The 72,089-nt window shown below is 43.6% G+C and overlaps 1 long non-coding RNA gene across 1 annotated transcript; it reads right to left on the bottom strand.

Annotated features, from left to right (window-relative positions):
* Positions 1-24,571: 24,571 nt before the first annotated feature.
* Positions 24,572-47,391, bottom strand: LOC134124411 (uncharacterized). The gene is made up of 3 exons (XR_009955859.1): positions 46,819-47,391; positions 27,051-27,195; positions 24,572-26,567 (listed from the first exon to the last, which is right to left on the bottom strand). It is a non-coding gene; the product is annotated as an uncharacterized LOC134124411 (long non-coding RNA).
* Between the last annotated feature and the right edge of the window lie 24,698 nt (positions 47,392-72,089).

Raw genomic sequence — 72,089 nt, forward strand, 5'->3', positions numbered from 1 at the left:
AGCTTTTCTTCTTCTCTGTTCCGCTGCGCGAGAACCGGGGGGAGGGGGGGGGGTGCGGGTCTCTGGCGCAAACGACTTGCTGAACCTGACGGCCTGACGTATGCCTGCAGGTGGCAGTAATGTGTTGTATAGGATGAAGTGCATTCCCTAGAAGAAGAGGTTCTTTCCGGACCTGAATAATTTGTCACACTGCGCATGCGTGAAATGCGTCAAAAAAATTGACGTAATTAACAACAAACAGCTAATTAACGCCGTTAACGCGCTATTTTTGACAGCCCTAGTATATATATATTTTTAAGTTTAAACGTATATATAAGTTTACATTTCTCCTGTATTGCTTTATCAACAAATTCCTGGGCACCTAAAGACATTTACATCAGACTCAACTGCCCTTTGTGTCTAATGCTAAATAGCCTGGGAGATTCTAAATGTGTGGTTTTGATTTCAGAAGGTAATTATTATCATACGCATAAGGTAACTTTGTTTTGGATAACAACAATATCTGTTTTAAACAGAAAACATGCAGTGCTTGAGTTCTGGATGAATTTGTTATAATGGTAGGGTAAACACTGGATATGCAGCTGTAAATACATATCTTAAATATGTACGGCACATTTAAAAGGTTAGTGACTTTGCTCTTACCTATCATTTCTAGTAGTCTTCATTTTTAATTGGCTCATCTACTACTGAAAGAGTTTCCCCTGGTCTAAGGGTAAATAAACATTTTCTATCTATTAGACAGCGCCATTCACTATTATTAAAGGAAATAATTGCCTTTTTACAAGAAGCTTATTTCCCTCATTCTCCAGTCACCTACCAAGGTTATAAGGTTTCTCGCTGTTTTCTCTCTTGATTAATAATTGATAAATTTTAATTTGACATTTCTTTTCTTTATGGCATCATGTTGTTTATCTATTTTTGTGTCTTTATCCTTACAACTACATTTCTTGTTGTTCGTCATGAAATATATATGTCCAGACTCACAGGTTTGACCCTGGCACAGAAGAAATTTAACGGGAGCGATGTGTTTAATATGAGCAGCACTTCCATGTTGGTCATCAGCTGGATTTTTCAGTAGCTTGGCAACAATTGCAACAGTCACCCTCAAAGAAATAGATTGTGGCTTTCTCACCTGTTAATGTGCTGTGAACACTACAGGATACATTAAAAAAAGAACTGCACAAAAGCTTTGATACCTGTGGACACACTAACACAGCATAACCACATGTATTGTGGCAAATGCCTCTTGACTATGTTGTGGAAGATTTTCTCATGCAATCGGTTCAGTTGTAAAGTCTGTGAATTGTGCATTTTGTGTTTATTTCTTCCAAGGAAGAGGTCTGCAACAGCTATACATCGACAGGCAGTGGAAAGGTTCTTCTTAATGTTTGAGAGCAACACATACATTTTTATACATGGACAGGGTTAACACCTTGGTTTGATACAGACAACGAGGTCCCAGATGTGAAGGAAACTCAAAGTGCTCACAACAGATGTTTGATTAGATTTGGGACTAGGGCTGAAGAAATTCACACCTTCCCCTTCCTCCACACAGCGATGTTATGCAAAGACAAATGGGATCAAAGAGAAGAGGTGCTCTGAGATTCTTCTGCTCAGATAGTTCCCACACAGCTGGTGTCTTGGAACTTCCTCAGAATTAAAGCCATGATTGGCTTTAGACATTAATCTAATAAAACATTATGGCATCATTATATTTTGCCATTACAACTAAATCATGGTTACTTACTAAATCATCATTATGTTCATTTCTCGATGTCAAATCCCTCCATTCTTTACATCTTACTCATCCTGCTCCTGTAATCTCAAGGACCTAAATGCTATGTTTGTCATTTGTTTCCATTAGGATCACAGAATGCAAAGCACTTTCTTTTTGATGGCCAATTTGCTGATGGGTGGTCCAATGCAAAGTCACGAGTATTTACGGGCTGACACAGAGAATACAAATGAACGCAATGGCTGACCCTGCTGAATGCTAATGGAGAGACCTATGCTTTTACTGTGTTTATACACCACATGTTGGTTTACAACACAGATCCTCATTAGAAATGAGAAACTGGGTTTCTTTAGAATGTTGGGAACCTGGTTAATACAGCTTAATATGTCGGCAGGGAAAACCTTTCTAATTTTCATCTCATGTGTACTTTCATGGTGCCTGTTTATAGACTATAGGGTAAGTCATCAACAGAACATTTTGATTATGCAATTGAAGCAACAAAAGCCAATTTTTAATATATTTTTTTTGCGTAAATTAACAAAAACAGTTCAATGGCAATTGAAGAAAAACACTTCAGCAAAAATGTAAAAGGTATTTTTATTTTGTCCTGCTTGAACGACCTAACCTTTAAGGCTGCTGAAAGCTGCACTCCGAACAGTTGAGGACTTTATAAGATCCTGAGGTAGGTAACCTGTAGGACACAAAACCTGAGTAACGTATTGTAAGCCAAGATTTCTGCTCAATGAGCATAGCCCTCTAAAATTAGGACCAGAAGTACAGCGACGGCTCTTAAAAGGTTACGCCTATACTTCTAGTTTCATTAAGTAATTAATGCAATGTCAAACTCAAGAACGATAAGGAGGTAAGTCATATTAGACTCAAACCTAGGAATGTGGATAAATCAATGCTAATCAACCTACAACATATATTTATGCACATACCAGACATTCAATTTGATTCATTTTGTATAAACCAAAATTACAAATACATCTCACAGGGCTTTCCAAACACATTGGTTTTAGGATGTATGACATCCATACGTTTACATTAACTGCAATGACGCTCCTTTTCTGAAAAATGCTTAATTTCACACATAGTAACCAGAGAAACTGGATTTCTATCCAAACAGCGTCTTATTATTGTCACGTAGGCTGGTACAGGTAGGCAGGGAGGACTCGGACGCAGGGTTTTCTAGCAAGTGCTCTTTAATCGAACTGAAAATAATGCCAACAGGAATCAAAACCCACCTCCACATGCAACACGAAACACGAAACAATGACGCAACAGGGGATACCAGGCACACAGGGCTTGAATATACAAGGGAGGTGCAGGTGATTGGACACAGGTGGAAACAATCAAACACGGCAGACAATCACAGGACAAGGCAGGAAGTGAAGCTAGCCAGGGACACAAGAACATGAAACTACAAAGTAAAGGAGGAAGGAAGCCCAAACCGTGACAATTCTATTGTTAATAAATATAAAGGGGGATGCTTAAGTAGATATTAAAATATTCAGTTTACAGTACCAACAGCCAACAGCTATAACAGCTTATTAGGGGTGCTAAATACACTTATAAGATGTATTGACATATATCCGCACATCTTGTCTATATCATTGCTACTGCTACTACACACAGTATAGCTTGTGTCTTTCCACATTAAACACTTTCTACGGAGGTTTTACCTTTTCACTTTCTAGACTAAAATGGAAACTGCAGTGACTTTATTTTCATGGTTCCAGCTGGGTCCATGTTGGGACTTACCACAGTGTGTTTTTGGCCAAAAAATGTTTAACTGATGGAAGTTATTTGAAGGCAACTTGCAGCACCATAGCAGGTCAAATCCCCACTGGAGGATCCGGTGACTCATCCCTCCCAGCTTACTGTGCGTGTTTGCTGCCATCTTCCCCAGGAATAGCCCCACAGCAACGTGACGCACAGCAGGCTGTCACACACATAAACTCACAAACGCATCCGTGTGCGGGCCTGCCTGTGGGGACTTGTGTGCAATGGGGGGGAGGCTATTTATCTCTTTGCAAGTCTCTTTTTTTCATCCTTAACCTGTGAGACCACCAACGGCCAGTGGAGCCTCGCTAACACCCTCACGTGCAGCGCATCTTTTAGAAAACCGGTACAAAAACATTTTCAGATGGTACGCAAACGTAGGGTCAACAGGACCAGCTTCCCTTGTACGATGCTGGGCATAACAATGTAGCAAAAATGAATTAGCACATATTGTGTCACGCCCAGAAGTCTCAGCCAATCGGAGGATGGCCATTGCAGTTCTGCCAGACCAGAATTGTGTGACACTGTGAGAGCATGAGGAAGCCGATACCACCTTTTTGCATTTAACAGATTTGTGTTGTTGAGTCGCATTAGGATTAGGGGTGCCTGTGAGTATTGTACTTTTTGTTTACCAAGTTTTAAGTTGGTGAGGCTGTTTGTTCAACTTTCAGTAATAGTCTTCCTTTTGAGGATGTCTTTTTGTTATATTATGTTCTTATTTCCACGGCACCCATTGGTCCCTTTTTCCTCTAAAATAAATATCCTTATAAATGACCAATTACATCCAAGGGCTGGACTGGGACAAAAAAAGGGCCCTGGCATTTTTGCTCAGACCGGCCCACCACAATCGGTCGGATACAAGCACCAACCAGTACACTATCCTTGCGGTCCCTGTAGATATGCATATCTACTGTTCCGTTCCCAAAAACCCATACAAAGCTGAGAACTACTGTAAGTGCCTTGGGCGGTACTGTCGGTAATCAGACAGTTGATGGACCCCATTGACTTCCATAGGAGAAAAAAAAAAATACTATGGAAGTCAATGGTGTCCATCAACTGTCTGATTACCGACATTCTTCAAAATATATATTTTTGTTTATCAGAATAAAGAAATTCATACAGGTTTGAAACAACTTGGGGGTGAGTAAAGTATGACACAATTTTCATTTTTGGGTGAACTACAACATTTACCTCTAAGACACTTCCCATAAAAAAACCTATACAAACAAATGACTCACACAAAACGTCCTGATAATATATATATATACAATTTAGAGTATTCACTTGCCGTAATATTGCATATTGATGATATTGGAAATTCAGATGAAACATTATAAAATATCTAGTTAGTTGAATATACAGCTTTCAAAATGCGAAGCAGGTTTTTAACCCCCAAATAACATACGTTGGCCTAACGTGTAACTCGTGGGCGAGTAATAATTAAAATAATCAAATGGCATCATTTCAGTTTTTTTCTAGCTTATGCTGTGTTATTTTACTCTAGCTAACTGAGTGGCCATTGCAGTCACTTTTAAGTGATAATTGGACCAATGACAACCTGACACTCAGACTTTATAACAACCGACAACGATAATGTTCGTTGCCTTATTATAATATTAATTAATTGAGGTAACTGTTAAATGGTCATCATCTTGGTTGTGGCCCAGCCAGGTCCACACACACTATCCTCATGCACCCGCCCTGATTAACACTCCCTCCCTGTTCATGCTTGCTTACCGTTTCAATGACACTCTCCTGCTCACTCTGCCCCTCCTGGACTTCACTGACAGCTGCTGCACCTTTATGGAATGCCGTTTTAGTCAAAATTAAATAAATGAACAAATACACGGTAATGCATAATGACACTGTATTTCATAATAAATAAATGAATAAAAACACGGTAATGCATAATGACACTGCATTTCATAATAAATAAATGAATAAAAACACGGTAATGCATAATGGCACGGTAATGCATAATGACACAGTATTTCATTTCACGTTCTTATATGCAAATCAGGGGGCGTGGCTATCTATCACATTCAGAACAGACGACAGAGCCGTGTGCCGTCGACACTGCTGGCGAACGCGGAAGCTCCCCCCCCCCCGATCGAATTGGGTCGCCGCTTGTCATTAAGGGGTAAAGGTGGGTCCCGGAGCCAGACAAGTTGAGAACTACTGGGCTAAGGGACGTGAGAGTGTTGACATAATGGAAGACATCGGTGGGCTCCGAGATAGCATGCTAGCATTAGCGGATCAAATCGATCAACATGGGTTATCTGCAGATACTATTTTGACACATATTGAGGGTTTTCTGGAAGTACTAGGGCTTGCGGTTCCGACTTCGGCAGCTCTAGACAAACGGCCCACCAGTTGAGAAACACTGCCTTAGCCAGCCCTTTTTGCACACGTCTCCGTTGTCTGTTCTGAATGTGATAGATAGCCACGCCCCCTGATTTGCATATAAGAACGTGAAATGAAATACTGTGTCATTATGCATTACCGTGCCATTATGCATTACAGTGTTTTTATTTATTTATGTATTATGAAATGCAGTGTCATTATGCATTACCGTGTTTTTATTCATTTATTTATTATGAAATGCAGTGTCATTATGCATTACCGTGTATTTATTAATTTATTTATTATGAAATAGTGTCATTATGCATTACCGTGTATTTGTTCATTTATTTAATTTTGACTAAAACGGCATTCCATACACCTTCTCCTCTGCTGCCTGCGAGCTAGGTTTGCCAACCGTCTCGTATTACGGGCAATTTTGATTTGTCCCGGCCTGGACAGCGCCAGTACCGATTTTCAATCACAGCCTGCTAAGTCAATGACGCGCAAAAAACTCCCGGTTGTTGTGAAGTTGTGGCGCATCAGACCAGTGTGCGCGCGGGTGCCGGGTGGCCAGAGCGGAGCATGTGAGGTTGTGCAACCCCGCCGACCGCTAGCACCCCCCCGTCAGCCCGCGAAAGTGTCCCTGATTTGGGGTTGGGAGAGTTGGCAACCCTGCTGCGAGCCGCAAGCACCGCTATCGCTATGGCTAGTCACCTCTCCTCCTCCATGTGCTATGTTCACCTGCTGTTTCTGCAACATGTCGTCAGGTTCTGTAGTAGTTTTGGAAACTGAAGCTACAGCACTAAACACGTCGGTTATTTTTGAACATGTTGAGGCATCAACCTCTAGATATTTTTTTGGCCCGCAATTTCTCCGCACCCCCCTTGCTCTTACGTTTTTGTTTCTCCATCTTAATCCACACATTTCTTTCTAGCTCTGAGTCACTGAATGCATCTGACTGACACACAGAGAGGGAGGGGTGGAGCATGCTAAGAGATGATTGGGCCAGCCCAGTGTCAGTATGGAAAATGAACCAATGGGCCGCTGTCCCTGCTTTATGGGCCGGTCGAAAGCAAAACATTTTTTTTTTTTAAATAAAATGTTTTTATAGGCCTATCGACCGGCCCCCAAGTGCGTCGGCACTTTGCCCGGTATGCCCGATTACCAGTCCAGCCCTGATTACATCTGGTTTTATGTTTATGTCTGTCTACTACTAGCTACAGGACGTTACAGTAGATTATATATATATGAAATACAGTGCCGTGACAAAGTATCTGCCACCTTCCTGGTTTCTCATTTGTTTGCATATTTGTCACACTTCGTATATATATATTCTGAATTCAAACATTTGCCTTCCATTATACTTTATTTCATATTTAAACAGTTTTAAAAGAAATATTAGCTTTAATATTAATAATCAACTCAAAGTTTGAAGGTGATTTCTATTTGGTATATTTTTTAGTCCCTTTTTGTGACCAAACTGCTACTCTTGTATATTGTTCACGCGTCATACTATCATTCTATAAAATATGCAAGTAAAATAATTCGGTAAATATTTGACAGCAGTTTCAGTTTTGGTCTCGTTCATTTTCATAATATTTTAATGACACACATTCAAAGAACGTAACCTTAATTTACACTGTTCTGACATTACTTAATAGCTGCACTTCTACTGTGTCAAACTGTCTTCAGTTGTTGTCATATCTGAAGCTTAAAGAAAATGTTTGACAAGCTCCCTCCACACTTCAGATGAACGCACCAAGTCAGGTGGGGAAAATGGTATGACGTGTCCTCCTGTAAAACTTATTTACAGTAAAAATAATGATTAAAGCAAATCATATGGGAATCAAATTCAGCACAGGCCAAATGGGGTTTAGTTAATTCTTTCCTTAGAGGCATGGAATTCAGCAAATCACACGTCTGCGCTGAATGCTGACTGCCGCTAAAGTCAGGGGCAAAAAAAAACAGTGAGGGAGAGCCTTGGATAGATCTCTACATTATTGGGGCCATAAATGATGCGGCCCCGCTGCAGAGAGAGCAAGTGACTCAGCGAAATGCGGGAGCGTGGCAGGGTGGGAGCCGAGCAGAGATAATGACAGGAATTGTTTATGAACTCTTTTTTATTTTCCCATCACCCACGAGTAACATCCAGCGTAAGCCCGCAACAAAGGGATGGGGGGGCAATAAAACGTTTAATCACAGCCTGTCAGGAGTATAATCAAGTCAAATTTATTAATATCCCCACATGCAAACAAACCACAACAACCACCGCTGACACACTGCAAACACACACATGTGAGCACATATGTTAAACTCAAGGCCCGCGGGCCAAATTAGTGTCATCTGTACACCCACCACCCTCCCGTCGACCGAACCAACCGCGCACCCCATCCATCCCCCCACCCGTTGACCGGACTGGTTAGGAGGTAAAGGTCAAAGTTTAAAGAGAGCGGGAGAGAGATCAGTGTGATTTGAAGTGTAATTGGGTTGTTGCAGCAAAAATTTGTAAAAAAGAAACTCATTTTAATGTCTTTGGTTCAAATTTAAGCACCGTAAGCAATATTCAGTATGAGACGTTCACGGCTCCCTCACGTTAAGCTGTTTGTAGATGACCTTTGGAGTCCCACTTATCACACTTAACAAAAGCGCCATGCTGCTTTTAAGGGGCCCAAGGAGAGAACAAGGGAGATGTGTAGACATGCCCCTGGGGTGTCATCTTAGCAGTGGGATGTGCACGAGTACATATTATAAATAAAACCACAAAATGCCTTATAACATTAAGCAAATATGTCCATACAAAACTGGAAATAGAGGTAATCATTATAATTTATTGTGTAGAGAATGTCATAGGTGCAACAGTGGCTTACATCATGAAGGCACAGACTATTGTTTTACAATAAAATACTCAAAATATGAAACAGGATTGTCAATGTATTGTGTTGCATACTGATTTAAGTGAACAAGCTAGCCCCGGTCCACTCTTCCCTGAGGGGACCATAGTGAGTCACTGTAGCTTCCAGAAAGCAAAGATGAGCTGCCCCAACGACTTGTTAATAATACAGACATGTTCCATTTGCTTTTTGCCAGGCTGCTTCACTGGGAGTAGAGCTCTACGAGACGTTATCCGCAGTTCGGCAGCCGCGTGAAGGGTAAGCTGAAGCTCTGGGTCTTTTTCTCGTTTCTGCCACTTGGTCCAGTTGTAGTGAGGCCGGGGCAAGATGCCTGTGTGTGCTTTCTGCCTCCCTGACTTTATTTCCTTCTCCCTTCCTTGTTTTCTCTCCAGGTGCCAAAAAGGTAAAACGGATTCCACCTGTGCTAGCCAGTCATGCTGGTCCTTTGGGCAGCACCATCTCTGTAGGAACATTCAGCTGAGTGGGGCCCAGAATAAAAGGCACACGACTGAGGTGGAAGAGGAATATTTGGCACAAAATGTTTAGAGAAGCATGCAAAGTCTTTTTGTTTTGGTGTTTAGAGGTTTAATTTTTTTATTTGTTTGACGTGAACATTTTGTCCTGTACTCTCCCACGTGGTTTGAGAACATTTGTTAGCACACACCTGAATTTGAAGTTAATTGTAACATCTACTCTGAACTCTAACCTATTCTTTGGTTGTTTCGTTAATGTCTCAAAATTTCCCTGAGAGGAAAAAGGGACATCAAACCGCACGTGAAGCTGGGGAAACACGTCTCTGCCTCTCGGTCCATTAGCACCGGTTCCCCCCAAGGCTGCGTTCTTTCCCCTCTGCTCTTCTCCCTGTACACCAACAACTGCACCTCCAGTCACCAGATCGTCAAGCTCCTGAAGTTTGCTGATGACACCACCCTCATTGGACTAATCTCTGGTGGGGACGAGTCCGCCTACAGGTGGGAGTCTGACCACCTGGTGACGTGGTGCAGCGAGAACAACCTGGAGCTTAACGCCCTGAAGACAGTGGAGATGGTCGTGGACTTCAGGAAGAACGCAGCCCCACCTTCCCCCCTCACCTTGTGTGACTCCCCCGTCACCACTGTGGACTCCTTCCGTTTCCTGGGCTCCATCATCAGGACCTCAAGTGGGAGCTGAACATCAGCTCCATCACCAAAAAGGTTCAGCAGAGGATGTTCTTCCTGAGGCAGCTGAAGAAATTCAACCTGCCAAAGACGATGATGGTGCACTTCTACACGGCCATCATCGAGTCCATCCTCTCCTCCTCCATCACCGTGTGGTACGCTGCAGCCACAGCCAAGGACAAGGGCAGGCTGCAGCGTGTCATCCACTCTGCGGAGAGGGTGATTGGCTGCAATCTTCCGTCTCTTCAGGACTTGTTCGCTGCCAGGACTCTGAAGCGGGCCAGAAAGATTGCAGCTGACCCCTTCCACCCTGGACATGAACTGTTTGTGCCCCTTCCATCCGGCAGGAGGCTTAGGTCCATCAGGACTAAGACCTCCCGCCACACGAACAGTTTCTTCCCTTCGGCAGTCGGGCTCATCAACAGAGCCCGGGCCTCCCCTGACTGACTCTGACTCCCATGCTCATTTTTCACTTGTCACCCGTCACTTTGTTTAGCTGGTGCACTTTATCCTCATTTTTATTCCGAATTACTAACCCATAGCTTTAGTTTTTAGCGTACTAACCCATAGCTTATATTTTATATTTTATTATACTTTTATTCTATTTTTATCTTATTTGCACTATGTTGTATTTATTGTACTGTCTTCATGCACCTTACGCTGTCACACATACGTCCACATCATAGTTTATTTTTCATCTTCACTGGGTGTTCACATCATAGTCTATTCATCTCCACTGCATGTTCACTAACTCTCCTGTCATTTCAGATCCTCCCACCTCGTCACCTGATTTCCTGCACCTGGTTCTCCTCACCCTCACCTGTGGTGCCTTCCCTCGTCAGTCACTCACTATTTAAGCCAGTCACATTCTGTTGCTCACTGCCAGATTGTCTTGTGTGTTCTACCAAGTTTTCCAGCGTTTCCCGAAGCCATCCTGTTTTTCTCGATTCCGACCTCGTCTGTTCCTCGACCCCGATTTACCTGCCTGCCCCGTTTTGGATTTGTCTGCCTGTCTGTGTGCCCTCCTGATTCTGACCCTGCCTGTCCTCGTCTACGGATTACCTGCCTGCCCCTCTGGACTTGTTTGCCTCCTGACGGATCTCCCGGTTTTGACCCTGCCTGAACCTTGATTAAAACCCTCCTGTCTTGTCCATCGTGTACGAGTCGTGCATTTGGGTTCTCCCGTACTCCGGTATCAGTAACCGTGACAGTACAATCTGGCCAAACATGAACCCAGCCGACCAAGAACGTACCGAGCCCGAAACCCCGAATCCAAGCAACATGTTGCAGCGCCATGAGCAGCAGCTCCACTTCATGGCTGAGGCCATGCAGTCTATGTCGGCCCGCCATGAGAGCAGCATGGAGTCCCTCCGCGACCACCTGCGGAACCTCGCCGTGGTGACGCGTACTCCGGACGTCACCCCCGCTGCTGCCCAAGCACCCACCTCCGCTCCAATGTCCGACGCACGTCTTCCTCCACCCGAGCGTTGTTCCGGCGCTCCCGGTTCCTGTCGACCGTTCCTGGTACAGTGTTCGCTCGCCTTCGAGCTCCAGCCGTCCGCGTTTCCCACCGAGAGGTCCCGGGTAGCGTACATTGTTTCCTTGCTCACAGGGAGAGCAAGGGATTGGGGAACGGCCGAATGGGCTAAACAGACTTCTATCTGTTCCTCCGTCGCGTCGTTTTCCGAGGCGATGCAGAGGGTTTTTGACCATGCCACTCCCGGACGAGAGGCGGCCCGGGGACTGTTTGGTCTGCAGCAGGGAATACGATCCGTTTCCGACTATTCCATTGACTTTCACACCATGGCAGCGGAGAGTGACTGGAACCAAGCCTCGCTTCGCGATGCCTTCTACCACGGATTATCCAGCCGCGTAAAGGACGAATTGGCAGCTCGGGATCTCCCTGCTGGTTTAGACGAGCTGGTCGCCCTCGCCATTCGGATCGACGGCCGTCTGCGGGAGCGGAGAAGAGAGAGGGTCGCTTGCGCAGCTTCAGGATCACCGCCGCGCCAGTGGCCGGAACCGCGACGGGCACCAACCGAGGGTGGACCTTCTGAGTCTATCGCGGGGCCAGAGGCAATGCAGCTGGGACGGGCTCGACTCGCTCCGGCTGAAAGGCACCGCCGCCTGCAGGCCAACCAATGCATGTACTGCAAGTCCTCAAGAGACTCCTTGAGAATCACCTCTTCGTTAAGGCAGAGAAATGCAGTTTCCACACCTCGGAAGTATCTTTTCTGGGCTTCGTCATCAAAGCCGGCAATATTCAGATGGACCCTGCGAAGACCAGGGCGGTGGCAGACTGGCCCCAACCCTCCACCCGCAAAGAACTGCAGCGTTTTTTGGGCTTCGCCAATTTCTATCGGCGGTTCATTCGGAACTACAGTGCTGTGGCTGCTCCTCTCACCGCTCTAACCTCCCCACAAGTGCCCTTTCAGTGGACCTCGGTAGCGGCCAGGGCATTCGGGGAATTGAAAACACGTTTTACCTCTGCCCCTATCCTTGTTTTCCCAGACCCTGCTCGCCAGTTTGTGGTGGAGGTGGATGCGTCGGACACCGGTGTAGGAGCAGTTCTCTCGCAGCGGTCGTCTACAGATCAGAAGGTTCATCCATGCGCCTTCTTCTCCCGGAAACTGTCTGCCACGGAGAGGAACTATGACATCGGGGATCGGGAGTTATTGGCGGTAAAGCTTGCACTGGAGGAGTGGAGACACTGGCTGGAGGGAGCTGACCAGCCGTTTATGGTATGGACTGACCACAAAAACTTAGAGTACATTCGCTCTGCCAAGCGGTTGAACTCCAGACAGGCAAGGTGGGCTCTATTTTTTAACCGTTTCGAGTTTACTCTAACTTACCGGCCGGGCACGAAGAATGCCAAACCTGATGCCCTGTCCCGTCAGTACCAGTCCAGGAGCTGCGTTCAGAGTCCGGAGAACATTCTCCCCCCTGAATGTGTTGTTGGGGCAGTGGCCTGGGAGGTGGAAGAGGAAGTAAAACAGTCTCATACAGCGCAACCGGCACCGAGTGCCTGCCCCGATAACCTTCTGTTTGTCCCAGCGAATCTGCGCTCAAAGGTCCTGCAGTGGGGTCACTCTTCCCGCCTGGCTTGTCACCCGGGAGTGATCCGCACGCTAGCTCTGCTGAAACAACGGTTTTGGTGGCCCACCATGGAGAAGGACGCTAGAGAATTCGTCAGTGCCTGCATTATCTGCGCTCAGCATAAGCCCTCTCACAAGGCTCCATCCGGCCTTCTTCACCCCCTGCCCATCCCTCATCGTCCCTGGTCCCACATTGCCTTGGATTTTGTAACCGGCCTACCCCCATCTGACGGTAACACAGTTATTCTAACGGTAATTGATCGCTTCTCCAAGTCTGCTCAACTCATCCCTCTACCTAAGCTGCCTTCTGCTAAAGAGACAGCAGAATTGCTATTACAGAAGGTGTTCCGCCTGCATGGTCTGCCCGTCGATGTGGTCTCCGATCGGGGGCCACAATTCACTTCTCATTTTTGGTCTGAGTTTTGCAGGCTACTGGGGGCCACAGTCAGCTTATCGTCTGGATTTCACCCACAGTCCAACGGTCAGGCAGAGCGGATGAACCAGGAGATGGAGACTTCTCTACGCTGCATCTCTTCCCGCAACCCCCGCTCTTGGTCCCAGCAACTCCTATGGGTCGAGTATGCCCACAACACACTCCCCAGTTCGGCTACCGGGCTCTCACCTTTCCAATGTTCAAGAGGATACCAACCTCCGCTGTTTCCGGAGCAGGAACTGGAGGCAAGCGTCCCTTCTGTCCAGGCGTTCATTCAGCGGTGTCGGCGCACCTGGAAGCAAGCCCGCTCCACGCTCCTGCGTACCTCGGACCGGTATCAACGGTCGGCTAATAGACGTCGCACCCCGGCACCCTGCTATGTCCCGGGACAACGTGTCTGGTTGTCCGCCCGGGACCTTCCACTCAGAGTGGAGTCCAAGAAGTTGGCGGCTCGATTTGTGGGTCCCTTTCCAGTCTCCAGGGTCGTCAACCCTGCAGCAGTCAGACTCCAGTTGCCGCGGGCCATGAAGGTCCACCCCACCTTTCATGTCTCCAGGCTAAAACCTGTCCTGGAGAGTCCACTTCAACCCTCCTCCAGACCCCCTCCGCCCCCCCAGCTCATTGACGGGGGCCCAACTTACACGGTCCGGCGCCTACTCAAGTCTCGTCGACGGGGTAGGGGGCTGCAGTATCTGGTGGATTGGGAGGGATACGGCCCAGAGGAGCGCTTGTGGGTCCCGTCACGCCACATACTAGACCCTTCCCTGATCAGGGACTTCCACAGAGCACACCCGGACCAGCCCAGGGGGACGTCGAGAGCCGTCCCTAGAGGGGGGAGTTCTGTCACACATACGTCCACATCATAGTTTATTTTTCATCTTCACTGGGTGTTCACATCATAGTCTATTCATCTCCACTGCATGTTCACTAACTCTCCTGTCATTTCAGATCCTCCCACCTCGTCACCTGATTTCCTGCACCTGGTTCTCCTCACCCTCACCTGTGGTGCCTTCCCTCGTCAGTCACTCACTATTTAAGCCAGTCACATTCTGTTGCTCACTGCCAGATTGTCTTGTGTGTTCTACCAAGTTTTCCAGCGTTTCCCGAAGCCATCCTGTTTTTCTCGATTCCGACCTCGTCTGTTCCTCGACCCCGATTTACCTGCCTGCCCCGTTTTGGATTTGTCTGCCTGTCTGTGTGCCCTCCTGATTCTGACCCTGCCTGTCCTCGTCTACGGATTACCTGCCTGCCCCTCTGGACTTGTTTGCCTCCTGACGGATCTCCCGGTTTTGACCCTGCCTGAACCTTGATTAAAACCCTCCTGTCTTGTCCATCGTGTACGAGTCGTGCATTTGGGTTCTCCCGTACTCCGGTATCAGTAACCGTGACATACGCCAAGACAATTTCCATGTATGTATAACATACTATGGCAATAAACGTTTCCTGATTCCTGAATAAACTATTAAAGTTTACACGGACTGCACACTTGAGGCATGTAAGCCACAGGCCGAACCAATGGTGTTGAGCTTCAGCATTTTGGTTCAATTTGTTGTCACATACATGTTCGTAACATGTATGTGGCTCGGGATAACTATCCTATGGTACTTTGAAAAGTAATGATCATACAATGATTACAAAGCAATGGCAAATAGCATTGTTTAAGTACAAAAAAGTGACTAGCATGATTTCCGGACTATAGAGCGCACCTGAATATAAGCTGCACCAACTGAATTTAAAAAGAAAAAAAAGGTGTACATATATAAATCGCATGTGTCCACGTTGTAACATGAGATATTTACACAGAAAGCGTTTATTTTTAATTACCGGAAATACATTTATTTTTCCACAAAGTGCCTATAACACGACACTAAACCTGCAGTAACATAGCAGATGAATAAAATAACCATTCAACCAGAAAAAATCATTGATTGCTTTCATCATCTTTCTCCTGCGCACTAAAACCACAGAAGTCTGCTGTCTGCTGTCTGCTCTCTGCGTGTTCACCGAGGCTTTCAAGTTCGGGCCATCTGCCTTTATTTCCTCTGAAAGCTTTTGACGTCTTTTTAAGTTTGCGTAAGTTCTTCACATTGCCATCTCCAACGTGACCCGATTGATTAGTTAATGCCAAGTTTACGTGCAGCCGTTCTGTAAAATGACAATGATGATGTTCGAAACACAATCAAATTGACGCATTATCTCTGGCACCTGTCTGTCTCACTCTTGCGCGTTAGCATGTAAAAATGATACATTAGCTGTAGGGTTAACAAATTACTTTAGGCTCATCTGATTGTCACAACACATTTTTTATTTCAAGCAACGGTAGGCAAATGTCTTTTTATCATACGTGCATTTGGACTGAATATCATTCTTCTATTTTTTGCTTTTTAATTTTTAAAACTGCCCATTTCATAAAGATTCCATTTGTTAGACGACGTCTCCGCATCCCTAATAGAGCATTTAAATGAAAACATCATACAGTAACTATTAGTTGTAAGGGATTGTAACTGTAGGATAGGCTAACACAAATAGTTTATGGTTTGTAAAAAAGTAAAAAAAAATAAACAATACTGCAAGCACTTTAATTGGTCTAACTTTTTCCTACTTCCTACTTTTTCTTGCTGTGCATTTTCCCCCAAAATACTAACTAATATTAAATGTTCAGTATATCTCCTAACTATTTGAATTATGGGCTCTGTCATGGTGGTTCAAAAGCGCTGCTAGAGCCTCAAAGAAGTGTGAGTCTCTGCATGATATTAGTTTCACCCAACAACTACATGGCGTTATACAAAGCCATCTTTCTGTGGATGCAATTTGTTGCTGCAAAAAAGTGAAAGACATTGGGAATAAATAAAAATATCAATGTCAAAATATTGTCTTGTCCAGTAAAGGCCTTTATTGTTACCCGCTCTTATCTCCTTTCTCCTGCCCTCTTCTCCATTTGATGTCAGTTTCACGTTTTTCAAATGCATAAAAACCTCCTGAAAGGGTTCTCATATCCTTTGATTTCCAACCATCCCGGCACATAAGTGCCCTCTCCGATCATCACAGAACAACTGTCAGGATTACACTTTCGTCCCGTTCACCATCACCTCCCACTCCCCTCCCTCTCATTCAGTCACCCGATCCCTGTCACCTGACTACTAATCATCTTCACCTGAGCCCAATCACCAGCACTCCTTCATAACCCAACATGCATCCCTCACCCGTTGTCTGATCTCGTCATTCCAGGACCACAGACCCACCGAGCTCACCCCTGTGTCTTCCCAGATACCTACCTGAGCTTACCTGAACTCCAGTAGTCATCGTCTTGTCTTCCGCCCGATCCACCTCCAAGGATTCATCTGTTCACCGCTCCCATCGGCATCTGCACCCGTCAACAAGCAGGACTCTTTGCCACTCAGATAAGACTCTCCATATGCTTTGTGTCAATACAACTTACCTTTTCCACTCTGCGTCTGCAACGTTGCATCAATAAAAACTGTATTTGAGACTTACCCCTCTGTTCCCTGTTTCAATACCTGATTACAACAACAAAAAGACCATAAATGTGCCAATTGTGTGTTCATTTATGCGATTATAAATGCAATCCCAATGCAAGAATTCATTTCTGTAAAGAGGTCTGACCTTTGGATTAATGCGTATTGATGACATAAATGCTGATATGTGTTTTATGCACACAAGTCAAAGTAAATGTGTCACAAAGCAACGACACAGAAACTTACATTTAACAGTCGGAGTGAAAACTATCATGTGAATGCACAATTTTATTGGACAGCTATTTGCGTCTTAGTGCTTTTCCAATTCTGGCATGAGTGGTAGTAAGTTATTATGTCTGTTTGAGACTGTCCTATCCTAAAAATCATTCTTTTGGCTCATTAAATCTGTTTCAGGGTGTCTTTTATTTCACTTTAAGTTCAGAAGCTTTTATGCACAAAACGTAACAAAACACTAACCAAAAAGGCCTGTGCTGGGTGGGATTTTTATTTTGCTTTGGTTGGATTATATCAAATGATATCCTTTTCTGTGTGTCTGAGACCAGCGTAGGAAATACACGAGGAATGGGGTAAAAAATACCTCCATAATTCTCTAACAATAATTTAGTTAACTTGTCGAAAACATGTAGCGTAATAACTGTCCAGTTGCTATAGAATGTTTTTATTCTCTCCTTGATTGATGTTGCGTGTGCGGGAAGAATCAAACATTCTTAAAGAAAAAAAAATGTAGCGCTTCTTGATCAGACCTGTGAGGGATGAAGAGCAAATCCAGTCTTCGTCACTGTCTGATTCTCAAAAGAGAAAATCAACGCACCCATTGACCATTGAGAAATGGAAGATAGAAGATCGTCTGGTGGAGGACAAGAGAACCACCCGCATTTTTTGCAAGGTACCCAAGGAACTCGACTTGCCAACAACGAGCTACCAACTTCGTTGTCCAGCAGCACCGGTGAAATCTTCTGACTTTATCAAAGGGAGCAAAAACATTAACAAATGTGTCCCAGCGTTCTGCAGAATGGTCAAGCTGTTTGACATTGCTTCACACGAGAATCTACAAATACAAACAAAATTGTGAAAGTCTGATTTAAAATCTAAGAAAACACTTGGCATCTGTGGAAACACAGCTTAATAGTCTTATTGCTGCCATTTAATGACAAATGTACTTACACTAAGCCCAATTAAGTATTTGTTATTTCACAAGTCTCAAAAAATGACCAATTTCTTATAAAATGCCCCTGGTTTTAAGTCATTGTGGGCGAAAATTGTCCCCTAAATTTCTTACCCTGTGTGAGAATATTACAGTTAACTGACACTCACATACACACAAACATTATCATATTCTCTCACATGGAAACCTTGTTGGTCCTGTGGCCTTTTCGCACTTTAGAGATATTGCTTATTACATCCGGAGCCCATTGAGGCACGGTAAAGGTTGAATCAAGGATTTGATGAGATTGGTTTTGACATGCTAGCATTTAACATAGCAGCACCAGTCCCTACGTTAGCCCAGGTTGGCTCAGCCAAACTATTGGGGAAAGGTCAATGCTAATGCCTGCTGGTTAGCTCACACACCTCGCTTCATCTGTTACACTCGATCCTTCTCTCCCTCTTAAATATTTTCTCCAATCGAAAGTTGTTTTATATAGACTGTACTGACGAAGTCCTAAACGAAGTCTAGTACTGGTTACTAATAAGGCGGATAGGTTTAGACGTGCGCCCGGTGCGCTCGAACACAGCAAAAACGGAGAGTTCTTTGGTTGTTACAATTAATTTGTATGTTTATTTTACATGCAATTTTATATAGCGGCAAACTTTGCTCATAATACATTTACCCCAAAATAACAAACCGCATTGCTCAACACAAAGGCACACACGCACACTGGCACAGTCGAAAACTGTTTGCTTCCCAAATTAGCAACACCTGTGTCTGGGATTCCTGCAGGTTAAATGGCCTACCTGGGCTGATCCGAGGTCAGCTGAGCCACAAAGCACATACAGCCCCCTAGTGGCACAGAGCAAAATTAAATTAAATAATACCAAATGAATATGGCTCCTACATAGACCTACAAGTAATGTATGCCCGTAGTTAAAGATTTCCAATAATATATGTTCCCTAAGCCCCATTGGAGTACTTTGGCCCCAGGGCTTGCTCAAGGACACTTCAGTAGAGCAGTTGTGTGCTGACACTGAGGTTTAAACCACCACTCATGTATCTGAAAAGTCTCACTGAACAGCTATTGCCCCAGTGGGATCTCGGAGAATCATTATTTTTGCCCATTTTTTTCTCCCACTCTCTTGCTAACGTTATTGAAGGCTTTAGCACTGCTTTGCTGACAACTCACTGCTGCCTGACTGCGTTGTTAGTGCATCCGCAAAGGTCAGAACAAATACACTGTAGTTAGCTTGTACAAGTGTGTACTACTTGATTCTCTCACAATCAAAAGCCATTTATTGTCACATGTGTTTTTCATAGTGAAAAGCGTCTCGATAATTGTGATAAAATAATTAAAGAAAAATAAGAAAAATTTAAACAAGGTAAACAGATAAGTGCGTTAAAACGTGTATCTACTGTATATGTACATATGTTTCCACTGCAGAAACCACTGCAAATGTTTTCATGATTGGAGTATTTGCGGGGCAAACGTGAACAAAATTGGAAGCCTGGTTGGGGATATCTGGAAGAATTCAGCCAAACGACTTCTCTCATGCAGCTTAAGCGGTAATTCTTGAAGGAAGACTCCCTTCATGCCATGCGTAATTTATATATGCCTCAGCTGGTTTCCCAGAATCATCCAGTCAGCGGAGATTGGCTGTGCCCAGGTGTATACAACCAACAGGCGGTGCTGTGTCTCTAAACCAATCATATAGGTGCTGTCAAACATTTTAAGGGGTTCTCTCTGTTGTTGCTGTCAGGTGTCATTTCAGCATAAAACCAGATGCGACCCTCTTCCACCCCAGGCACCTCCAGCAGCTATCAGGCATTGTTCCCTCACCCTTGGTTTTCATCAACTCCCTTCACACCACCACCAGTGTCTGGACTCTGGAGGGGATTCTGCCGAGCAGAACTCGGCATCACAGCCTGTTGATTATCCCGGTTTAGGATAAAGTCCAATCGCCAAAGATTGTGCACTATTGCAATGTTTGTCAATTCCGACCGAGTGTTCTGGTGTTCTCCTGGAAAATTTATTTTTCAGATCACAGGACAAGTATCAGCGCTGCGTTTGCAAAGGCAGGAGGAGTTCTGGAGGAGTCAACAGGAATGTTCTTCCTGACTAACATCAGGAAGAACATTAGGTTTCGTACTTGTTCTTAGATATAGAAGAGAAGATTCCTATCGGCCCTAAACTGGCATTGAGGAGTAGCAGTTCTTCCTGCAACACAAGATCCAATGAAGAGGTGGTAAGGGCGGAATCTGCCCCTAGTAGGCACTCTCAGGCCGGGGCTCGGGCGGCTGCGTGTCCAACTCCAGGCTCGCCAGTGCCGTGCGAATGACAGACGCCATGGAACTAACGTCTGTGCTGAAAAACAGGAGCCAGGCTCCGGAGTATGAGAGAGCTGCTCTTTGCTGTGCTCGATAAAGGCTGACGGTGAAATAGCATCCTCCTCAGTGGCAGGTGGGTCTGCAGTTTAAACCCCTCCTGCACTGTTAAGTTTGAAACTCAAGTTAGCTAACGACGCTCACTGAGATTGGGAGTGGGACAGCATAGCTTTCTCTACGCTCTCGTTAGTACTTCGCTTATTTAGCTCAACGCAGGAGTACTCGGCCAACAGCAGACAACGAACAGCGGTTAGAAACAAATTTCAATCAATCTCACTTATTGCCGTCTTTGCGCTTTAGGTGGGCCTTGATGTACCGTAGAGCGAAGCAAGCTCTTCCCTTTTAAGAAGGGCAATTTGTCACAGCCTTTGGAGGGCGGGAAGGTCCGCAGCTCCAACAGATGGTCACAGGGTAACACACGATAAACATTAAACAGCTTGTTTAACTAAGGTAGCTACCAGGGTGATGAAATAGGTCTGATCTCAGTATGACGAGGGGATCATCAGAGGTCACAGGTGACTGTTAGTATAAAGACTCGACCTGTGCAAGTGCGAGACAGAAGATAATCCAGTGTGAAGCACTGCCTCTAGGGGTCAGTAGGAAGGAAATAGAACTCCGGTTCTGCAGCATTAAATGTAGTATTACGTAGTTTTAGTAACAAGTCTGAATAGGTTATGAGAGTGCATTGACTCAAATACCTTGGAGTTCCTTTTCAAAAGTAAGATAATAGTAATTAAAATCAAATAATCATTATATTTAAAAAACAAAATTAAGAGAAATGTGATCTTCAATGCCCTTGAGATACCACTCTCATCTCATCTCATTACCATTTCTCTCTCTCAATATAGCATAAGATTGGCTGATTGGAGCAACATCATCAGCGATGGGATCACTTAGCGTTTGCTTTCACTCCACCTCCATCATTTTCAGCTATCCAATCAGAGTGAGGGCAACATCGCCAACGAGCCGTGACATATGAGGCATCCCATTTTTTGAATCAAATTTAAAGCAAATATCTTTTAACGGGGCAGAAAAATATAATTTGAAAACAAGACGTTTGAGTTCAGTGAGTAGACATCATTTGGTGTTGTTTCATGGAAAAGTGGTCGATTCTGTCAGGTATCCCACTTTGTCATATGATCATACAATCCAGACATACTGTATGTCCATTCACAAACAAAAAGATGAATCATACATTTACCCTGATCTGCGAGGGCATGAATGGGAAAAAAGGCATGTTCAGCACATTCAATTGTCACATTCAAAATACCGCAAGGAGGGCGGACCAAGGCCATGTAAGAGAGACTCCCATTTCATAGTGACGAGAGAATGTTAAGGAAGCTTATTCGCAGTCAATCAAGCATGACGTTTCTGATGTACAAGAACCATAACTAATCATGGGAGTTGTTTTTTTCCAGAGTTTTGGGGTCAGTAGACATGCCAGATACCCAATTTAATGTGTAGAAGCACTAAAAAAGTGGAGCTTTCATAATATGTCCCCTTTAAGATATCTCCATTTTATGCTTCCAATTTTTGAAAATAAGAGACCAAGTGTAAACTGATCTTCGGGAGACTGTTTGGTATGTTGAGGTAAAACAGATGGAAAATATTTCCTTGAATCTGAAGTGTATGAATTGTTACATGGAGTTTGGTTAAATTCAATGAAAGTAGTTTGAGTGAGTTCAGTTAGGCAAACAGACTGCGAATGCATTACAGACTAATTTCCCCTGGGAATTCTGACAATTCTCTGATGCCGTCTGGGGAAAATAAAATTCCCACATAAAGTAACAACAGCAGGGGTAACCTTTTTCTTCCAAATCAAACCAATGTGAGTCTGGCCAGGAGGCAGCATGGCAGAGGGAAGGTGCTATTAAGAAGAACTGAGCTTAAATTGTAGAGACTGTGGAAAGGGCACTGTTGAGTATTTAGCACAGTGCCAAGCTCAGTGGATCCAGGACTAAAAAGAATGGGGTGTCCATTTAACTGATGGGATTTTGAAGGTGAGCCGGCGCTTTCTCAAGGAGAATTGTGATTTCTGATTGGATTGGATTTTGAGATGAAATAGTACTATTACATACTAAGTCAGACGCAAATGGACATGAGTAGATGCACAATTGATGCAGATATACATTATTATGTAGTTATTTTTGGCTTCCTGGTTGTTTGTTTATAAACATTAAAAGCATATTTTCCCTAAACCAAGCTAGGCTGCTAAATTTGCTGTTATTTTTTGCTGTTTTACGTTAGACTGCTATTTTCTGCTTTTACATTACATTACATGTTATTTAGCTGACGCTTTTATCCAAAGCGACTTACATTGCATTATAACCCATGCATTACATTTTTGCCTGGGGAACAATTAGGGGTTAGGCGTCTTTCTCAGGGACACTTCGACATGGCACATGGGGCAGCCGGGGTTCGAACCATGGCTCCCAGTGCACTGCACTACTCCATGCGCCACCATCGCCCCTTTTCTTTAGTCCCTGCTGTTTTTAAGTGACTGGACTGCCAGTTTCTGCTATAGTGTCGGCTGTATTAGATAGAATTGACTGTTAGCTTGCCCTGCTAGGGTTGTTTTATTTCCTAGAGTTATTGTCTTTTGCTTTCTCCTTTTCACTTTGGGTAAATCTGTCAGCTAGTTGACATGTAATGTAAAAATTCAAATCATAAATTTGTTGATTAGCGGTACATTCTTGAAATTCCCACCTCCGGATGATGTATGGGAGTTTCTTATTATTTCAGCCATGATTGATAAAACATGTTCACAAAGTGAGCCCTGTTCCTCTGCGCAAAAACTCCCTTTGCATTTGATGTAAACACAGTACAAGTAGTTAAGTTATTTCATTAGTAAGTAATAATGTTTCAAAATGTAGCTACAGTCAAAAGATGGTAAGCCTATTATAAATACAAAGGGCTGTAGTACCAGCAGGTCAAAGAATGAGATGAAAAGATGTACATAGGCAGGGGCCTCAACATGCCTTCAGAGCTTTTACTTTGTCGAAGCCTGAGTGGACCTGTGTTGTAGTATTTATGTTGAAATGGTGCGTATTGACATCAAAGACCTAAATAACAAACAATAATAACTTCTATAGCAAAATGTCAGGGCACTCAGTCACAAGCATATTTTGTACTAAATGAACGTCAAATCTGAAGTCTGAATCTGAATATAAAATCTTAAAGGCATCTTATATATATATATATACTTTGAAAAAATGTTTTGCATTCATATGACTATTTTTATTGATATATAGAATATATTTTATTGATGAATAAATACATGTATTTTTTATTATTAGTTAATTTAATTGACATAAATGGTCTCCTACGTCTATTATTATCTCATTAAATAAGCAACATACCACGTTTCCATTTAACTTCTCCGTATTTCAAATATTCTGTCAGTTGCAAAAAAATAAAAATAAAACATGGTTACAGCTGTGGCGAGAAGCTGCTGCTCCTGTGTCTAGATGATAGCTCCTTCATGCTATATTCTTATGACTTCACTGGAACCCTTAACACCTTAATCCATGCATCTGTTCACCTAGCCCTCCTGCCGAGCAATGACTGAAAAATCGTGGCGCTGGACATCCATAGTTCAATCCAAAGTATTTTCAGCAAGTTCATACAGTTTCTTTTTACAAATCAAAAACAGAAAGATACCAAAAAAGGACAACACAAAAAAGGTAAAACGGGTGTTATAAATATTTTAAAACTATATAAATATATTGGTGCAGTACGTCTGGTTAATTGTTCATATAGTTTGATACTGTGATGGATCATTCCGTCACTGGAAGGATGGTGCCGTTTGAAGTAGGAGGGGACTTCTCATAGCTCCAGAGATCGGTTGAAGATTATTGTGAAGATGGGGGCCAGTTGGTCAGCACAGACTTTAAAGCAAAATGGCAACACACCGTCTGGGCCTGGTACCTCCCTGATCTTTAGTCTGTGAAAGAGAGGATAAGAGAGGAGGCCGGAGGTGTAGTGGGTTCTTGGATGTTGGCTGGGCAGTGGGGATGGTGTGAAAGTGGGCTGATTGAACCTGCAGTAGAAAACATTCAGGCTTGGTAGATTCTAAAATCTGCATGTAGGTTGGGATAAGATGAAGTGATCAAGAGTCCCAAGGCTGCAAGGGGGGACGGAGAGGTATGCATTGTGTATTACAGTGTAGCAGTAGTCTAGTCTAGTGTGTTTATCTCCCTGTAGAGTATTAACTCCAAAGACTCTGAAGACTTTGTAATCACATATCATTTATTAATATATCATCTTTTTTTGTCTCTTTCACAAAATCACAGAATAACTGTGTAGAAGCTCCCTATTTTCTATTTAATATTAAGATAAGACAGTTTCAAAACAAGTTAGATTTTTGTAAATTGTAATCTCTTTTTAATCTCCTCAGTGATTCGTAATTTTTAATCTCCTCAGTGATTCGGCGACAAATGTTGGTACTGTGGCAACAAGGTATTTAAACACAACGATAAACACCCTTTCTGAGTAACTACTCTGTCAGAAAACAAAACAGAAGAGCAGCTGGTGTGTCTGCTCTGCGCCCAACCAAACACACTCTTGTTGTTAAAATAAAAAAGAGTCAACCCAAATTGGAACTGTGATTCCATGCTGCACAGGATCTGAGTAGTTTTCCATCACAGCAGTAAGATCAGTTTGATGAGTTTTAATGTGTATGAGTGACTGTGGCAGTAATTACGCATTGTGAGCCGCTCTGTGCCAAGGCTTCATCTACGTCTAGCACAGGAACGCCACAAACAGTTTTTAGCAGGGTGTAAATGCAACATGTGGCTCAACAATGTCCACAGACTAATACACTATCTGATTTTCTGTCTTATCTATTTTTCCAAGACCATACATAAAGATTAAATACATGTTCTGTGGCGATGTCTTGGATGGTTCAACAATGACAAACAAAATGAAATGGTTTGGTTGAGTTTTCAATGTCTGTTCAAAACCCTTCACTTTCAGTACAAGTACAAATTTCCTGACTCATTGTGAATTTTGAAAACACAATTTTGGATTGAGCCGTTTCTATTTGAAAGGCCTGAGATTCTAATATGTGTCCTCTTAGCGCATTAATTGTCAGGGCTGGTGCGTGCAGGCAGAGGCATATGGAGGACAAAAAATGACTTAAGTATAAATAAATAAATGAATAAATGCGTAAATACACGTATAAATAAATGCTTATATAAAATAATAAATACATTAGGTGTAAACTTATATTAATACATTAAACAGAACATAATTAAATGAATTGATTTCTACATTTCTCTATTTGTTCATTTACTTATGCCTGTATTTCTGTGTCTGTATGTAAATGAGCTCAGGCGGTCCGAACCTCATTCTTGAGCAGGATTGGTCAAGTGGAGGAGCGAGACATAAGCAATCGATCACAGCACTGCTGAATATTGAATAAACATTATAAATTATGAGTATATTTTAACAGGGGTACACTTTCCTCAAGAGAGCTTTATTTTTGAAACCTCACAAAAACATTTACACATGAGTGTATTAAACTGAAGGTACTTAAACGTTACCTCGCTCCCACTGATGGGCTAACCCTTGGAGCCAGAGGAAGAGGCAGCAGAGGACGGTCGGCGCAGCGCGTCAAAGACGGGGCACACATAGGGTTGCCAACTTTCGCAACCCCAAATCAGGGACACTTTCGCTGACAGTGTGGGGGGTGCTAGCGGTCGACGCGGGAGGGGGGGTGCTAGCACAATCTTTTTTTTCTTTGCAGCGCCAGCCTCACTGCTCATTTTAACGTCACAAATTCACAACAACCGGGAGTTTTTTGCGCTGTCATTATCATTATTTTTACTTTTGTGTTGATCTTTTTATTCATGCGAAACAGTTTGGGAAATGAGAATGCAATTCAACACAGATTTCAAATCTATGCTTAATCAGCATTTATTTAACTTCCCCCTGCATCATGCAGCTGGTTACACAGGCATTTACTGGAGTTTGTACAAAGACATCCAACACATTGGAAGGGGGCCTTCAGCGTTGCAGCTGAACTTCAGGGACCAGAACACCAGGCTGACGATGACATCACGGTCCAGTCCAGTTAACTCGAACCTCCATGTGGACCTGCAGTTGAAAGGGTTCAGGTTAAAGGGTCTGTTCAGCCAAAAGTGATGTTTCAGTTCTTATGGTCAACGTTTCTACAAAACTGAGTCATTTTCAGTTAGTTATTTATATTTTAGAACCTTGTTGTAAATATCACAGAATTTATAATTTCATTGGATTCTAGATGAATATGAACAGCTAAGGCATCAGAAAGAGATGGATTACAATCCCAGAGAGCCGATGAATTAATATATAGGGAACAGAGAGGTATGATGTATAATCCTCTCCCTAAAACACTTGTTTGATCACAACATTTAAGTGCCCATGATATGCAGACTAAAAATGTACAGGCCTCTCTGTTAGTTACATTATGCTTCTGATACGTGCACTTTGAAATTAACCTTCCCGAAATTACTAAAAACTTATGTGAGATACGGTTCATCTTTACATTGTCCCATGTAGAAAAGGTCATAGTAAAAATAAAATGACTGAATTAATTTACACCTCTACTGGGTCCTGCTGTGCCTCGTGTTCATGGAGACTCCACAGTTGTGGGGTGGATTGGTTTCCCCCAGTGCTCAGTGGGACTGGTTTCCCTCGATACGTAGTTGCAGCAGGTCCAGCCATCCTGGATAACCTGAAGGTGTTTCTGTACGTGGGGAACAAAGCACCAGTGCAGCATAGAGAGGAGTTTCATTGTCAGGTTGAGAAGGCCTTCTCCCTCAAGGTAAAGATGGAGTAGAAGAGATTAAGTACGCCGTTATAATTGTCTCTCCAGACCTTTTCTATCCTGATGGGGGAAATAAATAATTTAGTCTGCTTACAATCTGTATTAATCTCTTAAAAAAGATAAGATTACTGACTGCCACTTACAATCTACTTTAGCAAAGCTTTAATTCAGACTTCACAATAGAAATAGAAGGTACAGAGCACTGTTGGTATCTCATCTGATCAGAATATGTGCACAAGTAAATAACCAAACAGATAATGACTAATGTCACTTATCTTGTATATGTGTGTGTGGTACATTCAAATGCCCAACCAACATTTGGTATCCAGTGTTGGGATGTTGCTGCAGAATTTCAGTCCCAGTTTCATCCAAATTGTTGTCCTCTAATGGAGTTTATAAGTTGTGGACGTTGGTCATCAAGACACAACAAAAGCAATGTGACCTGACTCACAGTACAAACAGCACACGTTGATCACGAGTCAACATCACTGCACATCACATAAACTGCAGTTTAAAATTGAGATTATTGTTAGAGACTGTGTTCCTCTGTCCTCAGCTATGTGCTGTAGAAATAAATGAAATATAACTAGAGCTTTAACTTGAACCTCCTGCCTTAATACATTTGCCCATATCCATTATACATGCAATTTATGTTTTAAGTTAAACATATTTCCCTTGTTGAATATCTGAATCCAGCACTATCATAAGGGTCAAACTGATGCAATTGTGCTTAATTAAAAAGGTGCAAAATCTGACCACATTCAGCTTCATTTAATCAAGTAATGGGGGATGCAAATTATCTGATATACTAAAGAGTTTATTCCATGGCAACCTTGTTCATAAAAAGTTACCATCAGTAAATATTACGTACATTTGCAAAACAATATAAAGCTACTTTTAAAATATAGTAAATAAAACCAGAAACAAACACTTCACATTATTTCCTTATTCCATACTGCAGCATCCTCCGAACAGCTGCGCCTGTTGCCCCCAAAGGAGAATAAAATATACGATGGACGTCGTCCATCGTCCTCTGGTTCCACATCCATGTCTTCATTGAACTGAGAGAAATCCACCACTTTATCGAGCAGAAACTAAAGCGTGCTTCTCTAAATCATTGCTAACAATCGCAATCAATTTCAAATGGTATGTAAATACCATTTAGCCAAATGCTAACAGCTTCTCCCGAGGAGCTAACTTCAAGACAGAAAGAGTAGACCAGGAGCGATCACACTCCCCTGACCAATCCTGCTTCAGTTTTTTGGACCTCCCACCTCATTAGCATACAGACACACGCATAAATATATAAATATATATATTTATATATTATATATTATATATATATATATATAATGTTTATGACCTTTATTCTCAACTTTCATTTATTTACGTATTTATGACGCGACAACGTACAAGAGACTAACATGGCTTAAATACACAGGGGAGTGGACACAGGTGGAAAGAATCAGACACTGCAGACAATCACATGGAAAGACAAGACAAGGCAGGAAGTGAAGTTAACCCATTGACACTACAAAATAAAACAGGACATGGACAAAACCGTGGCATCCAGAATACAAGAAAGAAGCCTAGTGGATGAAAATGACTCGCGTTTCCCTTTATCTTTCCTGAGCCGCCGTCGTGAGGCAAACCTTTTTGGAACAGAGGGGATTGGTTGCTGACATGCTGCGTTTTATTACCACCATGATCAAATTGTGGTACAAAGGAGAGGAGGGAGATAGAGGGTACAAGGGGAAGCCGGAGAGAGGGAGAGACCAAGGGTAATAAAAAGGCGGGAAAAGTGTATGAAATTGGACTTAAAGCTTTTAATCCTCCTGACAGAAAGAGAAAAGGAGAATCTTAGAGAGTAAGACTAGATATACTTAAAGAAACCCTTGTTATAGAGGAATAAAACACATTTATCTTAGCAGGTTACCCGTATCCCACATTTATGTAACAAGCACTGCCAAGTGTATGATTAAATGTTTGCATGACTGCACCTTGGAACAGGCCGGAGTTGCCTGGTGGAGTCTCACAACTGCTTGCTCCATGAACTTCAAGGCATTCGTCCCAGACTTAACTTGCCTGTGATTGGTTCTAGATGGATCATGGAGAAAAATGTTTTATAGCCATGACGATCCTCAATACCTTTTGGTATCTCTTGTCCGAGTGTTCTTCGTCCTCTCTAGTTTCTGCTCATCACACACACAAGCCTCTCTTTAACTCATCAGCTTGTAGTATACATACCAAGATTCTTCCAGCATACCTTTTGCAGGTTTCTGTTTGAACATACACATCACAGCCAACTCAGAGGATTCGACCTTCTATAAAAACTGTTATTTCTTTCTGCTCTGGGTCCTTGAAAAAGAATCTGCAACGTGGATGCGGAAGACTGGAAATTCTTGGACAATCAAACCAGATTGAGCTTTTTTGGTGGGAGGACTTGAATAGGCAGACGCTAAGCTTTTCAGGAAAAAAAATATTAAATCACGAACAAGTTCTAGTAGAAATACAGAAAAGTATTAACTTGAAAATAAACATGTATGTCACAAGGATAAGCCTTAATATAATTAAATAAAATGAATGAATAATTACATCAATAGGTGGTCTATTATTTCCAAAATCCCAAGTTCTGTCAGCAGCTGTGTTCTGATTTCACAAACACTCTTCAATTCTGGTCTTGTGATGTTGCCGAAGTGAGCCCAGCTGAGGGTTTTACAGAGCTCATCAGCATCTAATCAGATTTCTGGAACAGTTTCCTCTTCTGCGGCTCATACATTTAGTGTGTCCTTATTTGCAAAACAGACAGAAAGCTACACCGCGTCCTCCACAATGCAGTTGCCTTCATTTAAGATCCATTTAATTTATCTAGGATGAAAAATGGTCAATTATCACCCCCAGGTCTACCTTGCAACACTGCTCTAGCGGCTCAACGGACGGCTGTACCAGGAACAACTGCGCCAGAGTCAAAGCCATCCCAACACCTGGCCACTACTCAACTACAACAACCAACAGGCCCACAACCCACAGACACGAGTTAACGACTCACATATCCCGGACGAGCCCCCACCTGTTACACCTCCACTCCGGCTCGGGAGAGGAGGAGGGCTCAACTACCCAAGACCACGCCCGTTGGATGTGGGAAACAGTACACTAAGCACCACGACGCTACTACAATTAACAAAAACACCACCACAACTGAGTACTGAATGGTGGGTTTGTTTTCCACACAATGATCATGAAAAATGACAATACATACCATACCAACAATTCCACACAAATGGGTAGACACGGAATAGGAGGACTAACAAGTAACAAGGCCTGTGGAGTAGGGCGGTGCCAGCGGTCTGTCAAAGCAAAGAAACAAAAAAAAGGACCCTGAGCTTTCCTATTCTTCTAAACCTACCTACCACAAGCTAACCTATCACACCAATTATCTAACTGCTACAATACACTGGGCGACAGCCACTGGCTTCTAACCTAGTGTGCCTAACAGAGGTTTTTCCTACGAGTGTATGTAGACCCCTGGGTATCTTACCTAGCACTGCTCCACGGCGCTCTTGGTAAGTACATGAAACACAGACCTGGGTGTACAAAAGACCACAGTTTTAACAAACAACATAAACCACATATATTTCTAAGTCTCTCTCAATCGCTCTCCCAACACAACCTTCCTCCAAGCTCTCACAAACAAAACAATTTAAAGAGCAGAGCCGCGCTGGATTGGCTGGAGAAACACCTGGCCACGCCCGCATCGTCAGCAGCAACTCACCACACCTGTGAAGAACAGACTGGAACAAAGACACGGGGAGGAGAAAACACAAACAGAGCACATGGCAACAGCCGATTTGAAGAATAATTGTGGTTTCACGACTTCTTTCTAACCATCAAAGGATCAACCCCCCCAACCCCAAAAAAGGAGAAAAAAGTAAAATAAGAGCTGGTGCCAAGTCTTCCTGTTTATCCGTCTTAAGTAAAGCTGAATATTTGACAATATTCCTGCAACCGCTTAAAGTCAGTGTTGGGTCTTGGTGCGCAGACAGTATAACAAATTGCCCACATGGCTTCACGCTGACTCCATATCACAAGGAGTCACATCCCACAGGTGGTTTTGCTCTCATTTTCAAATCTGTGGGAGGAAGGAGTGGAAGTGATCAAAGTGACTCACAAACTCCAAAGGAGCAATCTGCCACACGGACTAGGAGCAGTCTTCTCAAAAATAATGGAAGCATGGTTAAAAGGCTTAAAAGCAAAAGATAATTTCACTGCTCTACCTTTTAGGTTTTGTTTTCGTACCACTACAGCAAGACCCAAAGGAAGAGTACGCTGCTCACACTTTTGCTGCTCATCTCTGGCGAGAGCAGACACAGTGACACAGTCCCAACTGCGTTTCAAACATTCATTATATTACCGACCTGCATAAAACAACAGGAGTCTGCCTGCAAAGTGCCTCTGTCAATTATGCATGGCCCCTAACGGGAGGAGGAGGTGGGGGGGGATTTAAACATTTAACAATAGATACAGGAGAATCAACTAAAGCTCTATCTCCTGAATGCATTTTTTAAACATGTGTTATGGAGGTGTAATTCTTGGCTCTCACATCAGTAAAAGACAGTAAGAGGGAGAGAATTTATTTTGTAACATTAGAAGTCATTTAATTTCCATGTACATTCGGTTTCACCTTTGTTTGAACTTGAAGTACAGTATAATTATTTTTCAGTTGCACTTTATTACAAGTTACAATTTATTACAAGTGGTACCCCCACCCACTGCTATATTATTTAATTCTGGACCGAATATACAATCATAGAAAAGTTGCATTTAAACTTTATTTTCATTTTGATGATTTGTATCACAGCTTGTCATTTAATCTGGCTCAGTTGAGCAATTAGCTATTCCACAGAGACTGTTTCACATCCACAGTGTGGAGGTCAGAGAGAGGCCTTTCAGACTATTTCCCACCAATTCTGCTTTGGCTGTCATTAACAATGAGTTCAATTCATTCATGACATTACAGTAATGGCGGCTTTGAATCCAAATAAGCAGCTGAGAAGACAAATTAAGAATATGCAGAATTTTCTTAAGGGTCAAAATTTTCCCAATTGTATCTATTTGAACCCTTTCTCATGTAGGAATTACAGCAAAACATCCAATATGGATTATTACCAGCCTGCGGATATCGCAATCATCCAAATAAACCATCTGGCACATGAACATCACTGTACGAGAAATACGTCCAAGAAATATTTGCTGCATTATCATTTTCAAATGACCTATGCTAATGGAACACCAACACCATATTATTGCTACTAGATTTGAGGGAATGAGGTACAGTTCAATTACCATCCAAGGAAAATATGATATGAAACCTTATTACAGTGAGTGACCTGTAACAACACAAGGAAATGCTGGAAGTGATAATGACAACTAAAGGTTTGTCAAATTAACAATTCATCTTTGAACTGCGAGAGAGGAGGGGCCGTTGTATTTTTCCGCATTGAGGGAATGAGCTGCTCCCAGAGGTGTGCTAACGGATCACGGCGTGTACCAGGTTGCTCTTATAGCCACCCATACTGATGAGGGGGCCAGTCGCCAAGAAGGGTAATAAAGATGCTTGGCCAGCTGTCCTACAGTTTGCTTGCCTGCAGCTTTACAGTGTGGGGGGCTGGCTCAGGGCCTGGCATTGAGGAGCACTGTAATATTCAAGAAGAGCAATAAAGAGAGAGAGAGAGAGAGATACACAATATCAAAACGTTGTGTTGAAAATGAGCGGAAGGATAGTTGTTTTCTGATTCTTTTTAGGCTTTTGGTCATTTTCTTATGAATATTTGTTTCACACCCTGGGAGTATTAGAAGACTTGGCACTGCGCCCTTGCATTGGATATATTGGAGCACACCCAAAAGACCTGCGATGTGCAACATCAGAGAAATTATTTCGGTAATCAAAAACATGAGATTTAATCAAGACACTGTAACCCAGTTTCTCCAATTTTGCCAAATAACAGAAAAGTTTGTCCTCCCCTTGGCGTTCGCTCAAGATGAATGTATCCAGAGGTCTTGTCTTCAGGCAGTTGACTTGAATCCTAAATCTAGAGCCGTGTTTACTGCTGTGTATAAAAGATCAGAGCAGGTGTAACACTATTTTATTATCAGTTCATATTGTAGAGAACCATATTAATATCTTAGAACAGTATGCAAGGACCCAGCGGGTTTTTGATACATTGGTGGGATGTTCTGTACCTTTAAGCAGACAGGCTGGACAAATGAGTTTGAGGGATTGATGTGTGTGATTCATAGAGACAAGCTACAGTAGAACAGAAGATAGATCATATATTTTTTGATGTATGTCAGTATCTTTGCAATGATAAAGATGGATTGATGATTGAGGAGAGGAGATACGCCTTCACTGGTACTCTTAGCATTATTGTATGAAAAAAAAGCACGACACTATTCATGTAACTTTTTCAAACATTATTAAAACTGCGCAGGATTTTAGAACATGCAACATTTTACAAACGGCGCCCCAAACACCATCTTCTCTTCTATCCGCAAGCACTGTTAAATAAAACTTTAAAATGCAATTCCTTCAACAGACAACAGCCAGCATTACAAGGTAAAGATATTCATCAACTACATGGAAGTTTAAGGCATTCCATATAATCTGTTCAATGCTTTTTTTGCAAGAAGTGACTACAAAAGTAGTAGCTTAGTACCATCTAAATCTGAATAAGACTGGTAGGCCAAGATGTTACAAATAACTTTCATGAGCTAAAAAACACACTGTGAAAGGGTTAAAGTTGCAAGACCAAAATATGGACCAATTACAAGTTTGCCACGCCCCAAAGCATACTGTGAGGATTTGTGTAGTTGTTTGTTGTTGTTTTCGTCTCTCCTCCTCCCCTTCTCTGTTTCCCCTTGCAGGTGCACCTGCACTCAATCCTAATCATCCCCACTATAAAGATCTGGTCCACTCAACAAGCCGGCGCCAGATTATTCCATAGATCTTGAACCTCCGTGTGCCTCTTCGCTCGGCTGTCATCCTAGCCTCTCCGTGGATCCTCCAGCCAGCCTGCACCTGCCTAACTAGATTTTCCGCCATTTTGAATTTAGTGAGAAACACATTTTTGGCAATTTCTCCTAAACGCTTTGATTGTCACGAAACCATCGGTGGATCATTATTGGGTCAATGGCTAATTAACTTCGCAAGGGGTGTGGCTTAATCTGGCAGATTTTTAACTTCCAAATGACTTGGCCTGCCCTCACCAAAATTATAGTATGTGTGGACATTGAAGCCCTGAACACAGCCTAATATTTTCATAATTTTTGAAGAATAGGGGGCGCTGTAATTAATGGTTGAAAATCTGCCTTTTTGGCCTTTTCTCATGATTTCTTACAGTTGTAAAAGACCAAACTCCTCCCACGGATTAAATCTGATTCTTTTCAAAATCGTGCAGTGTGAACCCCTGAACACACGCAAATTTTTTCAGAATTTTTGAAGATTAGGGGGTGCTGCGTTCAATCATTAAAGATGTGCCTTTTTGGCATATTTTCATAATTTCTTACAGTTGTAAAAGACTGAACTCCTCCCAGGGATTAAACACAATTCTTTTCAAATCCATGCAGTGTGCTCTTGAGACCTTGGCCTCTAAAAGTTGCATTATGCCGGAAGAAATATTAAACTATGTGCGTAGGGCGCAGATTTAAAAAAACACTTATTAAAAGAATTCGAAGGAGGTTCGGTCATGTATGGCATTTTGAGAGGCTTTTATTTGGGGATGGAACATCAGAATGTCCTGGTTAGCCATAGGTGTCACCTTGGGGATGTCTACTATACACCCGAAGTGGAATGGTCATGAAAGTATTGATTGTTTTCTTTTAAACCTAATCTGAAAATGACCAAATGTAGTCTGGTGACAGATTTTGAAGGAAATTGGCATATATATGGTCTACTGAGAGGCTTCTATTTTCGACTGGTACATCAGAATGCCCTGGTCATCACCAAGTCACACAATGTTGTCATCACAATCTACTCAGAAAGAATGTCATCTTTGACAATGTTCACGATAGACTGGTGGAAACATGAACTAACACCACTGACTTGCGAACGCCACGGGCGTCCTCGACCGCATTTCTATGGTTTGGCCAGTGCCCCAACGTGCAAGAAGTAGCGAGGACCCGTCCAATCTTAATTTTAAGATTCTAGTTTTTTTCATGTCACAACAGATTTCAAAGCTAGTCAAGGTTCTGCTGTCATCCACACAGATTTCTGCTGCCATCTGGTCATACATTTCAGTGGGTAGGTGACATAATACTCACGTGGGTTTAGAGTTTAAGTGCCTTCAACTAGAGGCTATAAATGGTGTTTTGACCGTACCCTATATCCTATTCAGCTGAACCTGTTAGGATAGGGATATTTCAGGGTATATAGATTCATGGCTGCCATACTCAACAACTTAAAATATTGAGTTCTTTTGAAACATTGGTTTTACATGCTTTGTTCATTTCAAAACTGCATTTACATTGTCTGTGACTAACAAAGTCACCCATAAACACACATTTAATGGTTGACTGATTTCTCCAAAGCATTTATACAACTACTAGGATTAACACTGTTATAGAATATTGTTCATTATAGTACATTTAATGCAGGTAGGTATTGATCCAACCTGCTGTGGTGGTGGGGTGTGGTAAGATCAGCTGTAGGGGAGTGAGAGCACAGGAGTTGTTCAGTGAGCGACGCAGGTAAGTGGACGATGAGCGCAGCTGATCCGACATCCCGACTGATTATAAAAGCGAGAGAGAGAGAGAGAGAGAGAGGTTTAAAAGAATCCTTTATTCCACTCTTCCCATGGAGTCAGAACATACTTTAAACCATACAAGTAAGAAAAAACACCAACAACATAACCATCCTGCTCTAACAAGCAATAAAAAACACAAAACCAAAAAAAAGAGGACAGAGTAGAAAGTCACAATTCTACTATGTAAAAATTCAGCACCAGTTCAGCACTAACACCCACTGATTATAAAATGCTCCATCCAGATGGTAGCCCATCTCTCCCGGAAGGCCTGCATGTCGTCCACAGTCTGGTAGTAGGCATATTACACCCTGATTCGGGCTTTGAGCAGTCCCTTCATCACCTTCACCAGGTCTGCACTACCGGCACCCCTGGCCCTGTTTTTTCGAGTCAGCCAGATGGTCAATTTGGCAGAACCAGACAGAAAGTTCATCAATGTGTGGACAGCCTTGTCATTTTTGCGGTACTTCGGACCGAAAATAAATAAAACAGGAGAAAAACCCTCTCCAAGAACCTGAAACCATCCCTTCAAAAGTTCAGCCTGGGCCAAGAAAATCGGTCCACCTCGACTCTTTTAACTCCACCAGAAAGCGCAAGTTAACAACCTTCACGCAGGTTTCATATATTGTTTTCTTCCTTGCCATCTGAAACGTGTCCAGGCGAGGGGTTGTGAATGTTAGCAAATCGTTTTCTTCCCCCTTGCCAGTCCCCCACAGCTGGGGCAATGGGCTGTACTCGCCCTCTTCATCCCACTGGTCAGACAGAGCACTATTTCTTGCAGCTGCTCTCAGGTATTGTGGCAGCGCATTGCAGACCTCCTCTACTAATTTGTTGGTCAACCTGACAGACGTGATGTTGGTGTTTTGTCTGAACGCGACCATGGCCGGTGCTGTTGAAGCCATCTTCAGTAAGTGTCCCAACTTGGTGCAGCCTGCTTCTCTTAGTCTCGTTCGCATGCTGGCAGACTGTAGCGTTTGGGTCCTTATGAAGCTGTTGAAGAACAACGGCTCCTCCAACAGCCACACGCCCGGAGTCTCATCAGCTTCATGTGAGATACTAAGGCTGCGTCTCATTTCTCTGTCTTACCCCTTCCCCTTCCCCTACCCCTTCGTCTGTGTCTTCCCCTTGCCCCTCGATACCGAGAGAAAGGGGGTAGGGGTGAGAACGTTCCTCTAAGAAATGAGACACCACTCGATAACTGGTTGCGTCATCATCCCTTGCCGCTAGCTGGCTGCTACGTCAACAGAGGCGACAAGTGTTGACATAAACGAAGATGCCGTCGTCTCAGGTCGTGATATCGATTGCCTGGGTTCTCTTTATCTTTGCACGCTTGGGTGCCATCAGTCAAAGACATAGAAGAAGACGATTGTTTCTCAGACGACAATATGAATTGTCATATAGATAGCTCAGCTCGACAAATAGCGCATAGCTGCGAGCTAGCGGTTTACTACCGATTCAAAACAAAAACATTACAATTAAAACCACTTGAACATTTTATTAAAAGGATCATAAAACACGAGTGTCATAATTATAATATCAATTAAACTGCTGAAAATACTTACATTTGTGCGACTCCTTCACAGTTCGACGTTCAGCCATAAAAAAAACTTGATGTCGGCACTTTTGAGAAATTCCTACGTTGTTAACTGTTACCCCTCTGTTTCAAGTGTGGTCCTCCGCAAACTTCGTTTCAAGGGCTATGTAGCCCTACGCCTTGGCCCTAGCCCTTAATCAAAATGAGAATTGAGACACCACTTCCCCTCACATGAACGCGCAAAACCGAGGGGGAGGGGTAAGGGGAAGGGGTAAGACAGAGAAATTAGATTCACCCTAAAAACCTGCCAGGCCTGAAGAACGGAGCTGTAGAATGGCGTCAGCCCGGCCAAGTCCACTCCCTCAGCGTGTAGCATGAAGAGCTGCTTGTCATATTCCAAACGTCCAGCTCTCCTCAGCAGCAGTCGAGCAGTGTTCATCCAGCTTGGGTCACAGCCATATAGCAGCTTCTGTGCAGTCCGGAGTCTGCAATCCTGGACTGGATATCAATAAGACCCTGTCCTGCCTCTGCCACCGGTAAGTAGAGAGCTGCTGCACGTACCCAGTGATGGCCGGACCAGAAAAAGTCCACAACAGACCTTTGTATTTCTGCTATAAGACCTCCTGTTGGTGTTGTGCAATAAGCGCAATAAGCCTGTGCCAAAGAGTTGAGGCAACCAAGTTGTTAGCAACCAGAACTCTCCCCCTATATGACAGCTGGGGAAGTAACCATCGCCACCTAGCAAACCGAGCACACACCTTCTCCTTACTTCCCTCCCAGTTCTTTTTCTGGTAGTCCTCAGAGCCCAAAAACACACCCAACACTTTTAGTCCTTCTTTCTCCCACTGAAGCCCCCCGGGCAAGTGAGGCACTATCTGCTGTCTCCACTGTCCCACCAACAACGCTTCAGATTTTTCCCAATTCACCCGTGCAGTTGAAGCCTTCTCATAGAATGACAAACCATCCCGTAGGCTAAGGACATCTCTCTAGTCCCTTATGAAGATATTTACATCATCAGCATACGCGGACACAATGATGGGACGACAAATGTCGAAGGATACAGGCAGTGACAGACCCCCCCCAGCCTTTCCTGAAGCCATCTCATTCACTGCAGCTCCTCCAGCGTCAGCGCTCTGTCCAGCGTCGCCCTCTCAGCTGGGTTGAGCTGCGGAAGCCCCTCCAGTAGCTCCTTCCCGCTGTCTTTGCAGCATTGCTCTTCCCCAAACAGAGCAGTGTAGAAACCTACGGCATGTTTCCTCATCTCCCTCTGGTCCGTAGTTATCCTACCTCCTGGGAGCTTCAGGCAGGTCATCTGCTTCCTCTGTGCTGTTGATCTTTCAACAGAAAAACGAGCTTGGGCCATCCATGTCTTTTAACTGGAGAAAACACAATCTTACCAGCGCTCCCTTCCCCCGCTCTTGTAGGAAGGAGCTCAACTCCAACCGCTTCTCCTTCAGCAGCTTACTCACACTGGGATCCGGGACGCTCTGGCAGCCTTCCTCGATATTTTGTATGCTGGCTTCAAGGTTCTTAACAGCAGCTTTTATTTTCGTTGTTGTATTTGAGGTGTACTGCTGGCAGAACACACAGATCTGTGCCATTGTTTCAGGGAAGTAAACTTTGCTTTTTCAGTTCTCCATTGCTGCCAAAGAGCCCCAAAACTCTGACAAAAAGTACTGTCCTGCAGCAGTTTGTTATTAAAGTGCCAGTAAGTGTTTGTCCTTTCGCCTGGTGTGGTTATCAAGCCTACACTGACGAGGTGGTGATCGGAGAAACCAACTGGGCTGATGGTACAGTACTTTATTCTAGGACTGAGACTATGAGAGATATATATTCTGTCCAGTCTAGCTGCCTTTATTATATCGTCGCCAATTCTAACAAAGGTGTACTGCCTGTCTTGTGGGTGTTTCACCCTCCATGTGTCCATCAGACCTAAGTGTGTTATGATACTTCGGAGGCTCTCAGCTGACGCTGGGTGTGGTTCCTCATAATTCCTGTCCGTAGTAAAATCTAGGGTGCAGTTAAAATCTCCTCCAATGATTAGTTGCTCCGGGTTGCAGCTCTGCAACTCATTTTGCATCATAGTAAAAAGGCGGACTCTTTCTGGCCCCTGATTTGGTGCATATATATTTACAAGGCAGTAGACAAAGCCCTTTATCTCTGCCGTTACTATCGGCAAACGGCCCTTCACCACCTCCTTGACAGACAAAACTGTTGCATTAGCTGCTGATCTAAACATCACCGCTACTCCACAACTGAAATTGGTGCCATGGCTTAAGGTGCATGAGCCCTGCCACCATAAACCCCAGTCTACCTCATCTGATGGAATAGTATAAGTTTCTTGTAAGAATAGGATGTCCAATCTTTTCTGATTTGCAACTTCCACTATTAGTTCTCTCTTCTGCTTATCCCTTCCACCATTGATATTTAGTGATCCCAAATTGATACTCTGCATAGAAAAATCAGAGAATAGGAGGAGTCAGTACAAGAGAAAAAACATATAGATAAGTTAAGATAAATAGTTTTCTTGGCTCTACCAACCCTTTACTTTCCCTTCTTTGCCTTTCTCAAAATCGTTCGTCTAGCCGGTCAAACCCCACCTCCCTCTGCACCACCCCAGCAGATCTTGTCAGTGTCGCTGAAGTAGTCTCCCACTTTGACAGATTTTTTGAAGGTTACATCCAAAAAAGTATTTAATTCTTCTAGTGAATACAGATGAGTTCCTTTTAAGGATGTTTCCATATCGACGTCATCGGGGACAGCAGCCCCGCCCCCGGACCTTTCCTCTGAGCCGACTGCGCCGTCCGCGGGAGCCTCCGCCCCTCCCTGCTGCCTATGCGGACACGTGAAACGCTTGTGTCCTACGTCTCCACACTCAAAACATTTGACCTGTCCCGAGCTTGCGTACAGCATGTACAAACCCTCCCCATGTTTCACCCTAAAAGACACCTCCAGCGCTTGGGTGGATGTGTCCAGGAACATGAAAATCTGACGTCTTATAGGGACACCGGACACGGTGATCCGCGTGGAGGGAACCGAGAGTGGGGATACCTGCACAAAGCTGTCTCTGATAAATACGCCACTTTCCAGAGGTGTGGACTCGAGTCATGTATTTGATGACTTGAGACTCGACTCGACAAAACGTACAAAGACTTGCAACTCAACTTGGACTTTAACATCGATGACTCGTGACTTCACTTGGACTCGAGCCTTTTGACTCGAGAAGACTTGCTAATTCACATGAAAACTGGGGGAAAACATTTTCACACGGCCGCGCCGCTGTTTATCTGCATCTGTCAAAAAAATGTGCGCCACCTGTATGCAAAGAGCGCGCGCTGCCTGCACGACATCCAATCACTGCAGTCCATTTGACCGTATCAACCAGACAGCTCGTTCATGGTTACAAAAATCGGAATTTTTGAACCCGGATTCATACTCCGATGGAAATCCTCGCCAACATTATGTCAACATCCGTTTTAAAGTACTGTAATGAGCTGAGTTAATGTTATTAGTTAATCAGTTATGCAGATGTTGCATGTGTTCACGTTATGCTCTGTTACCAGCTGTAGTTACGCGAGACAACCCGAGTTTTGGGGGGCCGTGTATGCGGAAGTGTTCGTTCGGCGTGGTGACGGCCAACAGTGACCGAAGTTGAGTTGTTTTATATAAATAAATGCACCGGAGTTGCAAGCCAGTCATCGCCTCCTTATTTACGCTGCAGCATTGGGGTGAGCGTTACAGTACTATAACACAGTCGATCCACCATTACCCTTCCCTTCGTAGTCTAGGTCTGTGAGGCAGCGCACCATCACCCAGGGTTCCCCGTCCCCACTATAATAAGAGGACTTGAAATGACTCGAAACTAAATTGGTAAGATTTTGGAGTCGACTTGAGACTTGTTGGCTTTGACTTTTGACTCGACTTGGGACTTGCCTCATCTTCGACTTGACTTAACTCGGGACTCGAGGGCAACGACTTGAGACTTACTTGTGACTTGCATAACAATGACTTTGTCCCACCTCTGCCACTTTCTACCAGATTGTGGACATAAACCTCGTTCGCCACGAACACAACAACACCTTTATTCATCCTCGACGCGAAGGACAGCTTGTCATGTCCCACCTGCTCTCCAACCGGCAGCAGCACCTCTTCCACCGACACGCTGCTGTCCGGCGGGACTAAGCGGACTCCCTGCCGGATTGACTGGCGGGGCGTCTCGGAGGACGCCATCCTCCCGAACAACGTAGATAAACACTAATAGCTGTTTTCTGTCTTACCTGATCATGTGTAGAAAAACGAGCAGAGAATAAACCCAAAACGTGGAAGCACATTCAAACTCGCCGCCTTCACCACGCACTCTCACAGCCGACCGGAACCAGAGAGAGAGAAAAATAATTCTGAATTTTGAATTCTCTAATCCCACGAAAAAGAGCTTCAAAATTCTTCCCTGCTTAGCTCCTTTAGCATAGGAACCACTGGACCATCTTTTACGAAAGAAAAGGAGATAATTACGTCCCACGATTCCTTGCAGCAGCATATTTAAATAAGGACGCATCATTGTGCCATTAACGACAACTAACAAACATTACAGAGAAAAGCAGGTAATCTAAGTAACAGTTAGCATTACTCATTTAATAAAGTTATACTTCGAACCTGGTCGCTTATGTAGTCTGCATGACTCCGCACTGTAACAACACATGGACAAAGGAAATGTCAGATGCATTTTGTAGTCCATCTTTGGAAAAATTGTAGTTTAGCTGCTGCAGGCTTGCGCCGGAAGTCGCATCGTAACAAGGTAACTTGGTGAAAGTGGAGATGGATTCCCTAAACACCATGGTTTTCTTTTCCTAAATCCTTATGAATTTTCCTAACCTAATCTTTCCTTTACCCACAGAGGTCAAAGAATAGTGTTTAGGATGGGGTTGGACAGTAATTATTTTTAAAATTCAAATCCAACCTAGGATTCTGCCGATAAAGGAAAATAAAAAGTATGAAACTGGAACCATACCGTGTGTAGTCTGTGTCCAAAAACCTGCAAGGTAGCTCAAATTTGGCTAGATATAACACTTAATTATGATTTGTGCAAAATCATTGGAGCTTGGCTGTGTCCTGCAACAGGATGAACCATAGGATAAACCAGGGGGAGGGATGCAACAGGATGAACCATAGGATAAACCAGGGGGAGGGATGCAGAGGTTGGATATGACCTATTCCCCCCTAGAGCTGTGCTGAAGATGAGCAGGACTTTGCTGCTGATTGGAGTCCAGCGTTGGGTACTGGTGCATGCTGAAATTAAGATTTTTTTTTTTTAATGTGATAGCACACAACCCGCTGATCAGTATAAACCAGAGGGATATTTGAAATCATGGTAAATGCAGGATTTATGAATACATTTCAAATCAGCCTAATATAATGTATGCTTTCAGAAACTCTGTGCCATAAGATTACCGTTCCAATTGCTAACCAATTTGGTAAGGTTTAGGAAACACAACAATCCAGGTCAGAAAAAGATCATGTTTTATATTAGATGATACTACTGCAACGTGATGAAACAACCCAACCCAGAATAATAACACCGCACTAGGTGGACTTTCTAACACAACAGTATATAACCAGCATAACATAGTTGCTTAACAACAAATGCAACATTAACATTTATACTTGATTTCACCCTCCCCCAGGACTCTGCTGTGTTTGCCTGACCCATCCTGCCCACCCTTACTGGATATCCTGCTTGCACACCTCCGTATAAGATCACATAACTTTCAATAATGGTTGCCTGACATACTTCCTGCGTGCATTCATGTTGTGCTTCGTCACTTGCTTGACCTGATGAAGCAAAGAAAAGAAAAAAAACACTGCCACCATTGGCATTGTATTTGGGATACAATGACAGGATTACAAAATGTATATTACACCACCTCCCTTTTATCCTCATGTGTACACTCAATATGAGGCTAGAACCAGCAGTCAGCCGGCTTAGCACAGAGACTCAAAGTATGGGAAAACAGCTTTACACAAAACACTGTCTGCTAGTATGTTTTTGCTTGGTACAGGGATTTCCTTCGCAGGACATCATGAACTTATTGGTGTCTTACTGGTCATGAGCTAGATGCTCTCCCCCATGTCACAACTTTTACACAAGCTCCATAAGCATATGCGTAAAAAGATATGTGTTCTGATATTGTACATCCATTTAGAACAGGAGGGTGCAAATACTTTAGGAAGACAAAGCATAACTCGGGTAAAAAAAAGAGGATGAGGATCACGCAGCTGGAAGAAATGCGAGGGGCGTTATATGACAAACCAAGAGCTGCTTAGTGCCAGACTGCCTGGCTCTGAAGGATGGACTGCGGTGGCAGGTTAACACTTCTCCTACACCGGCAGTATCAACCATCCACAGATGGACACGGCAAGGAGAAAAAAAGAAGGGAAGATGTCTGAGCTCCCAGTATGACCGGGGGGAGAAAAATAAATTAAATATTTCAACTAGATTTAAACTGGGTGAGATCGTCATGACAATGTTACCTGCAAAGTTGTTTTTGACATTTACTTTTGAACTCAAGCATCATCGTGCCAGCATTAAAACTACGCCCTATAAAGAAAATGCTTTTACATTGAAATTTAATCAACACTTTTAATTGGAAAAGTGTGGACAAAAGGCGGTATAAAGATATTAGGAGCTTGACATTGAACACAATTTCAAGAGTCACTGTTTGGAGTTTCCTTTTCAAATATGTAGCACACAGCACACAGTTTGTTGCAACTTCTAGAAGTACTCCGTCTGGTTCAGACATGCACAAACTGTGGATTTAAAGACCAAGATTTCAATAAGCGATTTATCAATGTTCATTTTTAGGGGTGTCAACTTATCTCAAAAAGTCATCTGGTCATTTTTTGAGTTACAGATGTCTCATTTATGATTTAAACAATGGCGTCTGAATCTGAAGGTTGTATTCACGCAGTTTCACTGGGATGTCCAATATGCTTCAAAGCTTAACACTTTGTTGTGACTGAAAAAAACAGACTTTTATTATTTACAACTAAATGCCCCCACTTTCTGCGACAGGGTCTCCTCACTTTTACCATAGTGTGGCTTGTATGTACATACCCTGCCATGCTTTTAAATACACATTGCGAAACAAATACGCCTAAATTGGGCACAAAAGCGTTAGTACAGTAGCCCCTGAGACTTAATGGCAGCTAACACCACACTGAAAGAGGCAAATGGTGTACTGCTAAAACATTGTTCCAAATGTCAATAGTGCAATCTAAAAAAAGATATTTCTGCATTTGTGGTGACTTATATTTCTTCATTTTAATGACACACACATCCTCGTCTAGTCTTTTTGTTTTCAGTATGACCTGTTGGAAAGGATAAGTGGCTGGCATTAGTTCAAGAATCCAAATATGTTTTGATAAATATTTAGTGATAATGTGTCATGTCAAGGAAACTGTGTTAGTCAGGTTGTCTTGTGTCTGTCTCGTGAGTTCCTGTTTTATTTTGAAAATGAACCTTCCTCTTGTTTAGGGCAACTTTCCCCTTTCCCTTCTGTGTCGGTCTGATTGTCTTCCCTGCCCCTGATAGCTTTTCTACGATTTCTCCGCACCTTGTTTAGGCTCGCTTTTTTGACAGCTTTTTCCCAGCGTATTGTTTGTTTTAGATCCCTTTTTGTTCTTTGGTTTAGTGTAGGTTTTCTCCTCAGCCACGAGTGATTTTCATTTCAGCGGCTCTTGCCCTTTTGTCAATAAACTTTTGTTTTTTACCCTCGTCTAGTGAGTCGTGCGTTTGTACAGGGCCATTGTCCGGTCGTGACATAATGTAATAATAACGGATCGTTGATCAATACAGTACAATACATCAAAGACGTGTTACAAAATATAAACATTTTAGTAAAGTGTAATATGAATAGTTTGTAATTGAATTATTAGAATTAATGTTATTGTTAGATTTTATTACTCATTACTATATTATTTTATTGTATTATTAAAAAATAATAAGAAATATTAATATTAATAATATCCATCAATGGGGTAGTTATTATTATTAATAATAAAAACTACCCTACTCAGATTATGTCACCACAGTGCTTGAGTGCCCATGATGCGTCAGAGCCTGAAGTGGGTCATGGTATCTCATTTCTTATGGGTTGTCAAGCATTGTCTCACTTTTCAGCACTATGTCAACTATCTGTGTGCAAATACATGGATTAGATGTAGGAGAGTCTCAGTCCTCTCCTTTCATCCTCTTCCTGCCATTTGAATGTGCTTCTTCCGTGATCTCTCTCCACTGCTGGACGAGATAAATTGAGTTGCTGGCCCGACGCCATACCTGACACTCAAGCCTTATTCTGATTCATGTTAAACCAAGTCTACCTACGGGTACAAGTAAAAGTAACCTAACCGAAATTATGGAAAGAGAAAAGGGAAACCCCCTTTTTTTATGTGGATTAAGTGAAACACAGGACCTTAACTAACAAGTCTAGACAGATAGCTTTCCATTACTGCTCCATCAAATCACTACCCGCACACTCCACTCTGCATCTGCCAAGCTGCTTGTTCCTCCCTCACTGAGAGCAAAACACTCGACAAGATTACGACTCCTTGCTGTCCTGGCTCCTAAATGGTGGAATGAGCTCTCTGATGACATCAGGATGGCAGAGAGTCTTTACATCTTCAGCCGCAAACTAAAGACCTCTTGTCACAACCCGGCTCATGGAAAGTGACAAACAAGGGAGTCCACACGTTGACTTAAAGAAATAACAAAAGTTTTATTTGAGAACTAACAACTAACTGTAGCGCCCCCTAGCTGTCCTGGCTTTGTTAAAGGAGTGCGCTGCCCGAATTCTTAACTATTTAATTTATATAATCAATACTAGGTTACTACACTGTTATCCCTATTATTTTAGCACCTTATCACACCAATTATTTAGGAAGACATACCACGTACACAATAGAATACATTTAACCTTTTACTTGACATGGGATTCACAAATACACATAAAATAACACTCAAACATTAGGCTTCTGTCCAACCATTATTTATCTAAGCCGGCAGGTAACTAACTAATATACATAAACCAAACGTGGGTACCCAATCAATTGTCCACTGTACGGTGCAGGCCTGTTGCGCGGGGGAGGGAGCGGGGAAGCCTCCTAATAAGAAAAATGGCTACTTCGCGCCAAAGTGCCCCCCGAAAAGGAAACACTCACTCGTCCTCCTCACGGTGTTGGCGAGTCGGAATCGGGGCTGTCGTCGCAGACGTCCGTAGCGGTGTTGGTTCCTCCGGATCCGCGAACCGATGGTTAAAAGAGTGGCCGGGTTGGATACTCTCTCTCCCTCTCGTGCAGGTCCGGATCTCCCAAGCTAAAGCCTGGCTCACTCCGCTATTGCCGCCGCGGTCCTATAAACGGCGCGGATCTCTATCCGAGATCCGTTACACAAAACAAAACCAACGTAGCGCAAATCGTGCAGATATTGCTGTCTTTTCTAGTGGAGAGTCACTCGCCGTTCCGCTCGTCAATCCCTCTACTATCTCACTTTACGCTGTCTTGTTGTTGTCCGTCATCCTTCTTCGTATCCCCTTCTTCTTCTCTCCTCTTTTCTCGTGTTTTTCCTTCTTCTTCTTCTCTCCCTCTTTTTCGTCCCTCTTCCTCTTCTTCTTCTCTCCCTCTTTTTTGATTGGAGTACTATCCCTTCAATTAATACAATGTTTAAACATGCTCAACATTAACTACAATAACAAACACACAAATAAAATACAATCATTCCAAGATACAACCCAATTGGCCATAGGGCTACATAACAAAAGAAAGTTAAGTCTATGAATTTAGTTCCTTGGAGTCCTTTGTTCATTGGACAAGTTAATAGAAAATAAAATGTTCAAAAAACTAACTTTTTGTCTCTGTAAGTGTCACCATCTTCGGCCTATATATGATTGATAATAAACAGTTGGGGATATCACACAATATATGAATATATACAAATAGAGGCATTGAACTGAAGTCACTGATGGTAGTAATATCCAAACAGTAATTCAGTGTTATTGTTGTTGTATTGCTTTGGAGAAATGGCAGGAATCCATGTGTCTCCTCTTGTTCGTCACACTAATGTCAGATGACTAGTTTCTTTCTTTTCTCTTCACCCTGCTTCATATGAAAGGAATAAAGTTCATGCTTCTTGCTCCTACAGAAGGCTTACAATGTGTATCCCTCCGTTACCAGTGCTCAGGTCCTATGTGCATCCTCTGATGGCACTGCAATGATATTGCCTCTCCATTCCTAACTTTTTCTTTTATGATTCCCTCTGTCTAATGTTGGCTTGTTCACTTGCTCTTGACTTCCCGTTAATGCTGTTATGTATGCTGTGGCGAGCCTCCTGCACATGTTTGTGCCTCTGTGTGTTCTCTGCAGATATATTGGCCTTTGAGCTGAGAGCAACATGCAACCCTAGGGTGAGCTGGTGAGTAGAAGCGAGGAAGAAAAGAGGGGGCTGGCGAATGTTGGTTTGGGGACATAGTCAATTGAATTTCTTATATTATGGTCTGACATCAAAGACTTTTGGTAGATGACACAGGACGAGTTTTGGCCTGAAATGGACCTGTACATTTTAAGCTACCATTATTATGATTCACATCATTTGTTGAGAAAAACCAAGTCTATAATAATTTTCTATTAACTTATTTTGTCATGTCATGTAGCCAGTGCTAAATGTGAGTATAATGTAGCATGCAATCCTGCTTTAGAATAAGATCCTTGTTAATATGAAGGCATTTCAGATAGAGCACAGTGCATGGTTTCAAATGTAAATTTATGTAGTTTGAGCGTTTTTTAATTTGGGACCTTATATAATATTTTTTATAGTATGTGAGAGGTAAATATTATATATTTTACATTATACAGGATAAAGACAATGCAGCTATAAGTTGTGCATTATACAAAATTGAAGAGTCCTTGTAAAAAGTAAAAAACTGGAAGAAATTCTAACTAAATCAAATATCTAGTATTTCCTTCACCTTGAGTGCTCTGTGGGATCTGATCACCAAGACACTTAAACGTGAAAAGGCTGAAATGTGTTCCCACAGAGTCTTGATATTCACGAAGTCAGAGGAATGTATTCCAATCGGAGCGGCAGATTGCGTTAAGCTGCGCTGGTAGGCGCATTGCATGATGGGGCAATCTTTGGATGCATTTAAATCCCTATCAGTTATGTTAATGTTCTAGTGTTTAAGTTTATGTGAGTTTTCTAGGTTCTGTTATGTTGTGCTCAAATGTTACTGTTAGTTTAATGTGTAAGAGTGTGGGCACCATGACCCAACTTAGTATGGCTGAAGTTCTGTGTTCAACGCCTTAATAAAGTGTTTATTTCTTGCGGTGTATGAAACACAGGAAGGGCAGTAAAAGTAATTCAAGTCTCCTGTCTCATTCATCTGGCCAAGCTCGCCACAGTATTTTAAAAATTAATTTCTATAATAATACTATTTTAATATTAATATTTTCTTGCTGCTGAAGATTAGGAAGAAAAACATAATTTTGACAGGATATAACTACGGTCATAACCTTCTACATTATGTCTAGCTTCAAGTTTTCACCACTGAAATTCTTTGAACACAAAAATATTTATTTTCAGACTGATATTATATTAATGCTGACATCTTGCCCCAATTATATGTAAAGTTTTGCACATTTTTAACGTTGAAATTTGAATACCCAAATAAAGTGAAAACGCTACAGGAATTAGCGTTTGATACGTTGGAACGTACCAAAATGATTGTGCTTGAGGGCTTCCATAGTCTGACAGATCAGTCACAACATGATTGCACGTCTAACTATTAGGTAGCTACTGCATACAGGACTGTGATCAAGTTTCAATGCGTGACATCTCTGGTCTATAAAAAAAATGACCCTTGAGGATTATTAAGTCAAGTAAGAGAAACAGAGCGAGAGGACGTTCAAATGTCTTTGCACCCTTCCCATTTTCTGTTCTATTAAGAGATGGATGGAAATTGTAAATTACCTTCTACAGTCCAAGCAAGCTGTCATTGGTCCATCTAATTTAGTGTCCATATCAAAGAGCAACGGTTTCAAACATGAAAAATATATTTAAAAAGAGCAGCCCGTCGGCGTCAGTTACAAGGGGCTTCAAAGGCAGAATTTATTCAGACATGCTGCAATCCCCATGTAATTTGCCACAAGACTAGAAAACATTTTTCACTTTGGAAGCTTTTGGGCAGAAATGCAAAAGAATGTGTAATGTTCTATGAGCTTGAACCTAGTTAAGAACCCAGTTATCTGAAGAAACAGACAGACTGTAGACTGTAATTAATGCTTTCTGTTACTTTCACTCTCAATTTGTCTAGCGAGAGAAGAGATCAAGATCTACCCTGAGATACATGCCTTAAAGTTTTCTTTTCTATCCAGTGATAGTTGTCTGTGCATCCATGCCCACAGGGATTGTAACTAAGTAATTTGGAGTATTGTCAGGGGTGAAAGTAGTTTTTATTTCTTGGTGGTACTATGATACGTCATGATACGTCACCTGTGACGTCAGTGTCTTCTGGGTCCAAGCGCTCCGCTCGTCCAGATCTAATAACAATGGCAGAACCTGTTAATTTATTTACGATCACGTCCTACCTTTAGTGATGCACCCTTGGCGGTCAAAAAAGCTTAGTTTAGTCAATTTAGTAGTAATTATCTGACACAGCCCGGGCTAGCAACAGTACAGAAGTATTGTTATGATAAACAGCGCTGGCAGCAATGTGTTTTAGAAGTGTTTAGGGTGAGGGTTAAATTGTTTTCAATACAGGTGCACGTTAAGGGTCAGGCAGTCAGGTAAAGCACATACGAGTTTGTTGTTTGGCAGCTTTGTTGATTTGGGCAGAAAAAAATGTGTCCCGCAGCCCGTTCCCGCTAGAATGACAGTTGAATGTCACTTGTTTTTTTAAACTCCGATCTATTTAAACAACACGGGACACAGCACTGCGGCCAATTAAAACTAAGTCTCTAACGGACTAATTCAATTCATTTTATTATGTATAGCCAAAAATCGCAAATTACAAATTTGCCTCAGGGGGCTTTACAGTCTGTACACATGCAACATCCTCTGTCCCGAAACCCTCACATTGGCACAGGAAAAACTCCCCAAAATATGAAAAAACCCTTCAATGGGGAAAAAAAGGGAAGAAACCTTAGGGAGAACGTCAGAGGAGGGATCCCTCTCCCGGGATGGACAGACTGCAATGGATATCATGTGTACAGAATAAACAATGTAAAAAGATGTTCAATACATTGAATTCCTCTAACAGAAATGATACAAGTAATTGCAAGTAGCAGAACAAGTGTACGGCAGGACCACTGCAGGGACAACCACCATCAGGTCGAACCACCATCCACAGAGGCTTCTGTGGGGAGGGAGAGCAGAAATATGTTGGTTTATGATGACAGTGGCAGCAGCAGTTGTCAGCAGAGCCCTGCCAGGAGTCAGAACCGGGGTCCGCACGAAACTATGATCCACGGAGACCTGCTAGGCGAGAAAGCACAAAGAACTCCCGGAAAGAAGCTTGATTCGTAATGTACATTAATAAAACATGGATGATTGTGGAAGGAGAGAGTGAGAGTGTGAGAGAGGGGCTTGGTGTGTCCTAAGAAGTCCCCCGGCAGTATAGGCCTAGAGCAGCTTAACTAAGGGCTCGTCCAGGCTAACCTGAGCCAGCCCTAACTATAAGCAATATCAAAGAGGAACGTTTTAAGCTTTATCCTAAATGAACTGACCGAGTCCGCCCCCCGGACTGAAAGTGGAAGCTGGTTCCACAAAAGAGGAGCTTGATAACTGAAGGCTCTGGCCCCCATTCCACTTTTTAAAACTCTAGGAACCACAAGTATCCCAGCATCTACGAAGCGCAGATGCCTTGTAGGGCAATACGGTGTAATGAGCTCTTTAAGATAAGACGGTGCCTCACCAGCAAGTGCCTTGTAGGTGAGGAGAAGTACCTTAAATTCTATTCTTGATTTAACAGGAAGCCAGTGGAGAGACTTTAATACAGGAGTTATATGATCCCATTTCTTAGTTCTTGTTAATACACGTGCTGCAGCATTCTGAATCAGCTGGAGAGGTTTAAGCAATTTACAAGAGCAGCCTGATAACAAAGAATTACAATAATCCAGTCTAGAAGTAACAAATGCATGAACTAATTTTCTGCATCACTTTGAGACAGGAAGTTCCTGATTTTCGATATATTACGTAGATGAAAAAAGGCGGTCCTTGAAGTCTTCTTTATATGAGAGTTGAAGGACATATCCTGGTCGAAGAGAACTCCAAGATTTCTGACGGTGCTGTTTGATACCAGAGCAATTCCATCCATAGAGACTGTATAACGTGACTGACTTCGACAGCTGGGCCTATCATGATAACTTCCGTTTTTTCCGAGTTTAACATCAGGAATTTGCAGGTCATCCAAGTTTTGATGTCTCCAAGACAATCCTGAAGTCTAACAAGCTGGTTGGTGTCTTCTGGCTTGATCGATAGATACAGTTGAGTATTGTCTGCATAACAATGGAAGTTTATGCTGTGTTTTCTGATAACGTCGCCCAAAGTAAGCATGTACAGGGTAAATAGAATCGGTCCAAGCACAGAACCTTGTGGGACTCCGTGACCAACATTGGTTGTCCTCGATGATTTACCGTTCACAAACACAAACTGGGATCGATCCGATAAATAAGATTTAAACCAGCTGAGTGCAGTTCCTTTTGTGACGGGGGGGTTAGGGGAAAGAGTCAACAACGCCACTTGGGGACCCACGAACTATAGAAAAACACCCAGGGCACGCAGATAAGTTACTGTGGGCTATAGGCAGAGACCAGTTGATATTTAAGTAAACGGTTTTATTAAACAAAGCAATAAAACCACAGTAAATTCTAATAACTACAAGAAAACAAACAAACTTAAGTCTACTTAACACGGCAAACGAAACACAGCAATAAAACCACAAGAAACAGTACAACAAAGAAATAACAAAGTAGAGAAAACATTACCAAATAGAATTGAGCAAAACAGCAGCAGGGTCCCTGTGCAGCACAACACAAAAGGTCGTTTGTTAGTATATGGATTTAGAGACATAAAGAAAACCAACACAACCAAACATACCTGTGCAGCACAACACAAAAGGTGCTTGAGGCCCTGACAGCAGGTGCTTTTAAAGGCCTGCTCTTAATTGGCCGTTTGGCTGGGGAGGAGCCAGCCGAAAGGCTGCGTTCAACCCCACCACAATCTACCCCCTAGTTTTTTAATCGTCGGCTCGACGATTGTGTACTAACACCATGGCCGGAACATGTGGGAAGGTCTAGGCACAGGTACCCGAGAGTTGGTAGCCCCAATTGACCTACTACCTGCTGTAAGGGGCAGATGATGCATGTTCGGATGCCTCCCAGCATTAGTACGAGTGGTCCTTCTTAGCGTGGCTCCTCTGTTGCCCGGGGAGGCCTCCGCAGCGTCTGCCACTGGATTGGCCCTGTGGCAACTTGTAGATGGCACTGCCTCTGGTTGGGTTGTTTGATGACCGGCCGGCGAGTGCCGAGTTGGGGGATCATCAAGGGGTGCATCACCGTGTCCAGGAACGAGCATAAACCATTCACCATCCAACAGGGGCTCCTCCACTAGAAGGGGTTCCGTCTCCTGTGGGGCCTTATTAGGACAGTTAGTTCCCCGAGCGAATTTATTTTTTATCAATGAACGATGGACATGTTTTACCTTTAGAGGGTCATTGACTGGAGCAATGGTGTACACCGATCCGCCAACTGCCGGGGCCCTCAGCACCTTGTACTCTACCGAACTCCAAATGTCTTGGATCTTGTGGCGGCCTCTGATACCAACATCCTTAAGGTAGACCAACTGACCTTCTTGCAGGGGGACGTCTCTCACACGTTTGTCGTAGTGAGTCTTACGATGGGCAGCTGTAGCTTCAAGGTGCTTGGTCGTTCCCTCAAAAGCATGTCGCAGCCGGGTTTGGTGTTCCACAATCCAGTCCTGGGTGGTGCCGGTTACAGGTTCTTGGACTCGGCCCAGAAGGAAATCTACAGGTAACTGCGGGTCCTGCCCAAACATCAAAAAAAAGGGAGACTCACCGGTGGACTGGTGTGCGGTGGTATTGTATGAGAAGGTCACTTGCGGCAGGTAACACGACCAATCTCTCTTCTTTGTGACGGGCAGAGTGCGTAGAAGGTTGTGTAGGGTACGGTTAAACCGCTCACATTGGCCATTGCCAGTTGGATAGTAGGGAGTGGTGTGGCTTTTCTCGATATTATACATACCACAAAGCTGTTGGATAAGCTGGCTCTCAAAGTTCCTACCCTGGTCAGAGTGTATACGACTTGGCACTCCGAATTTGTAGAACCACTCATTAACCAGCACTTTGGCCACTGTCGAAGCACGTTGGTCGTGGGTTGGTACTGCCTGAGTGTACTTCGAAAAAATATCAGTCATAACCAGGACATTCTCCATTCCATTCTTTGATGGCTCCAGCAGTGTAAAATCCACTGCCAGTATTTGATTTGGGCGAGACGCCAACAAATGGCCCATGTAGGCGCAGGCCGCCGGTTGAGTGTTTTTAGCTACCTGACAGCGTTCACACTCCAGACACCACTGTTTAATGTCCTGGTGCATTCTAGGCCAATAGCACCGCTGGTGGACCAAATCCGTGGTCCGCTCTACACCTTGATGTCCATGTTCGTTATGCAGTTGATATAGTACCTTATTTTTCAGTGACATGGGTAACAGCAGCTGTGAGACCTCTTCTCCCTCCGGGCGGCAGACGTTGCGATAAAGCACCCCATCTTTTTCCACTATCCTGTCCCACTGTCTTACCAGTACAAGCACTTCCTTGGAGGCCTGGCGTCTTTCCGATGCATCGGGACCCTTCCCTTTGGTCCAAAACCCCAGGAACTCCTGGATGGTTGGGTCTGCTTCCTGTAAAACACGTAGGTCAGATGGCGTGTGGCAGGGAAAGGCGACGATAGTTGACTGGGCAGCCTGAATTATTCCCTTAGCCTGCCGGAGCGACTCTGGAACATGAATACCAGGGGCTGCACAGTCCAATGCGTTGACCGGGTGTTGCCTGGAAAGGGCATCTGCATTCTGGTTACTTCGACCAGGCCTATACTTTATGTCGAAGTCAAATGAAGCAAGTTGCGAAGCCCAACGCTGTTCTGTGGCACCTAGATTGGCTGTGGATAGATGACTTAGAGGGTTATTATCTGTGTATACAACACATTTTTGTCCTAAGAGGTAATCTCTGAATTTCTCTGTCATAGCCCATTTAAGGGCGAGAAACTCCAGCTTCATAGAGCTGTAGTTGCTCATATTCCGCTCTGTAGGCTTAAGGCCACGACTAGCATAAGCTATAGGTCTAACCTTACCATCTTGCTGTTGTGAGAGTACCGCACCCAGTCCGCTGTAGCTGGCGTCAACCTCTAGAATAAATGGTAAGGTAAAGTCGGCATAAGCCAAGACTGGGGAAGCAATCAACCTATTTTTAAGGCTCTGAAAGCTCTGCTCACACTCCTCTGTCCATGCTGCAACTAGATTTTGTTCCGATGATTTCCGTGATTTTGTTCTAGTCAATTCAGCAACAAGGTGATGCAGTGGAGCAGCAAGTTTGGCAAATCCCTCTACAAAACGACGGTAGTAGCTTGCAAATCCTAGAAAGGACCGTAACTCTGACACCCGGGTGGGTCGCTGCCATCTGGACACGGCTTCTATTTTTCCAGGGTCTGTGGACACGCCATCCCTTGATATGATGTGGCCCAAGTAGCTCACCTCTGGTTTGAAGAAGGAGCACTTTTCCAACTTGACTTTGAGGCCCTCTTGCTGCAATCGGCCTAACACGGCCTCCAAGCGCTCCACATGCTGCGCTACAGTAGAGGAGAAGACTACAACATCATCCAAGTATAACAATAAAGACTGACAATGCTGGTCCCCAAATATTCTCTCCATCAATCTCTGGAACGTACTTGGCGCGTTGCACAACCCAAATGGCATCCGATTCCACTCAAACAGCCCAAAGGGCGTGCAAAATGCAGTCTTCTTTTTGTCCTGTTCAGTGACTGGTACTTGGTTGTACCCAGCGGTCAGGTCCAAAGTCGAGAACCAGCGGGCACCTGACAGTGTGTCGAGGGACTCCTCAATACGCGGCAATGGAAATGCATCCTTGTGGGTCTTGCTGTTCAAGAGCCGATAATCCACACACAGACGAAGGCTGCCATCCTTTTTCTTGACCAGTACAATAGGGGAGGCAAAGGGGCTACTACTTTCCCGGATAACCTGTGCCTCCAGGAGCTGGTGAATATGAGTTTTTACTGCCTCATAGTCTGAGGGGGGGATGCGTCTATATCTCTGACGTATAGGTACCTCATCCGCTAACCGAATATCATGGGAAATTAGGTTAGTACAGCCTATATCTCCTTCATGAGAAGAAAATACACCACTGTATTTCTGCAGCAAGGCCCTGACCTGACACTGCTCCCGATCCTTAAGTGCAGCAAGATCAATCGTAGCAATTTTGTCCTGCACTGAACTGGTAGCAATCTGGGTGAAAACAGTAGCAGATATCCCTTTCTCCTCTAGACCCTTGGGAGAGCTCACCAAATGAGCTGGACTCAAAGTACCTAACACAGTGCGGGGGTATAGTACAACATCCTGGGTCCCTACATTGACGACGGGGATGTAAACAGTACCTCTCGTTATACATACTAGCGCTGGGGATGCTAGTAACCCTGCAGGTAATCCATTGCTCGATGGTTCAAACAAAGCATTATCTGCGAGGAGGTGTTGGGCGCATGTAGCTGCCACCAATTTCATAGTACCCCCCGGGACTCGCCACACCCTTCTTCCCTTTACTTTTACACAACCTGAACGATCGGGGGGAGTGTTGGTCAGGACCTGGTGACACTGCTGGAAAGCTTGTTGAATTGGGGTGGGAGCCTGCAACACAGAAGGCAATTTAAACAGAGCTGGCCCATGCTGTACAAACAGCTCCCAGTAACACTCCTTGATAATGTTCATTCCTAGTACACCAGGGACTTTAGGAGGACTTGTTGAGAGATCCTTGACCACCAGCACTCCCCTTTTTGCAATGACTTTGTCACAAAGCTGTACATCTAACTCAAGGTAGCCTACATATGGTATTGCCAGCCCATTAGCAGCACTTAGCCTTAGCCAGTTGCAAGAATGTAGTTTTTCTGTACCCCAAGTCAGTTATGGTGGAGACCATTGACCCCGTATCAACCAGACATGGGACCAAGACCCCACCCATGAACATAGTAACGTTTGGGCAAGCAGACACCAAACTCTGAATATCGTCTATTGCAGACTCTGAGCCTGGGGCACCCCCACCTGAACTTTGACTCAACAGTTCAGGGGGAGAGAGTTTCCCAGATTCTGAGGGCAGTGTCCATCACTCGAGAGAGTATGCGCCGCTGCCGAAGCTGGCGGTGGAAAAGCAGGTCTATATTCCCCTTTACATTCTCTAGCAAAGTGACCAGGCTGTCGGCACCTTCTACAAAGATTAGTTTTAACGCGTTGATTGAACTGGGTTCTAGGGACATTGTTAAGGGCCGCCAGACTTCTGGTAAGATGATTTAACTGCTCTTGCTGAGTCCTGAGAATCTCCTTGATTTCACCCAACTCAGGACTAACAGGAGATTTACCATCCCTGAGATAATTTAAATGGCCTCCCTGTACTGTGTGTTGGAACCCAAATGCCGCAGGAACAGAGTTACTTCTACCCCTCAAGGATCCCGGCGTTCCTTCTTGCTCCCACCTAATGGCCTCACCACGGACCTCTAATAAGGTGGCAGTGGGTTGGGCCCGGACTATCTGTTTGAGTTCTCTGCGAAGGAAACAATCGGATACGTGTTCGACAAACTGATCCCTGAGTAATACTTCCTTGTTCACAAACCCATGTGGAGCCCGTTTAACAACCCGCTCCATTAAACACATTAGTGCGTGAGAAAATTCTTGCAATGTCTCACCCTCCTGTTGCTTCCTGGAAAAGAAGTCTTCCTGCAAAGACACATATGATCTAGTACAACCATACAATTCTTGTAGTATTTTTAGAATTTTACTTGGATCTTCCTTGTCCTCCCCAGAGCGGTACTTAATCTCTTCCCTGGCCTCTCCCTCGAGATGGTCATAAATGAAGAGTGCCTGTTCAGCTGGTGCCAGGTGCTTAGCACGTATACAAGACTGAACCTCTTCAACCCACTCGACGATGCCAAGACCCGTACTACCTCTAAACAACGGACACTTTCGGTCTCTGGGCAGATAGATCAGTCTTTCGGTTACAGCCGCATGACCTGAAGGACGCCCAGGTGCTGAAGAACTTGTAGTGCTAGTCCCCGGCAGGTGGATTTCCTGCTCCTGCCGCATTAGTCGATTATCAGCTTGCAGCTGCGTGACCAAGTCCTTTAACTGGGCGAGTTCCTCCTCCATGATGGGACTTTGGTGTGCCTGTCAAGTTCCAGCCGGGGCCTGCTGCTGCCTTGCTCACTCAACCCGTTTAAATAAAAGTCCGTTATAATAATCGTTTGTTCAAAGAATAAAAATAAAAAAAATCAGCTACAAGTCTCTGCCTTTACAGTATCCTGCCAGCAACGCCAGATTGTGACGGGGGGGTTAGGGGAAAGAGTCAACAACGCCACTTGGGGACCCACGAACTATAGAAAAACACCCAGGGCACGCAGATAAGTTACTGTGGGCTATAGGCAGAGACCAGTTGATATTTAAGTAAACGGTTTTATTGAACAAAGCAATAAAACCACAGTAAATTCTAATAACTACAAGAAAACAAACAAACTTAAGTCTACTTAACACGGCAAACGAAACACAGCAATAAAACCACAAGAAACAGTACAACAAAGAAATAACAAAGTAGAGAAAACATTACCAAATAGAATTGAGCAAAACAGCAGCAGGGTCCCTGTGCAGCACAACACAAAAGGTCGTTTGTTAGTATATGGATTTAGAGACATAAAGAAAACCAACACAACCAAACATACCTGTGCAGCACAACACAAAAGGTGCTTGAGGCCCTGACAGCAGGTGCTTTTAAAGGCCTGCTCTTAATTGGCCGTTTGGCTGGGGAGGAGCCAGCCGAAAGGCTGCGTTCAACCCCACCACACTTTGATGCCAATCAAGTGTTACAGTCTCTGCAGCAGGATACGGTGATCAATGGTGTCAAATGCAGCACTGAGGTCCAGCAAGACAAGAAAAGTCCTTGGTCCGATGCAAGAAGTAGAAGATCATTTGTAATTTTCACCAGTGCCGTTTCTGTGCTATGATGCACTCGAAATCCTGACTGGAAATCCTTAAACAAAGCATTGTTTTGTAGAAAGTCACATAATTGATTTGTGACAGATTTCTCAAGGATCTTAGCGAGGAAGGGAAGATTAGAGATGGGTCTGTAGTTAGCCAACACCTCTGGACTGTGGTACATGTCCTGTCAACAAAGACAAATTCATAATATATATATATATAATATAATATATGTGCTAATTAACGGGAAAACTTCCTTAAGCAGCTTAGTTGGAATCGGATCCAGGAGACAAGTGGAAGAGTTGGATTTCAAAATCGTAGAAGTCAGTTGATCAAGGTTGATGGAAGAGAAACCATTCAAGTAGGTATCAGGGCCGACGGCTGCGTCCAAGGTTCCTACATCCGAGGACGGGTCGGCTCCGGTTGGGGGTAGTAGACCATCAATTTTCTCTATGATAGTCAGAATCTTATTATTGAAGAAGTTTATAAAGTCGTTACTTCTGAGGTCCACAGGAATACACGGCTCGACAGAGGTGTGACTCTCTGTCAGTCTGGCTACAGTGTTGAAGAGAAACCTGGAGTTGTTTTAACGCTTATATGTTTTAACACTGTCTTGCCAAATTAGCCTAGATCCTTCTGATTTGGTGGAACGCCATAACCGCCCAAGTTTCCACACAGTTTGCTTTAATTTCCGGGTTTGAGAGTTATACCAAGGGGCGAACTTACTTCTTGTTGCCATTCTTATTTTGAGGGGAGCAATACCGTCCAGTGCCATTCTCAAAGAGCCTGTGGCAGTATCGACAAGATGGTCGATTTGTGACGGACTGAAGTTTTCACAGGAGTCTTCTGATATCTTGAGACAAGACACTGAACTCAGAGCAGAGGGAATGGCTTCTTTAAATGAGGCTACAGCGGTATCCGATAAACATCGACTGTAGAAACCCTTGGCAGGAGGAGGAGATTCTGGCAGTAGAAATTCAAAGGTTATCAGACAATGGTCCGACAGGAGAGGGTTCTGTGGAAAGATTGTTAAGTGTTTTATCACAATACCATATACAAGAACCAAGTCGAGCGTGTGGTTAAAACAATGAGTTGGTTTATTTACAAGTACCAAGGCTGTCGTTATCGACATCCACATGAATGTTAAAATCACCCAATATAATTACCTTGTCCGTTTTAAGGACCAAACTCGTTAAGAACTGGGAAAATTCACATAAAAATTCTGAATAAGGACCTGTACACTATTACAAAGAGAACCGGCTGGACTAACATAAACATATTTTTGCCAGCCTACCTGCTGCAAAATTACACCAAGACAAGTAGAGCTAATTTATCCAGTGTAATTTATCACTTACCACTATCTTGCATTGACTATCAAAGTGGCGCTCACACAGTTTGTCATTGCATTTTATTCTTAACCAGTCGTTGTCTTGGGGCCCCAAGCTAGCTCGGCGCCAAGCAATTGCTTGTTTTGCTTGCCTTGTCGCGACGGGCCTGTGCGTGTGTGTAATTTCTTTCCGGTAACGGCTTACTTTCACCACTGAGTTTTGTTGGAAGAGCCAGATATTAACAAATAGGTAAACAAATGGGACCAGAGTTGTAGCACACAACACAATTCATTGAAATATTGGTAACATAGAGGAGTTGTCTGGATTTTTTCTGAAAGAAAACAAGAGTTTTTTTTATGATTACATTTTTGTTATGACTGTGGTCATATGTGTACTGTAGTCGGCTGTGTTTTTCCTTTTGCTTCTTTCTTGCATTTGATTTCCCTCATGCAAATAGGGGTGTGCCATAGCCATGTGTGGATTGCTGGAAGGGGTCCTCTCCGTACCGTGATTGGCTGCAGCTGGGGAATACCTGCATACAAAAGAAGCCATGATGGCATCCGTTGGAAGAGCAGGGAGAGCAGCAGCATCACGCAGTCCTCGTCCTTCTCATCTCCCAACCGGCAACTTTTTGTGTTGTGAAACTTTGTTTATTGTATATACCGTTTCTTACGAGGTTGTTTTCTCCTGTTTTTTTAGTGGATAGGTAGTTAAGGCTTTTATCATTCTTTTTCTCTTTTGTTTGGTAGGTCAGCTTCTTATTTCTAGCCAGGATCGTTTGGTTTGTTTGTTATATTGGTTATAGGCCATTGCGAAGCCATGTATTAGTTACTTACATGAATATGATTATTCAACTTATTTATTTGTTTATTGAAATAAGTCTACTATTTAAAGTAAATTGTTTGTGGCATTCTTGGGAGATGGGGAAGATGGGGCCTATTCATGTTGGGTCCTAGGCACCCCTAGACTGGGGCCTAACAATTTATATTTCACATATAACTCTTGAACAATTAGAATTATTCTTCCAAATCATCTAAAGAGAGAGTGAGTCACATGTTCTTAGGAATATAAACTCTTAATAAACAAATATACCAAAGAAAATTGCTTTTCTCAAAACCCCAGGATATACAGATGCTTGCATTATGGCATCTCCTTTACACATCGTAAACATTATCTACATTAATCCAAACCATTTCGTTCAATGAAGAAGTCTGAATGTGAAACGCCATTTGTAAGTATGTTGTAACTGTAACAGTTTTATGTATGTAACTGTAACAGCTGATGAACAATGTTTTCAAAGTTTCAGCCACGATGTATCAAACACTTCAAATCAGTCATTATTATATTTCCACACACAAGGGATCTTGTACTATCTAATTATGGGACTCACCAGGCATAGGGATGTCTGATGCATCAAACATGGCCAGTACGTTAATATAGCAGAGCCACTGAAAGAAAAGTTTGAGCTCTCACTTTTTCTAACCATTCCTGACTCTTTTCATGTATCTGCAAATGTTTGTGGCTCTGGATCTGTTTGAGTGAAGGCAAGCATGTCTAGTCCACTAAAGGTTATATTTACCATTTTGTCTGGGTTTTGGGAGAGGCAGAGTCCAACTGGGGACATCAGTGTCGACCGCCAGAATTCTGATGGTTCTGTGGATCATAAGGCAGGCACACACACACAGCAATGTTGATTGAGGATTTAATCAAATGTCAAGACTTCTCTGATGTCATGCTCTAAGTACAGGTTGTTCGAGGCCTGGATGGAATGCAAATGAATCCGAACTAAAGATGGATCAATAGGAATGTATGGACACATATATAAAAGATAAATATCCCTTATGCCACTATCAGTTCCCTGCCTACAAAAGAACCACAGAAGTAACATGAATCCTCATCGGTAAAAGCGGCACTGCATCTATGGCTGATAAAAACTGAAACCATATTGTTTCCATTACCTATTTTCAGACAATAGTGCCAAACTACGGAAAGGAAAGGCTGTCAACTTGCCAGTGATGTCTGGCAGTAGAAATTAAGGACAGGCCTTTTCATGATAGTTGGTGGAGACTTGGCTCTTCTTCTTTTTTTTTTAAAGTAACTAGTAATAATTTGTGAAATTGTTAGTTAAGCTTTATTTATTCAAGGGATCACAATCAGTTTTGTAAGAGAGACCTGAAAACAATCACTATGTTATGAAAGTTATGTTAATTTCCATATTTGAAAAGTAATGTGTATCAGCGCTGGGATTTGAATCTTTGAATCTGAACCTTTTAATGCACAATCCATCACAAACAAATCTTGCCTCATACATGACCATATCCTGGACAAGCGATTGGATGTGATGTGCCTTACAGAAACGTGGCATCAGCCAGATGTTTATTCTGTTGCCTAAGACCTGTCGTCCTGGCTACAACTACTTACAGAAAGCTTGCAATACAGGGCGTGGCGGTGGTCTGGCTGTCATCCACCGAAGTGATTTGAATGCCTTGCATTTAAATGTAAGCACCCTCTCTCCACAACAATAATTCTTATCTACCGGCCGCCCAAACAGAACTCATCTTTCATCCCAGAAATATCCAACCTTCTGCACAATGTCTACAAATATCATCATACTTGGAGATATGAATATTCAAGTACACTCGCCCACCTGCTGTTTCGCAGCAGAATTCCTCCAATTACTAGACTGTTTCAATCTCACACAACTTGTTGAAGCCCCCACTCATACCAGGGGCCATACCCTTGACCTAGTCATTACAAACTCTGTTCATCTAAGCAACATTCTGGTGTACGATCTGGGTGTTTCTGACGATAAGACCATCTCCATGAAGTTGTCCTCACCATCCACCCTCATCAAACCCAAACGCCAAATCTGTTTCAGAAATCTGAAAAACCTCAACCAAGACACTATGACATCCGACCTCCAGCATATCCTTTCTGTAAATTGTATAACAGCCATGGACACAGTTGATTATTACAATAACACTCTCAGGAGCATTTTGGATCTCTATGCTCCCATTACAACCAGAACAGTCACCTTTTCCCGACCAGCCCCTTGGTACACAACTGAGCTACGAAAAATGAAGGCAGCTGGACGTGCCATTGAGAGGAGATACAAAGCCACAGGTCTCACTGTCCACAAGCTTGCTTTCCGGGAACACCAAAAGGATTACTCAAAATCACTTACAGAAGCACGGACAAATTTCTACTCAAACATCATCAGAAACGGTCCCGGAAACTCCTAACAGCTGTCTCCACCATACACCAACTTCTCAAAACACAAACCCCCTCACTCACAGAAGCCACAGAAGAACACTGTAATAATTTCCTGGCCTTTTTCAAAACAAAAATAAACTCAATTCATTCATCCTTTACTGGATCCTCACCACTGCCCACCCCGAATGTCCACTCACATCCTGCAATCTCAAAGCCCATACACTGCTTCCCAGAAATGTCACAGCAATAGGTTGAGAAGATGATTAAAAGGATGAAACCCACCACTTGTGCCCTCGACCCCTTTCCTACAGCCCTAGTGAAAGCAAACACCTCCGTGCTAAGTCCTTTGATTACCACTGTAATAAACAACTCTCTCCAGTCTGGCAATGTTGCATCTGCCCTAAAAACAGCCATAATCAGGCCCCTTCTCAAAAACTACAGGCCCATTTTAAATCTCCTGTTCCTCTCCAAAATACTGGAAAAAGTTGTTGCTTCCTCCACCTCCAGGAACACCTCAATCACAACAACCTTTTCGAAAAATTCCAGTCTGGCTTCCGATAAGCCCACAGTACGGAGACAGCCCTGGTTAGAGTTACAAATGACCTACGAATGGCAGCTGATGCTGGGTCACCTTCTCTCCTCATACTTCTAGATCTGTCTGCTGCTTTTGACACTGTGGATCATGGCATACTCCTCAACCGCATACATCAAACCACCGGACTCACTGACATTGCTCTTACCTGGTTTAAATCATACCTTACTGACAGAACAGAGTACATCTCACTTGGAAGTGCAAGGTCCCGTCAACACACAGTCACCTGCGGGGTTCCCCAGGGGTCCTTGGCCCCATCCTCTTTATCACTTACATCCTCCCCCTTGGTCATGTCATTAGCCGCTATGGAGTCTCATTCCACTGCTATGCTGATGACACACAACTGTACATGAAAACGGAAACACACGCACAGGGGCGGTTCTGCATTGAATGGCACCCTGGGCGCGACCCCCTTTGAGCGCCTCCCCTCCCAAAAAAGTTCACAAAATTCTGCAGTTATATATATATTTTTTATTTTACCATGAGTGAGAGAAAATTACACTATAAAAACACACTTAACAGAATCCAGTTACTGTTACAATTACAACAGGAAGCACACATTTTACACATTTGCACAAAATATGTCAGTATAAGTTATCAGAACTTAAATGAATATATACAGGCACACTTTAAGTTCTGACTGTTTAACTATACTTTGTCACAAAATATAGTTGTAGCAAATAGCAAAGTCTTTGAAACTACTTACAGATTTGAAAATTCCGTTGGTTAATGACAGGACCTAACGTTAAACCAAATGATGGAAATAAATAATAACTGAACTTGTAACAGTTTTGTTGCAAAGCACATATTATGGTGAAATTACAAACCTTGTGATTTTTGAGTTAAAACCGAATTATTGTTGTATAAGCATTAAGCAACATAGCAAAAAGGCTAACAGACGAAAGAGTTACCCCACCAATTAATTTGAGCCCTTCATTCATGACACATGTATAATCATACAGAGAGAGAACAAAGTTGCATACCTTCATCTTTTACTCGTTTCTCCTCCTTTTCTTTTCTTTTTATAGTGGGAACCTGATGGCTTTAAGCTTTTTCTGTCCATCTCTGATTTTATTTGTCACTGACTCGACAAGCAACAGATTTCCCATCCCCCCAACACTGTCAGTCACGACCAGAAGTCAAGTGTGACGGAGCGGCCGTCACTGGCTGCATATACACACACACACACACCACCAGACAGTTTAGAACACAACAAGCAGGTATAGTGATTGCCTGCAATCATGTGCCAGAGGTTGTCAATTAGCCTGATGGGAGGGGCTTAGGGTTTTTAAGAGGACTTCCTCATGGCAGGAGAATCAGTGGGGTTTTTTGTGTTGAAGGGTGGCCGTGGTAGGTTGTAGTAAAAAGGCCATTGAGAGAGCGAGATGGTGATTTTGCTTTATTTCTTTTGTTTGTTTGTATTTTGACCGAGTTTCCTTAGCCCTCTAATGTTGTGTTCACTGGTTGGCACTTTCCAAGAAGAGGAATAAAAATGCACCAACTCTACAATACCTACGACTACGCCATCATTTTTGTGAGATTCAGCAAAGACTGAGAACCCCATCACATATGGTGTCAGAAGTGGGATGGCTTGTCGGAGAAGGGCAGGTCGACTTCCCAGACCACGCAGAGCTGGTCTGCGGGCTCAGGCAGTGGCATTTCAGGAAGAGTTGGCGTCAGAGGCAGACAAACAGGCTACATGGGAGACCGCAAATTCAACGTCTTCCTCAGCGGAGGAAGAGGAACGACAGCGGCCCACACCTGGCTCATCCAGCGGCTCAGGGGGAGACCTGGTGTCCATAATGAAGGACTTTCTGACGGCACAGCAGGGAAGAGAAGAGGGCCTGCTGGAGGAGCTACGTAGCCTCCGGGTGTCTCTGCTGCCAGCAGCGCAACCCCTGCTAAACAGCAAGCAGTCCCAGAATGTACCTGCTTACGCCGGCCACTCATCGCCATGGCAGGGACCAGTCAGCATTGCCATCGCCTCCTAATTCCGGATCAGAGGGCAGACCTGATCCACCAAGACCGGACTGGAGGCCCTATTCAGAGCTTAAAATTCCCCCATATCAAATGGGCGAGGACATTGAGAACTATTTGTTACGCTTTGAACGCATACCCAAGACATGGAGATGGCCAGCGGCTGAGTGGGGATGCAGACTTATTCCACTGCTTTCTGGGAGGGCATTGGAAGCCTATACAGCAATGGATGAGGAACAAGCACACTCCTAATCAAATTTGACATTTCCCCTGAAACATACCGGCAGCAGTTTCGTTCTGGCTCAGTGCCAATGGGAGAAACTCCCACAGAAACCTACCATCGCGTCAAGGGACTCTACCGCCCCTGGATTCGACCAGAACAACGCTTCAAAGAGGAGATTGGTGAGAGTCTTATCCTGGAGCAGCTTCTTCGCGTCTTTCCTCCAGAGGTGAGAACCTGGGATAGGGAACATGAGCCTACGGAAGGATTGACAGCTGCCAGGTTGGCCCTCCAGTACCAGAATGCGCGCAGGGGTGGACCCGGTTTTCCGATAAGCAGTGGACGTCAACCTGGTTTCCAGCCTCCACACCCCAGAATGACAGCAGGAAGAGGCAGCCAGGAAACTCCAGGTGCAACCAATCCTGCTACGGTAAGAACTTGATTTGTTTCTATTGCCAGCAGCCGGGTCACAAAGCTTCTATATGTCCCCTACGTAAAGCAAAGGTCACAGGCTCATGTTATGCACCCAGGAATGAGGCAGACACTGCTGAGAACAAGGAAATGAGGATAAAAATATACAAGACCTTATCGGTAAATGGCCAGCAGGTGACTGCACTATTAGATACTGGCAGCTTCACTTCCCTGGCAAAGAAATGTCTCACACCCGTTGGTAACCTGGACTTTAGTAACAAAACTGACATTATCTGTTGGCATGGCGATAACCATGCCTACTCTAAAGCGGAAGTGACAGTGGTGATCGATGATCAATCGTACCTGTTGACTGTTGGGGTAGTAGAACATCTGCCTGTAGATGTTCTGCTGGGAAAAGATTTCCCTGCACTAATGGACTTACTGAACAGAGAATGGTCTAAAAGGGGGGATCCTCCTAATTAATGTATTTCCTGTCCTGTGATTACTCGAGCCCAGGCCAAAACTGGTACTCAACCCTCCCTGACTTCGATGATAGTTTGTGTGAGGGTGGCACCAGAGGGCCTAGAAAATCAAGGCGCCAGTGTCACTTTGAAAAGCAGCTAATGCTAACCGGACATCATAACAAGGGTTTGACTACAGCTAAAGAGTGGGAAGTGCCTGGAAATATTGCTGATTTACAAAAACAAGATGAAACACGTCTGTTTACTGAAGTGGTAGATAAAGAGAACTTGAATGATGTGTGGAAGGAATGTTTTATTGTTGAAGATGGGGTGTTGTATACAATGCATGATGGTCATAAACGTCTGGTGGTTCCAGCTAGCGGTAGACAGTTGATCATGTACTCATACAGTAGCTCATACAGTCCCCTGGGCTGGCCACTTTGGCCGACAGAAAACTTACATGCGGGTTAGTTTACGGTTTTATTGGCCGCGCATGTACACAGACATACAAACATATTGCGCTACATGCCCCACATGTCAGAAAACCTGTGATTCTCGTAAGGCTGATCGGGCCCTCTTGATGGCACTACCCATCATCTCCACACCGTTCCGGAGGATTGCCATGGATATTGTTGGTCCTTTGGTGAAGAGTAGCCAGGGCCACCAGTACATATTGGTCGTGTGTGACTACGCTTCCCTGAGGCTTTTCCACTTCGCAGTCACGGCCCCAGCAGTTTTGCATGCCTTAACACAGCTTTTTTCCAGAGTGGGGATCCCGGATGAGATTCTCACCGACCAGGGAACCAACTGTACCTCCAGGCTGATGCTGCTTCTTCACCAGCAGCTAGGCATCACCACACTCAAGACCCATATCATACTCAGACAGATGGACTCGTTGAGAGGTTCAACCAGACTCTGAAGAGAATGCTACAGAAGTTTGTGGATGACACTGGCAAAGACTGGCACCATTGGCTACCCTTCCTGCTTTTTGACTACAGAGAGGTTCCGCAGGCCTCTACAGGGTTCTCCTCTTTTGAGTTGCTACACGGCTGGGATGTGCAGGGCCCATTGGATTTACTTCGGAAAAGTTGGGAATCTACCACTACCTCTGGAGATAGTGGTGCACTTCGTGCTGGAAATGAGGGAACGGCTGGCCAGATATAAAGAAGAGGCGGAAATTAATCTGCAAAAGGGTCAGAAAGAACAGAAGACGTGGTGAGACGTCCAACCTGTTCAGAAGGTGCTCTTACTACTGCCATCGTCCAGTAGTAAGTTGCTGACCAAATGGCAAGGTCCATACACAGTCATCCGCAAGATGGGGCCCGTCACCTACAAAGTTCTTCAGCCAGACAAAAAGAAGAAAAAACACTTATCATGTAAACCTTTTAAAGGAATGGAGGGAGCCATCCATCCAGCCCGCAAAAACCTCGCTCTTTGTGAAGGAGGTGAACATGGAAGAGGAGGAAGATCTTGGAGTGGAGGCTTTAAGCGGGGCTGCTACACCAGGACTTGGCCACCTTACCCCTGAACAAATGGCGAGAGTTCTCCGCGTCTTCCAGGAGGTGCCCGCACTGTTCACTGCACGTCCGGGCCAAACAACCATTATGGAGCATGTCATTCGGCTGAAGGATGAGCGACCAATGCGCCAACGGCCCTACCGCATCCCACAGCAACTGGTAGGAAAACTGCGAGAAGAGGTCGAGGCTATGTTGGAGTTGGGAGTGGTGGAGCCATTAACTTCAGAGTGGCGTAGTCCAGTGGTCATCGTGTGCAAGAAAGACGGTTCCCTACGCATCTGCATCGACTTTCGGAAGCTTGACTCCATCTCAGTTTGATGCATATCCAATGCCCAGGATTGACGAGCTACTTGAGAAAATTGGGTCGGCGGCGTATATAACGACCCTGTTTCTGTGCAAGGGATACTGGCAAGTGCCTCTGGAGCCCGCAAGCAGACCCTACACAGCATTTCGCACACCGGCTGGACTGTTTCACTTTATCGTGATGCTGTTTGGACTGCATGGTGCTCCAGCCACCTTCCAAAGAGTTATGGATAAGATCCTCCTAGGCTGCGAAGACTGTAGTGCATCTTACCTGGACGATGTGGTAATTCTCAGAAGCACCTGGGAGGAACACATCAAACACCTTAGGGAAGTCTTGGGAAAGATCAAGGATGCAGGACTAAAGCTAAATGTTGCCATGTGTGAGTGGGCCAGACAGGAGACACGGTACCTAGGCTACCAGCTAGGAAGAGGAGAGTTGAGGCCACAGGTAGACAAGGTAGAGGCTATCCTTAGCTGCCCTAAACCTCGAACCAAGAAGGAGGTACGAGCATTCCTTGGATTGGCTGGGTGGTACCGGCTGTTTGTGCCACAGTTTGCCACCATCGCTGCCCCACTTACGGCACAAGCCTGTGAAAGACAGCCCCCTTATTCGTGCAGTCACACCGCCCCCACCCCCGGAGATGGTAGAAGGTGGTCTGGTCTACAAGGTCAAGCAGCTGCTGGCCGCACGGAGTCGGGGCGGGGAAGGTTATGGCCCCGAAGCGAGGCAATGGGTCCCATCCAGACACATAGTGGACCAGACCCTCATTGAGGACTTCTATAGGGATCACCCGGAGATTCCAATGTCACACCCGTATATCAAGTTGAGTTTTTTGTCCTGTCTCCACGTTTGTTTTGCGTGACGTCCTGTTTTACGTTGAAGGTTTACTCCTCTCTTTTCAGGTCTCTTGCCCTTCCTGATGTGTCACCAGTCTGATTGTCTTTCCTGGTTGTGTCCACCTGTTTTGGTTTTCCTCCCTTTTGGAGCGCCAGTTGTTACCCTGTTTATTAAACGGCCTTCCGACTTACCTGCTCTGCGTCTGAGTCCTGCCTCCCGATCTGGCCTGACATTCCTGTTTTTTGCAATTCTTTCAAGTTCATTTCAGCTTTTCTCATTTCTGTATTTTCAGCTATTTTTTAATGTATTTCAGCTTTTTCTATTCTTTCAGCAATGTTTAGAATAATTTCAGCTAGTTTTGTTTCTTTACTTTAAGCAACTTTTTAAAATTAATTTCAGCTTTCTGCATTCCAAAGCATTTTCAGCAGGAAATGCATTTTCTAGTTTCAACTATTCTCTCCCTTTTTCATATTTGGATCTTTTAAAATGTTTTGGTACATTTTATTTTTGTTTGTTTGACGGACAATCGTCATTTGCTCCTAGCTCTTAGCGATCGCTCTCCCTCTTTTTCCCCTCTCTTAGCTGTAATGGAGTTCTTGCAGTCTTATTTTACACTGGAAAATGAAAGGCTCTAATGCTATGCTGTCATGCAGTTACACCATGGTTGATGCCATTTTAATTAAGAGTGAGGTGCTAAAGATGTACCACATCGCGTAACACAAGGACTTTGAGTGAGTTGGTGAGTGTCTTCCAGTACTTCCTCAAGTCAGATAAGGGGGAACTTTTTCCTAAGACTGATCACACCAGGTGATTTTAGATCTTTTCACTTTGACAGGTTTCTTACCCCACCCACAGCACCGTCAGAGTCCAGATTATCTCGAGGAGGGGAATGGGGGAGAGGGGTATAGGAGGGAGGTTAAGTTTGGTAAAAATAATACTTAAAGGGGCTCCATAGGAAATCCCCCGGTGCACAGGCTCATCAGAGAGTTATCTGGGTCCAAATACATCTTATATTAAGGATCATATTCATCTTTTAACAAGTCGCTTCTTGAAGAGTTAGGCTTTCTTCTTAAGAAATCATTATCACTTGATGTATTCCGTTATCTTCTGTATTAATCCAATCCTGTCAAATTGTGATAAAATTGTCTTCGTATTGTAGCACAAAACAGTCACACGTACACATTCTAATGCAGATCATATCTTTACCGAATTAAATTTCCTATTTAAAATTAAAACCCCTTTGAGGCCTTGATTTTCCCCCAAACTGATAGCGTAAAGTGGAGAGGGAGCTGGCATGGTGCATACTTTTTCTTACTGATTGGGTTGTATTATTTAGCTGTGATATGAGCTTTGAGGGTGTTCAAAAACAGAGGAAAATTAGAGAGTTGAGTAGATAAGCTAAAAACGTATTAGTCTTTCCTTGAGATTAAAGACAAAGTGTTTGACTAAGGCTCTATGCAAATAAAAAATACAAAGAAGGGGAGGAGGACACTGCTGAAACAATTTAACAGGGTAGAGAGAGTGAAAGATGGTTGGTCAGGTTAGGACAAATTAGTCAAAAAGAATATTCGCCTGAGTAAAGAACAGAACATAATTCAAACGTAAACACTCCACAAAAATTTCTAATGTGGGACTCGAGCATCTAGTGCCCTGGTGCCCTACTCTATTTATTTGAAGCTTCTCCACTCTTGTCCTTGGCAGTGGTTGAAGTGTATTAGATGGTGATGGATTAGGTCTGGATGGACAAATTGATGGCTTTGTAGAAGTGCAACGTTATTGTTTTGGGAAGATAGAACTTCAGCTGCCAGTGTGTTCCACAATCATCTCTACCAATTAGTGTTGAGATCTCAGTGGTTCTGAGCACAGGTGGAGGGGATGTTCAAGACTGGTGCGTGCAGACTTTGCTGAATTAAATTGCAATGTATTATATAGGGCTAATTGTTGTCCAACCCAAGGTCACTTCCACTTAAGCCATTTAATTAAGTGTAGTAATGATAATCCTGTTCAGCATGATTAAATCTGCCGGTGAGGTGAGAAAAGCTTGCTACACATACAAATCAACTCGTGAATAACTGAATAATTTCCTTGACTAAGGGGTTTCCTTAAACACTGTTGTGATCAGCAATGGCAGCACAATGGAGTGGTATTTTTGTGTGGAATTTTTCCAAAGTGTATGTCATCCTACACAAGGTAAGAATTTTGATAACTGCCTAAAACATCATTAAGGTGTTAATGATGGCAAGACTAAAAAACGGCAGTCAGGGGTGGATAATGCCTTGTGTCTTAAAATCCAGCTGAACAATACATTAGAGGAATTTTA

This window comes from Pungitius pungitius, chromosome 2, assembly GCF_949316345.1.
Source record: "Pungitius pungitius chromosome 2, fPunPun2.1, whole genome shotgun sequence".
NCBI lineage: Eukaryota > Metazoa > Chordata > Actinopteri > Perciformes > Gasterosteidae > Pungitius > Pungitius pungitius.